A 72089-nucleotide genomic window follows, 5' to 3' on the forward strand; every position below is an offset into this window, starting at 1 on the left:
GAGTTTGAAACATTTAGTGTCCATAAGCCTTCTCCATTGGGTTTAGCAAAATCCTCATTTCTGATTGCTTCTTTCTTACTTACTATTACAGCAGGCTTGATTGGCTTGATCTTGTTAGGACCAGTGATTTTTGATTGTTGTAAATCCTGGTAGTTCTCTCAGTGTTCATAGGCATTTCTCTTACATCTGTTCAGGCACCACCCCACTTGGGTGAACTTTTAATATTTGAACTCTCTTGGCTCCTTTTTGGGTGAGCACATCTGTAAAACAGATCTAATTTGTCCCAGAAGTGAACTTATGATTGAGTGGCAGATCATTTGCTTTGTGTATCTCTTCTAGGCCTACCTTGGGTTCCTTTCATTTCACAGTTCCCACAGCTGCTGACTGTTCTCCTGGGTCCTATCTCAGGTATCTCCTGTGTATAGACCTCTGCTCCATGGCTGGAGCTCTGTCTTGTTGGTCTGAGCTCCCCTCCAACAAGAACAGTGGTAGACTTTTAATTTCTTAAGTGACTCTTTTATGAGTGCTACACAGGGCATGTCATCAAATGGCCACACATTTGAGATCTTTCATGTTCCCCAAAAGTATTCACCCGGTCTGATGACTCACTTCACGTCTCATTAACATAGGCCTCAGGGCTTCTTCCTGATCTTCTAGCTTACACCCCTTGGTGTCACAGCTGTACGTCTGATTTTTGCTGAGCACCTTCCATCTGCAGTTCCTGGTCATGATTTGAACCCTCTATTGTTACTTCTGTCTCATGATTGAGAGTATTACATTGACCTGGAGCGATGTATTGAAATGCTGCTTTTCATTCTGCCATTCTGGCTCACCCACTCTCCATGCCTTCTGCAAAGCAATAACTCTGTTTTTTGCAGGAGAGAGGAGATGAGGCAATGGTGTTCATGGCATTCACTGATTTTTCTATCGTTCACTTTATAGCACTCTAATTAGGACCAACTTTTAGAGCCATGGTAGTCCAGAGCCGGTAGGAATGTTTCCAACAGCCAAGACGGCTGTAGTTCTACTGTGAGGAGCACAGCAAGGAAATAAGACGTTGGTGAATAGGGCAGCTGCCAATTTTTGTCAAATGCCCCATTACGATTAACTTAGAAACTATGGACCTCATTCTGATGTCGGGCTGGCCACCACGACAGTCCGTCGGTGGCGGTCCACCCGACATCTAGTGTATAGGTCTGAGTTATTTGAGCAGGGGAATGACCGTCGCCTCTGAATGGCTCTAGGAGCCCGCCGGGTGGTGGTTGGAGCCTAATTCCTACAATAGAGGCGGTGCCTGTGGATGCACCGCCGTAGGGATTAGGATGCCCCTTTCACTCAGGCTTTACATGGCGGTCCCACAGCTATGTAAAGGCAGACGGAAAGGGACATTGGGGGCCCCAAGCAGGGGCCCTATCCCCTGTGGGCCACTGGAATGTGGCCTAGGGGCATATGTGGTGCCCCACAAAAATCCATGCACTGTGTGCCAGGCACTACATGGTGCCTGGAATACGGTGCATGGATTTTTGACAATTGCCCTTTTCCACTGCAACTTGTGCTATAGCCTTTTTCTGGGGCTGCAGCACAAGCTGCAATGGATAAGAGCAGTTTTCCGACTGCCTGCATGCTGGTTGCATTGTAATCAGGCAGGTGGGACCGCCAACATGTAGTCGGTCGGACACCTGCCCGAGGCGATGGCAGTCGGATGCTTGTCAGACCGCCATCGTAATAGAGCCTATGTCTTTAGTTAATCTTTTTCCCATTAATTGTTTTTGTGTTATGAGATGTTGGTATTGATTTTCCTTTGTTTTTACATCTTTGAAGAAATAACAGATGTAAAAGGTTTTATTTGATTTGAGTATTTCATTTGTAAGTATATTGGCTTATTTGTTTATTTGTAGTTATTTGTATTTATTCCACCCTTGTTTATGGCATGGGAAAAAACAGGCACATAACTATTCATTACTGCTCCGATAAATATGGAACATTTTGGCAATTGATATTCACTGAAGTCATGATGATTTAATAACCGGCAAACCCATCTATCTCATAAAGAATGATCCATTAAATTCAACGTAGAAAAAGATGCACTCTCACCATAAATGTTATTGTCAGACTGAGAGACTCACTTTCAGGGGCAAATAGCCAGTAACTTAAGGAAGAAAAGGTGAAATGCATAATGCATATGCTAAAACAGTTTGCACTCCCTTCTTTATGAAGTAGTTTCATAGCCCTTGAGAAGCTCAGTCAACATGTTGACTTCCTGGTACTAAAGGGTCAGTGACGTTACCTTCTATCAGGTTCTCTCTGTCATCTATTTGCCAATGTTCTCACCAATTGTATGTAAACGGTTCTCGACTATTTGGCAGCACATAAAAATTGCACAGGGCATTTTCACATGTTTAAACAAATCTCAAATGGGATTTAGTACCCGATTTATATATCGGCGAAATGTACACTGGCCCAGTGGACATTGGGAGCATTGACAGAAACCGCAATCATGATGATTCCTGCCAATGTATTGTTAGCTTGACGGATGGCTCCATCAACATGACAGAGCCATACGGAAAACTTACAATGTTCTGTTTATTTTCAAAAAGAAAATCCCAAAGTGAAATATTCTTTTTGAACAAAAAAGCACTTTTCAAGTGGGCTATATGTCTGCCCCACTGATTTAGATGGGTGGACATACAGCCAATTTTCAATTCCTATTATTGCCAGGAAAGACCTAGAACACAGAGATTACACTGTGGATTTTTGTTACCTGCCATTGCCTGTCTTATTGCTGCCATTCATTCACGAGAGTTAGCCCTGAGGCAGCCATTGAGTTCAACCAGGACCAGACATACCTTTTAATCCACTGGGCATTTTTCCGGTCGCCTGGAGCCTGGCTTTGAAAGCCCATGGTCGCTCCTGATGCCTCTATCACTTTCTCAAGAAGCTCTACGGGGTTAATAGCAACAGGTACCTTCCCTTCCTGCACATAAACAATCACTAATGGTGATTTGTAACTCCTATGTGTGCGGCTTTGTGCAGCATGCATAGAAGTTGCAAATCAAAATTTTTTTAATGATTGTTTGTGTGCAGGAAGGGATACCTTCCTGCACATAAACAATTATTCATGGTGATTTGCTGTTTCTATGTGTATTGCACAATGCAGCACATACAGAAACAACAAAAACGTTTCGCCGTGTGAAGATGAGGTTATTTTTGGTCTTAATTTCAGCACTGCCCCATATTCAATCCACCCTTGTAAATAGGGGCCAGCGTAAAAAAGCAATGGGTGTTGCGGGTGAACGCCCATCACAGCACCCATTCCCCGGCCCTTTAACGCTAAGTGCTGCGTGAAATGGGGTCTTATTCAAAAAGCGGCGTTAAGCCATGTTAAGTGGCTTAACGCCGCCTTGTAAATAAGGCGGAAGGTTTATCGCCACAGGAAAGTCATAAAAAGTGACGTTCTTAAGGCGATAAACTCTTGTAAATATGCCCCTGAGTCTTAAGGCAAAGAGAGAGGTGAGGGACTTCACCGTCTTCTTCATCTGCAACAACATCAGCATGGCAGACGGAGCCCTTATCTACTACCACCTCCATCACTACAGTTATGGCAGTAGTCAGTGACATAGGTGGTCATATATAAGGTGTAGATAAGGGACATTGCTTACTCTTCTTGTGAGAGTGCCGCTGGATCTCCAAATGTGACACAATTTACAATGGTATAAATATATTAGATGAATGGAATAGTACGTTCATTATGTAAATTGAAATGACCATGTAAATACCTTAACGCCATTCATCAGTTTGATTAACCAGAGTCTGAATTCATAAACTGCATGTTGTTTTATTTCAATTTATATACTCTTCCCCCTCAGAGATATGGGAATATTCACCATTAATATGATTTGAAATGTACAAGAGGACCTAGCTTGGCCCTCCTTCTTAACTGTTAATTTGGTGCTTTACTAAACTGTTCTTTTGGTTGAAATACCCTAATTTGAATTGTATAGTCAGAATTAACACAGGACTATGTCTAGCTTGGTTGTCTTTGATGATTCGTTTCTTTGACATGTTGATACAATTATCATTGTGAAGATTGAAGAGAAACAAGAGAATGTTGTCTGGTTCGCCTATGTGATGTCTAATTATGTTATTCCACAAGTTATTTTTATTGATATCACTTAATGGTATTTTTTTAATTTCAGAATTATATGGTTCATTATCGTCAATCATAAGCGCCACTTCGATTGTACGGCTTGACGATATTTTTTAATATAATTGATTCACTTTCGGCTGAACCTTGCAAGGTGGTTGTTCCCTGCGAAACTTTGAGGGTCTTATTGAACACACCCCAAACCCCTCCTGCTCCTTTTTTCCTGTCGGTTGCGGTTCTGCTTACCACAATTCACTTGACCCTTCTTTCTCTTTCATTCTTTTCCCTTGTCAATGCTCTTCTAGCGGTATGGTGTGTGCTCATCCTTTTGATGCAACATACGTCATAAGGCTTCCTCCTTGTTTATAATCAACACCGATTGACACGATTTATCGTGCTTCGGTTTATGGTGCCTTTTTCTTATTAAAGATATTCATTCGTACAGGTATGTCCTCACTCTTCTTTAAAATTGTTGGTATATCAATTGTTAAATAGGAGTGTACATTTTTAATAAACTTATACTCTAAACCCCTTCACCAGCTTTAGCTGCAGAGAAGATCTCCGGTGCTAGTTGTTCACGGATGCTCTTTTGTGTCTGCCATTAATTGTGAGTAACTTTAAGGTGCTTACCTTTAGTGGAATGGCACTTCCACTTTATCTTATAATAAATTTATGGCCATTGTTTTTCCACCAGGAACGGATACCCCTGGATCTAATTGAAAGGTTAACCACACATTGCACTGGGGTATAACACCTTTTTCACCTCTGATTGTACTTTTTGCAAGCCCTTTTAATACCTATCAGTTAATTTTTTCCATTCTTCCATTTTATTACAGTATCCCTGGGAACACATATAAGTACAAGAGATATGGCCCTCTCCAGTATTTGAAATAATATATTATTGATTAAATCTCAGAGTAATTTTTTTCATCTTTCTGTTTTTTCAATTTTTCCCCTCGCCCCCTCTTTTTGGTCCTTTTAAGGCAGGAATTTAACTGTTTGTGCTCCTCTTTTGTCCTGATGCTGACCTGATAAATTACTGAAGGTCAAAACACCGTTGGCAGATTTCTGGCTGAAAAATATATTAATTGTGCAATGACATGTACATGAACTGAATATTACCCTGGTCACTCCTGCTTTATGGATGACTCCTATTGTATATGCCATCACTCATCTGGTCCAGCAGCTGTATAAGAATGAGAGCCCAAGTCCACAAGGGAGCACATGGTTACTGCAACCTCATCTGTAGGCCCCATGCCAAACATATTTTATGCTAATGTAATCTCAGGTAAATCTTGATTAGTGACCCTATATGTTTTCATGTCACTTTTGTTTACTCCTGCTGTGTACTTTTTTGCACAATTTTCACCGAAGGGAAAGTGGTACGAGGAGAAAACATCTTGCAGGAACTATGACGCTGACCATGTTTCACAACAGCATATGGTGTGCAAGTAATGTTCCCCACGTTAGTTTAGAAACTAGAAGGCAAATAGATATAATTAGTTATGTTGGGCGACTTTTGTACACAGCTTCATATCTCGTGTACAATTTCACCCAAGCACGTGTCTGGCAATATGGATAGGTTTGATAAAACCTGCTTGCATTTCATGTTCCTTGGGGGATACCTCAACCAGCCTCAGGGCCCGATTTGGGATGTCGGGCGGAGAGCCACGGACCAGCGGTTGGAGGCTCTCCACCCGACATCCTGAGGTTTCCCTCCGACCACCGTATTTTGATTACGGCGGTCTGAAGGAAACCAGCGGGGAAATTCCGCTCCTCTTCCAAGGGACTCTGTGAGCCTGTCGGAACAGGAGCGGAAGAGTAATCGCTTCAATGACGGTGGAGCCAGACTCGACTCTGCCATCAGGATTACGATGTTGGTTTCCAACAGCCAATCCATGTCGGCCTTTTCAACGGAAACTGACTTTGTGGGCCCCTAGCATTAATGTTACATGTCCGGGACCGACTGCTCATCACTCACCAAGTCAGATGGAGCGGAAGGTGTTTTGGGAGCGGGCGCCTGCGTTCATCAGGCACTGCATGCGGCTTGTTCACAGAAGGAATCAAGGAATCCAGCGTCCCCGCGATATCGGGAACGTGAACCTCCCCAGCAGTCACCAAAACGACAACACCCATGAGCCTGTGCAGCGCGTCACACGCGCACAGGATGTGACGAGAGCGGAGTTCTCAGAAGGCTTGAAAAGCCCGTTCTGTATGTGAAAACGCCGCAGATTATTCTTGTTGGAGTTTGTATGTGCCAGGACGAAGGATCGTGAATCTAAAGTATCCGGTGGGGTAAGGGTGTCATTGACACCACCGCTCCTGTTCTATTGCAGTCACGACTTATTACTGTTATTACCGCATCTTGCCTTTCTGTTGGATATAGTGCCCTGATTATATTTGAGGCTACGGAACTTTTCAACAGATGCTCTTAACTGCGCAGTACCTAATACAGGAGCCTTGTGATTATTGCACATCCCAAGTTACTTCAATATACCAGGTGGTATATTATCTGACAAACATTTCCTTGTGTTTCAGAAAGCATTACAGTGGCCATACCCATATGTACAGGGTGTTGTTTAACCCGCATTTCCTTTTGGGATAATGTCCAGTGTGCTCGAATAATACAACCATATGATTGTTGAATCTTGTGTGTCTTTTGTTTGTTTTATAGCAGGGGGACAGAGAGAGGTTGCTGCCTAAGCCTATCCTTCCTCCCTTGTGAATTGCAAATTCACACCTCTATTGGTGGGTTGTAAGTCCTCACAAAAAACTGTGTTTAGGGGTTATGTATGTTATTGAAGCTGGCATAATTATATGTTTCCATTTCGCAGTATCTTATGTCTGAAACCCTGGGGTTAAGCCAAATCCTAATCACGGAAGTAATGATATCCCTTGGAAGGTCCTTGATGAAAACCTAATCCTCCTTCTAACGAACTATTACAAGATCTCGTTATTTTATTTTACAGGTATTTAAGGAGATAGTAATCCTAGTGTAGTGTAAAGAAGTGTTAAGGTGTTTACTGAATAGTATTTCTATAATGAGTGTTTTCTCTTTACAGGTCTCTCTCCCCGCTGTTCCCATCGTTTCCTTCCCCCGATTGACCACCTTAATCTTCCGTGCCATAACGGCACTTCGGAATTGAGGTTGTCAATAGGTGGACCCATTTGAGCAACAAGCCGATCCTGAGAGGCCTCCGAGGCCCACGTGACAGAATAATCTGCCTAAATTCTAATATACCTCTCCTGGTCGGTTTGTTGTGATCATGGCCACTCCAGAGGATGTGTTAACCACTTTAGTCGCTTTACAGCAGAAGGTTACCGCCTCTAGGGCGGAAACAGCAGCTTTATAAGACACAGTAGATAGGCTTCAGAAAAACCCTTTTGATGTCCAGCCTGGACGAAGTGCAGGAGGGAGCCCATGGCAGTTTGGGAGTTCCTCTTTTCCAAAACCCCTTACCGTAGAAGTACCCACGCCTATACCCTTGGCAGCCCCTGAATGCTTTCACGGGGACGCCTCCAAGGTGCAGGTCTTTATGACCCAGATCTTATTACATTTCTCCTGTAGACCTAAGGCCTTTCCTACAAATCAGGCTAACGGGGGATTATGCTCAGTGGGCTGTACCCTTCGTACGCCGTGACAACCCCCTCTTGCATGACTGGGATGAGTTTAGGAAGGAATTTGAAACTGTGTTCGACCACAGGGCAGCTTCTTTTTCAGCTGACAGGGAACTGCAAGAACTAAAGCAGGGAAATAAGGATTTAATAGTGTACATCAATACATTCCAGAGATTAGTGGCAGAAACACAGTGGCCTGAAGAAAAAAGGGCTACCGTGTTTTATCAAGGATTAAAAGAAAAGATGAAGGATGTTCTAGCCCAAATTGATCCTCAACCCTCTACATGTATCGATCTTATCAACCTTACCTTAAGTCCGGATTATTGTATGGGGGAATGCAGGGGGGATAGAAAAAGAGTCGAACGACAGCCCAATCGATTTGACAAAAACAAAGGTGTAGGGGGGTTTGGATCACCAGCTGAACCTATGGAAATAGGTGCGATACGTGCTCCTCTAACCCAAACCCAGAGAGAAACAAGGAGAAGAAATGGTCTCTGTATGTATTGTGGCAAAAAAAGCCATTTTGTTAAAGAGTGTCTAGCAAAACCACGAAGCAGTCCTGGGTTCAGAAAACCATAAGTGGCTAGCACAGACGGGGTGCAGGAAAACTGAAAAACTCAAAGATATATTAAGGGAAGTCTTTGGGTGGAGTAAATATCCCTTCAATTAAACCAAAAACAAGTCTGTCCTCAGAGCATTTCTTTTTACCTATCCGTTTAATGACTGAGAGCGGGTGGCAGATCCTAGACACCATGTTAGATGCCGGAGCCACAGGGCTGTTTATGGATAATATTGTAGCCAAAAAGCTATGTTTTGGCTTAAATATGAAAGATAACCCTGAAGAAGTATTGGCTGTTGATGGAATGGAATTAAGTACAGGTCCTATCAGATTTCAAACAGATAGCTTAGAAATGTGCTGTGGGAATGGACACACCGAAAGGTTGAAGTTTAATATCATTAAGGCTCCACAGTATGGTGTCATTCCTTTCTTGGCAGGTATCACATAATCCAGTTATCAACTGAGAAAACAAAATGGTTGAATGTAGTAGTTCCTGGTGTCTGGAAAATTGTTTATAAAAAAACATGAGCCTGGTGACAAGTCTCCTCACGACACATAGCATCGCTACAGCGGCAGAAACCGATGTGACGCTCCCAACTTGCTACTCAAATTACCAAGACGTATTCTGTGAGAAGCAAGCAGACACCTTACCCCCTCATAGGCATTATGACTGCCAGATCGACCTAATCCCAGGATCAATCATTCCATGCGGAAGACTCTATGCCCTGACTGAACCCGAAAACACTCATCTGAGAGAATACCTTGATAAGTATCTGGAGAACGGGTTTATACGCCCCTCTAGGTCACCTGCGGCCTCGACAATATTTTTTATACCCAAAGCAAATGGCGAGAAGAGAGCCTGCATTGACTTCAGAGCCCTAAATAATATCACCATAAAGAACAGATTCCCTTTACTTCTAATACCTTTTCTTTTGGAAGAGATTAAAACAGCCACCATTTACACAAGATTAGACCTCAAAGGAGCCTACCACTTGGTACGCGTAAGGGAGGGCGACGAGTGGAAAACCGCCTTCCGTACTAGGTACGGTTTATACAAATACACAGTTATGCCCTTCGGCCTTTGCAATGCCCCTGCAGCGTTTCAATATTTTGTGAATGAGGTGCTGCGGGAGTTTTTGGACAGGTTCGTGGTGGCATATATTGATGACATTTTGATTTATTCTTCCTCAGTTAAGGACCACTACACACATGTTTGTCAGGTGTTTGAGGCACTCCGGTTGAATGGCTTGTACTGTAAACTCAGTAAGTGTGAGTTCCACGTAGAAAAGGTAGAGATCCTAGGTGTTATACTATCCCCTACAGGACAGGAAATGTCCGAAAGAAAGATACTGGCTATTAAGGAATGGCCAAGAGTCACCAATGTCAGAGACATACAATGTTTTCTGGGTTTTTTTCGAATTTTTATGGCAGGTTTGTTAGTCATTTTTCTAACACCGTAGCTCCCATCACTAAATTGTTAAGAAAAAAGGTCCCCTTCCAGAGGACAAAGGAAGCCGAGACTGCGTTTCAGAGTCTCAAACAAGCATTTGTTATGGCTCCCGTTTTGGCTCACCCTGACCCTGAAAGCCCCTATGTGGTGGAAGCTGACGCTTCTGATGTTGCCATAGGAGCCATTCTCACACAAAGGAATAAAAGCACGGGTCAGCTACACCCGATAGCTTATATGTCCCGAAAATTGAGCGATGAAGGGTTAAGGTACACTATAACCGAAAAAGAACTGTTGGCCATAAAGAATGCCTTCAGTGACTGGAGACATCTGTTGATGGGAGTCAGACATGTGGTGACGGTTTATACGGATCACCACAATTTACAGTTCATGAGATCCACCTGAATGCTATCCCCCAGACAACTAAGATGGATGCTTTTCTTCTCTGAATTCCAGTACATAGTTACATACAGACCCAGAACCGAAAATAAAAAGGCTGATGCTCTGTCCAGGCAGGAAACCCTCAAGAGAATAGGACAGAACAACAACATTCCATTTTGACTCCACAACATATAGTAGGGTTACTCCAAACAGACACATTCCTACAGAAAGTAGCTCTGGGAGCAAAATATCGCTATTGAAAAGATTTGCTCAAGAAAAATACCCAATAAATCATGATAAAGGGACTTCCGTTGAAAGGAAAACAATTACTAATTCCGAATACCGCCTTGCGCAAGGAAGTATTTCAGTGGTGTCACAATGCTCCTGCTGCAGGACATAATGGTATACATAAGACCCTAGATCGAGTAGATCGTCAATTCTGGTGGCCCTCCGTTGTGAAAGATGTGAAGGAAATGATACACAGGTGTGAAACACGTGCACAAGCCAAGGAAGACCATGGAAAACCTCAAGGATTGTTGCAACCTCTTCCTACTCCTTTGGTTACTTGGGAAACCATTTCCTAAGACTTCATAGTTGGCCTACCGAAAGACAAGGGTTGTACCGCCATTCTAGTGGTGGTGGACAGTCTCACTAAAATGGGTCATTTCATTACCTGTACACAAGAACCCACCTCGGCACAATTGGCAAAGATGCTGCTACAGCATGTGATTAGACTACATGGTCTTCTTACTAATATTGTTTCCGATAGGGGTTCCCAGTTTACCGCCAGGTTTTGGAAAGCCTGGTGTACGGCGTTACATATGAAAACCTCCAAGTCAACCAGTTTCCATCCACAATCTGACGGACAGACCAAGAGACTCAACCAGACTCTGAAGCAGTATTTGAGGTGTTATGTTGAGCAAAATTCTGAAGCATGGGTGGAGGTATTATGTTTGGCTGAAGTAGCCTATAACAGCGCTAAACATCAGTCAACTCAAATGGCCCCCTTTTATGGTACTTATGGATATCATCCTCGATTCATACCTTTGATTCATCCAGTACAAAATCAGCAAGTGCCTGAAGTACAAACAAGAATCACTCACATACAGCAGACCCTGAAACAAACCTGCAGGTGATGTGGTAGGGTTATCTACCAAAAACATACGTTTCCGAAAACATAGCATCTTCAATCCGAAGTTCATCGGTCCATATAAAATAAAGAAAGTCATTTCTCCAGTTGCAATGAAGTTGACACTTCCTAGATCCATGAAAATACATCCAGTATTCCACGTTTCACTTCTAAAACCTTCATACACCCCAATCAAAAAGAGGCCTTCTCCTACATAGATTAACAATGAACCAGAATATGAGGTCCATAAAATATTGGATTCCAAAACGAGAGGTTCGCAGTTATGGTACCTAGTATTGTGGAAGGGTTATGGCGTGGAAGAGAATTCTTGGGAGCCTGCGTCAGGAATACATGCTCCTATATGTATCAAGTCCTTTCACGCTAAACATCCTGACAAGCCTGGTTCGTAGAAGCGGTCTGTGGGAGAGGGATGTGCTGTTACATGTCCGGGACTTACTGCTCATCACTCACCAAGTCAGATGGAGCGGAAGGTGTTTTGGATGCCGGGTGCCTCCGTCTATCGGGCACTGCATGCGGCTTGTTCACAGAAGGGATCAGGGAATCCAGCGTCCCGCGATATTGGGAACGTAAACCTCCCCAGCAGTCTTCAAAACTACAACACCCATGAGCCTGTGCGGCACATCGCGCGCGCACAGGATGTGACGAGAGCAGAGTTCCCAGAAGCCTTGAAAAGCCCGTTCTGGATGCGAAAATGCCTCAGATTATTCCGTTTGGAGTTTGTATGTGTCAGGACGAAGGATCGTGAATCTAAAGTATCCGGTGGGGTAAGGGTGTCGTTGACACCACTGCTCCTGTTCTATTGTAGTCACAACTTATTACTGGTATTACTGCATCTTGCCTTTCTGCTGAATATAGTACCCTGATTGTATTCGAGGTTATGGAACTTTTCAACAGATGCTCTTAGCTGCGCAGTACCTAATACAGGAGCCTTGTGATCATTGCGCATCCCAAGTTACTTCAATATACCAGGTGGTATATTATCTGGCAAACATTTCCTTGTGTTTCGGAAAGCATTACAGTGGCCATACCCATATGTACAGGGTGTTGTTTAGCCCGCATTTCCTTTTGGCATGATGTTCAGTGTGCTCGAATAATACGGCCATATGAATGTTGAATCTTGTGTGTCTTTTTTTCGTTTTATAGCAGGGGGAACAGAGAGAGGTTGCTGCCTAAGCCTATCCTTCCTCCCTTGTGAAGTGCAAATTCACACCACTATTGGTGGGTAGTAAGTCCTCACAAAAAACTGTGTTTAGGGGTTATGTATGTTATTGAACCTGGCATAATTATATGTTTCCATTTCACAGTATCTTATGCCTGAAACCCTGGGGTTAAGCCAAATGTTAATCACTGAAGTAATGGTATCCCTTGGAAGGTCCTTGATGAAAACCTAATCGTCCTTCAAACGAATTATTACAAGATATTGTTATTTTATTTTACAGGTATTTAAGGAGATAGTAATCCTGGTGTAGTGTAAAGAAGTGTTAAGGTGTTTACTGAATAGTAATTCTATAATTAGTGTTTTCTCTTTACAGGTCTCCCTCCCCGCTGTTCCCATCCTTTCCTTCACCGATTGAGCCCCTTAATCTTCCGTGCCATAACGGCACTTCGGAATTGAGGTTGTCAATAGGTGGACCCATTTGAGCAACGAGCCGATCCTGAGAGGCCTCTGAGGGACACGTGACAATTAGGGCCTGCTTTAACATCTCTGCACCGTGTGGCAGGCACCGCTTAGTGCAGGGATGTTTTGAAACCTCCATTTCTCAATGGAAGTTTGTGCTGTGGGCCTTTTCGGCACACCACACAAGCTTCCATTGGGAAATGGAGGTTTGCGGCCGTCCATTTTAATAGAGTGGTCAGAACCACCGACCTAAGGTCAGGCGGTTCCTTTTCCATGTCCACCCGACATTGTAATCAGGTCCTTAATGTCTGATGCTCTGATGGCAGAGATCTCTTTATGTTAAAGTATAGGGAAAAGTATAACAGCTTCTTAAACATGGAATATTAAAAAAAAATATTATGTGATCAATAATAATGTAAATTCATTTTTTATATTTATTTTAAAGAACAAAATAAAAAAGATACAGTAAAATAAGCTTCATTTTAAATTATATATTTAATTATTTAAATATATCAAATTAAATTAACATTATTTTTTTTAGATTTGTTACAAAAATTACACCTAAAGATAAATGTTAATATTTATTTAATATGTATTTTAAAATCTAAAAAGTTGTGTATAAAATTAATTTAAAATAATGTCATTGTTTTTATAAATTAAACTTATTTTCAAAATCAAAGAAATTATTAAAACTATTTGTCATAAAATAATGTTTATTTTTAAATGTTTACTTTTTAACTATATATATATATATATATATATATATATATATATATATATATATATATATATATATATATATATATATATATATATATATATATATATATATATATATATATATATATATATTCTTATAGTCTTGGGCTCCAGAAACGGAAAAGTGTTTTGAATGTTAAGTGAGGAGCCTGACTCACTCACGCCCCCAACCTACCAAGGACATGCTAATCAGCAAAAGAATGGGACGCGTGTGGAAGGGATTCGAGCAGGATGATTCCTGCTACGATCGTGCTGCAACGGATGGTTTCTGCTGGTCGCACGCAGAATGGAAACACTGCGGCATTTCACCTGACTCCTTTTTCACCTAAACCACTTGAACATCAGTGCAGGTATGGAGCATTATGTCCAACAAGGCTCAAATATAAGGACTTCCAATTTTAACATCGTTAATTGCACTGCACTATGGGAGTTGATGTTCTCAAGTTGTCACGTGATTAAAAATGTTTTAAAAAGCACGCCCAAGCGCACGTTGGTGTCTCCTTCCTCCTGTGATCAAGGCTATACAGCCGAAACGTTAGGAAAAGGGAAGTAGGCGCTGCTGGACTGTGCGGAAGCTTGAGCTGCAGTATTGGGCCTCATACCCTTGTTTTGCATGGCGAGTGCTTTCTTTGGGATGTTCCGTGCCCATGATGAGGTCGCCCTGAAGAGTCTTGGGCTCCAGAAACGGAAAAGTGTTTTGAATGTTAAGTGAGGAGCCTGACTCACTCACGCCCCCAACCTACCAAGGACATGCTAATCAGCAAAAGAATGGGACGCGTGTGGAAGGGATTCGAGCAGGATGATTCCTGCTACGATCGTGCTGCAACGGATGGTTTCTGCTGGTCGCACGCAGAATGGAAACACTGCGGCATTTCACCTGACTCCTTTTTCACCTAAACCACTTGAACATCAGTGCAGGTATGGAGCATTATGTCCAACAAGGCTCAAATATAAGGACTTCCAATTTTAACATCGTTAATTGCACTGCACTATGGGAGTTGATGTTCTCAAGTTGTCACATGATTAAAAATGTTTTAAAAAGCACGCCCAAGCGCACGTTGGTGTCTCCTTCCTCCTGTGATCAAGGCTATACAGCCGAAACGTTAGGAAAAGGGAAGTAGGCGCTGCTGGACTGTGCGGAAGCTTGACCTGCAGTATTGGGCCTCATACCCTTGTTTTGCATGGCGAGTGCTTTCTTTGGGATGTTCCGTGCCCATGATGAGGTCGCCCTGAAGAGTCTTGGGCTCCAGAAACGGAAAAGTGTTTTGAATATATATATATATATATATATATATATATATATATATATATATATATATATATATATATATATATATAAATATATATATATATGTGATAAAGTGTGATCAAGTCAGCTTGTCTGACGAAACCCGTAACCTTTACGAATAAACACTGGTTTATCTTCCGAGAGTGAGTCCTTCTTTGAAGAAGACGCTGTGTGGATTTAACGTTGCCGGGACACCTGCCCGGTGAGACTCAGCACCTGCCAACGGGCCATTGACTTCAGAAATCTGGGTCGCTTGTGGATATATATATATATATATTCACAGAAAAAACTATAGGTTTCAGGGGTGTTATAGTTAGCTGCCCATTTCACTCGTACAAAACCATAGAAATTCCTCCGTTATAGTTAGTTCTGCTAACTATAACTCACGCGCCCGCAATGCACTGCTGATGATGTTACATATTGCATCATTCATGACATGGTCAGTGACATCACTGATGATGATTTGAGAAGTCATTCAAAATGTGCCCTAATTTTTCTTTTTTCCTCACTAATCATAATTTCTATGGCAAAATGAACCTCCTCATTGTGTTCCTTTTAAATTAAACTACTCACTCTCTACTACTCACTCGCTACTACTTTCTACTACTCACTCTCTACTACTCACTTTCTACTACTCTCTAGTACTCTACTACTCTCTACTACTACTCTCTACTACTCACTCTCTACTACTCACTCTCTACTACTCTCTACTACTCTCTACCACTCACTCTCTACTACTCTACTACTCACTCTCTACTAATCTCTACTACTCTCTCTCTCTACTACTCCCTCTCTACTACTCACTCTACTACTCTCTACTACTCACTCTCTACTACTCTCCACTACTCACTCTACTACTCTCTACCACTCACTCTCTACTACTCTCTCTCTCTCTACTACTCATTCTCTACTACTCACTCTACTACTCTCTACTACTCTCTCTGCTACTCACTCTCTACTACTGTCTACTACTCACTCTCTACTACTCACTCTCTACTCTACTACTCTCTACTACTCTCTCTACTGCTCACTCTCTACTACTCACTCTCTACTACTCTCTACTACTCTCTCTCTACTACACACTCTCTACTACTTGCTCTCTACTACTCACTCTACTACTCACTCTACTATTCACTCTCTACTACTCCCTACTACTCACTCTAATACTCACTCTCTACTACTCTCTACTACTCACTCTCTACTACTCCACTACTCTCTACTAATCACTCTCTACTACTCACTCTGTAATACTCTCTACTACTCTTTACTACTCTCTCTCTACTACTCTCTTTCTACTACTCACTCTCTACTACTCACTCTCTACTACTCACTCTCTACTACTCTCTCTCTACTACTCTCTACTACTCACTCTCTACTACTCTCTACAACTTGCTACTACTCACTCTACTAGTCACTCTCTACTACTCTCAACTACTCACTCTCTAATACTCACTCTCTACTACTCACTCTCTACTACTCACTCTACTAGTCTCTACTACTCACTCTCTGATACTTTCTCTACTACTCTCTACTACTCTCTACTACTCACTCTCTACTCTCTATTACTCGCTCTCTACTCTCTACCTCTCTACCTCTCTCTCTACTACTCTCTACCTCTCTACCTCTACCTCTCTACCTCTACACCTCTACCTATACACCTCTACCTCTCTACCTCTCTGTACATGCACACATATGCACATATATATATGCATATATATGCATATGCATTTATATATATGTATGTGTGTATATATATATATATATATATATATATATATATATATATATATATATACATATATAAACATATAAATATAATCTGAATATCTATATAAATATAAATTCATGCAAACATATACATATACATATATGCATACATATGCATGGTATGTATATGAAAGTTTGAAAAACTCTAATACAAGCAAAGCTAAAAAGCCAGCTAATTACAAACAGAATTGCTTTAACTTAAACGAGGGTGAGACCTATTGCATTTTCAATGCTTGTTTACTTTGATTCCATAAAGAAGGCATTCAGATGTGTCACACATTTTCCATAAATTCTGAATGGTAGCACTCTAGGTGCTCATTAGATCACTGTAGTAAAGCTACTGCTCACCAGGGAAGTCTGCTGCTGGTATTGAAAGTGCATGTTTCAGTCTGCATGGCAGAATTTTTTAATGAAATAGAAGAGGATTTGAGAAGTCATTCAAAATGTGCCCTAATTTTTCTTTTTTCCTCACTAATCATAATTTCTATGGCAAAATGAACCTCCTCATTGTGTTCCTTTTAAATTAAACTACTCACTCTCTACTACTCACTCGCTACTACTTTCTACTACTCACTCTCTACTACTCACTTTCTACTACTCTCTAGTACTCTACTACTGTCTACTACTACTCTCTACTACTCACTCTCTACTACTCACTCTCTACTACTCTCTACTACTCTCTACCACTCACTCTCTACTACTCTACTACTCACTCTCTACTACTCTCTACTACTCTCTCTCTACCACTCACTCTCTACTACTCACTCTACTACTCTCTACTACTCACTCTCTACTACTCTCCACTACTCACTCTACTACTCTCTACCACTCACTCTCTACTACTCTCTCTCTCTACTACTCACTCTCTACTACTCACTCTACTACTCTCTACTACTCTCTCTGCTACTCACTCTCTACTACTGTCTACTACTCACTCTCTACTACTCACTCTCTACTCTACTACTCTCTACTACTCTCTCTACTGCTCACTCTCTACTACTCACTCTCTACTACTCTCTCTCTACTACACACTCTCTACTACTTGCTCTCTACTACTCACTCTACTACTCACTCTACTACTCACTCTCTACTACTCCCTACTACTCACTCTAATACTCACTCTCTACTACTCTGTACTACTCCCTCTCTACTACTCCACTACTCTCTACTAATCACTCTCTACTACTCACTCTGTACTACTCTCTACTACTCTCTCTCTACTACTCTCTTTCTACTACTCACTCTCTACTACTCACTCTCTACTACTCACTCTCTACTACTCTCTCTCTACTACTCTCTACTACTCTATACTACTCACTCTCTACTACTCTCTATTACTCACTCTCTACTACTCTCCCTACTACTCTCTAATACTCACTCTACTACTCATTCTCTACTACACATTCTCTACTACTCTCTCTCTGCTACTCAGTCTCCACTACTCACTCTCTACTACGCTCTACTACTCACTCTCTAATACTCACTCTCTACTACTCTCTACTACTCACTCTCTACTACTCTCTACTACTCCCTCTACTACTCACTCTCTACTACTCTCCACTACTCACTCTCAACTACTCACTCTCTACTACTCTACTACTCACTCTCTACTACTCACTCGCTACTACTCTCTACTACTCACTCTCTACTACTCTCTATTACTCACTGTCTACTACTCTCTACTATTCACTCTCTACTACTCACTCTCTACTACTCACTCTACTACTTTCTACTACTCTCTACCACTCACTCTCTACTACTCTACTACTCACTCTCTACTACTCTCTACTACTCACTCGCTACTACTCTCTACTATTCACTTTCTACTACTCTCTCTCTACTACTCACTCTCTACTACTCTCTACTACTCACTCTACTACTCTCTGCTGCTCTCTAGCACTCACTCTCCACTACTCTACTACTCTCTCTCTACTACTCACTCTCTACTACTCTCTACTACTCACTCTCTACTACTCACTCTACTACTCTCTACTACTCACTCTCTACTACTCACTCTCCACTATTCACTCTCTACTACTCACTCTCTACTACTCGCTCTCTACTACTCACTCTCCACTACTCACTCTCTACTACTCACTCTCTACAACTCTCTACTACTCTCTCTGCTACTCACTCTCTACTACTCACTCTCTACTACTCTACTACTCTCTACTACTCGCTCTACTACTCACTCTCTACTATTCTCTACTACTCACTCTACTACTCTCTCCTACTCTCTACCACTCACTCTCTACTACTCTACTACTCACTCTCTACTACTCTCTCTCTACTACTCACTCTCTACTACTCACTCTACTACTCTATACTACTCACTCTGTACTACTCTCTACTACTCACTCTGTACTTCTCACTCTCTACTACTCACTCTCTACTACTCTCTACTGCTCACTCTCCACCACTGATTCTCTACTACTCGCTCTCAACTACTCTCTACTACTCACTCTACTACTCACTCTCTACTACTCTACTACTCTCTACTTCTCACTCTCTACTACTCTCTCTACTACTCACTCTCTACTACTCACTCTCTACTACTCACTCTCTACTATACACTCTCTACTACTGCTCTCTGCTACTCGCTCTCTACTACTCTCTAGTACTCACTCTAATACTCACTCTCTACTACTCTCTACTACTCACTCTCTACTACTCACTCTCTACTACTCACGCTCTACTACTCTCTACTACTCACTCTCTACTACTCTCTACTATTCACTCTCTACTACTCACTCTCTACTACTCACTCTACTACTTTCTACTACTCTCTACCACTCACTCTCTACTACTCTACTACTCACTCTCTACTACTCTCTACTACTCACTCGCTGCTACTCTCTACTACACTCTCTACTACTCTCGCTCTACTACTCATTCTCTACTATTCACTCTCTACTACTCACTCTCTACTACTCTCTACTACTCACTCTACTACTCTCTGCTGCTCTCTAGCACTCACTCTCTACTACTCTACTACTCTCTCTCTACTACTCACTCTCTACTACTCTCTCTCTACTGCTCTCTACTACTCTCTACTACTCACTCTCTACTACTCACTCTACTACTCTCTACTACTCACTCTCTACTACTCTCTCTCTACTACTCACTCTCTACTAATCACTCTCTACTACTCACTCTCTACTACTCACTCTCTACTGCTCTCTACTACTCTCTACTACTCACTCTCTACTACTCACTCTACTACTCTCTTCTACTCACTCTATACTACTCTCTCTCTACTACTCACTCTCTACTAATCACTCTCTACTACTCACTCTCTACTACTCGCCCTACTACTCTCTAATACTCACTCTACTACTCATTCTCTACTACACATTCTCTACTACTCTCTCTCTGCTACTCTCTACTACTCTATACTACTCACTCTCTACTACTCTCTATTACTCACTCTCTACTACTCTCCCTACTACTCTCTAATACTCACTCTACTACTCATTCTCTACTACACATTCTCTACTACTCTCTCTCTGCTACTCAGTCTCCACTACTCACTCTCTACTACGCTCTACTACTCACTCTCTAATACTCACTCTCTACTACTCTCTACTACTCACTCTCTACTACTCTCTACTACTCCCTCTACTACTCACTCTCTACTACTCTCCACTACTCACTCTCAACTACTCACTCTCTACTACTCTACTACTCACTCTCTACTACTCACTCGCTACTACTCTCTACTACTCACTCTCTACTACTCTCTATTACTCACTGTCTACTACTCTCTACTATTCACTCTCTACTACTCACTCTCTACTACTCACTCTACTACTTTCTACTACTCTCTACCACTCACTCTCTACTACTCTACTACTCACTCTCTACTACTCTCTACTACTCACTCGCTACTACTCTCTACTACTCACTCTCTACTACTCTCTCTCTACTACTCACTCTCTACTACTCTCTACTACTCACTCTACTACTCTCTGCTGCTCTCTCTACTACTCGCTCTCTACTACTCACTCTCCACTACTCACTCTCTACTACTCACTCTCTACTACTCTCTACTACTCTCTCTGCTACTCACTCTCTACTACTCACTCTCTACTACTCTACTACTCTCTACTACTCGCTCTACTACTCACTCTCTACTATTCTCTACTACTCACTCTACTACTCTCTCCTACTCTCTACCACTCACTCTCTACTACTCTACTACTCACTCTCTACTACTCTCTCTCTACTACTCACTCTCTACTACTCACTCTACTACTCTATACTACTCACTCTGTACTACTCTCTACTACTCACTCTGTACTTCTCACTCTCTACTACTCACTCTCTACTACTCTCTACTGCTCACTCTCCACCACTGATTCTCTACTACTCGCTCTCAACTACTCTCTACTACTCACTCTACTACTCACTCTCTACTACTCTACTACTCTCTACTTCTCACTCTCTACTACTCTCTCTACTACTCACTCTACTACTCACTCTCTACTACTCACTCTCTACTATACACTCTCTACTACTGCTCTCTGCTACTCGCTCTCTACTACTCTCTAGTACTCACTCTAATACTCACTCTCTACTACTCTCTACTACTCACTCTCTACTACTCACTCTCTACTACTCACGCTCTACTACTCTCTACTACTCACTCTCTACTACTCTCTACTATTCACTCTCTACTACTCACTCTCTACTACTCACTCTACTACTTTCTACTACTCTCTACCACTCACTCTCTACTACTCTACTACTCACTCTCTACTACTCTCTACTACTCACTCGCTGCTACTCTCTACTACTCACTCTCTACTACACTCTCTACTACTCTCGCTCTACTACTCATTCTCTACTATTCACTCTCTACTACTCACTCTCTACTACTCTCTACTACTCACTCTACTACTCTCTGCTGCTCTCTAGCACTCACTCTCTACTACTCTACTACTCTCTCTCTACTACTCACTCTCTACTACTCTCTCTCTACTGCTCTCTACTACTCTCTACTACTCACTCTCTACTACTCACTCTACTACTCTCTACTACTCACTCTCTACTACTCTCTCTCTACTACTCACTCTCTACTAATCACTCTCTACTACTCACTCTCTACTACTCACTCTCTACTGCTCTCTACTACTCTCTACTACTCACTCTCTACTACTCACTCTACTACTCTCTTCTACTCACTCTCTACTACTCTCTCTCTACTACTCACTCTCTACTAATCACTCTCTACTACTCACTCTCTACTACTCGCCCTACTACTCTCTAATACTCACTCTACTACTCATTCTCTACTACACATTCTCTACTACTCTCTCTCTGCTACTCAGTCTCCACTACTAACTCTCTACTACGCTCTACTACTCACTCTCTAATACTCACTCTCTACTACTCTCTACTACTCACTCTCTACTACTCTCTACTACTCTCTACTACTCACTCTCTACTACTCTCTACTATTCACTCTCTACTACTCACTCTCTACTACTCACTCTACTACTTTCTACTACTCTCTACCACTCACTCTCTACTACTCTACTACTCACTCTCTACTACTCTCTACTACTCACTCGCTGCTACTCTCTACTACTCACTCTCTACTACACTCTCTACTACTCTCGCTCTACTACTCATTCTCTACTATTCACTCTCTACTACTCACTCTCTACTACTCTCTACTACTCACTCTACTACTCTCTGCTGCTCTCTAGCACTCACTCTCTACTACTCTACTACTCTCTCTCTACTACTCACTCTCTACTACTCTCTCTCTACTGCTCTCTACTACTCTCTACTACTCACTCTCTACTACTCACTCTACTACTCTCTACTACTCACTCTCTACTACTCTCTCTCTACTACTCACTCTCTACTAATCACTCTCTACTACTCACTCTCTACTACTCACTCTCTACTGCTCTCTACTACTCTCTACTACTCACTCTCTACTACTCACTCTACTACTCTCTTCTACTCACTCTCTACTACTCTCTCTCTACTACTCACTCTCTACTAATCACTCTCTACTACTCACTCTCTACTACTCGCCCTACTACTCTCTAATACTCACTCTACTACTCATTCTCTACTACACATTCTCTACTACTCTCTCTCTGCTACTCAGTCTCCACTACTAACTCTCTACTACGCTCTACTACTCACTCTCTAATACTCACTCTCTACTACTCTCTACTACTCACTCTCTACTACTCTCTACTACTCCCTCTACTACTCACTCTCTACTACTCTCCACTACTCACTCTCAACTACTCACTCTCTACTACTCTACTACTCACTCTCTACTACTCACTCGCTACTACTCTCTACTACTCACTGTCTACTACTCACTCTCTCCTACTCACGCTCTACTACTCTCTATTACTCACTGTCTACTACTCTCTACTATTCACTCTCTACTACTCACTCTCTACTACTCACTCTACTACTTTCTATTACTCTCTACCACTCACTCTCTACTACTCTACTACTCACTCTCTACTACTCTCTACTACTCACTCGCTACTACTCTCTACTACTCACTCTCTACTACTCTCTCTCTACTACTCACTCTCTACTACTCTCTACTACTCACTCTACTACTCTCTGCTGCTCTCTAGCACTCACTCTCTACTACTCTACTACTCTCTCTCTACTACTCACTCTCTACTACTCTCTACTACTCACTCTCTACTACTCACTCTACTACTCTCTACTACTCACTCTCTACTACTCACTCTCCACTATTCACTCTCTACTACTCACTCTCTACTACTCGCTCTCTACTACTCACTCTCCACTACTCACTCTCTACTACTCACTCTCTACTACTCTCTACTACTCTCTCTGCTACTCACTCTCTACTACTCACTCTCTACTACTCTACTACTCTCTACTACTCGCTCTACTACTCACTCTCCACTATTCTCTACTACTCACTCTACTACTCTCTCCTACTCTCTACCACTCACTCTCTACTACTCTACTACTCTCTCTCTACTACTCTCTCTCTACTACTCACTCTCTACTACTCACTCTACTACTCTATACTACTCACTCTCCACCACTGATTCTCTACTACTCGCTCTCAACTACTCTCTACTACTCACTCTACTACTCACTCTCTACTACTCTACTACTCTCTACTTCTCACTCTCTACTACTCTCTCTACTACTCACTCTCTACTACTCACTCTCTACTATACACTCTCTACTACTGCTCTCTGCTACTCGCTCTCTACTACTCTCTAGTACTCACTCTAATACTCACTCTCTACTACTCACTCTCTACTACTCACTCTCTACTACTCACGCTCTACTACTCTCTACTACTCACTCTCTACTACTCTCTACTATTCACTCTCTACTACTCACTCTCTACTACTCACTCTACTACTTTCTACTACTCTCTACCACTCACTCTCTACTACTCTACTACTCACTCTCTACTACTCTCTACTACTCACTCGCTGCTACTCTCTACTACTCACTCTCTACTACACTCTCTACTACTCTCGCTCTACTACTCATTCTCTACTATTCACTCTCTACTACTCACTCTCTACTACTCTCTACTACTCACTCTACTACTCTCTGCTGCTCTCTAGCACTCACTCTCTACTACTCTACTACTCTCTCTCTACTACTCACTCTCTACTACTCTCTCTCTACTGCTCTCTACTACTCTCTACTACTCACTCTCTACTACTCACTCTACTACTCTCTACTACTCACTCTCTACTACTCTCTCTCTACTACTCACTCTCTACTAATCACTCTCTACTACTCACTCTCTACTTCTCGCTCTCTACTGCTCTCTACTACTCTCTACTACTCACTCTCTACTACTCACTCTACTACTCTCTTCTACTCACTCTCTACTACTCTCTCTCTACTACTCACTCTCTACTAATCACTCTCTACTACTCACTCTCTACTACTCGCTCTCTACTACTCACTCTCCACTACTCACTCTCTACTACTCGCTCTCTACTACTCTCTACTACTCACTCTCTACTACCCTCTACTACTCTCTCTGCTACTCACTCTCTACTACTCACTCTCTACTACTCTACTACTCTCTACTACTCGCTCTACTACTCACTCTCTACTATTCTCTACTACTCACTCTACTACTCTCTCCTACTCTCTACCACTCACTCTCTACTACTCTACTACTCACTCTCTACTACTCTCTCTCTACTACTCACTCTCTACTACTCACTCTACTACTCTATACTACTCACTCTGTACTACTCTCTACTACTCACTCTGTACTACTCACTCTCTACTACTCACTCTCTACTACTCTCTACTGCTCACTCTCCACTACTGATTCTCTACTACTCGCTCTCAACTACTCTCTACTACTCACTCTACTACTCACTCTCTACTACCCGCTCTCTACTACTCTCTACTACTCTCTCTGCTACTCACTCTCCACTACTCACTCTCTACTACTCTACTACTCTCTACTACTTGCTCTACTACTCACTCTCTACTATTCTCTACTACTCACTCTACTACTCTCTCCTACTCTCTACCACTCACTCTCTACTACTCTACTACTCACTCTCTACTACTCTCTCTCTACTACTCACTCTCTACTACTCACTCTACTACTCTATACTACTCACTCTGTACTACTCTCTACTACTCACTCTCTACTACTCACTCTCTACTACTCACTCTCTACTACTCTCTACTGCTCACTCTCCACTACTGATTCTCTACTACTCGCTCTCAACTACTCTCTACTACACACTCTACTACTCACTCTCTACTACTCTACCACTCTCTACTTCTCACTCTCTACTACTCTCTCTACTACTCACTCTCTACTACTCACTCTCTACTACACACTCTCTACTACTTGCTCTCTGCTACTCGCTCTCTACTACTCTCTAGTACTCACTCTAATACTCACTCTCTACTACTCTACTACTCACTCTCTACTTCTCTCTACCACTCACTCTCTACTACTCTACTACTCACTCTCTACTACTCTCTACTACTCACTCGCTGCTACTCTCTACTACTCACTCTACTACTCTCTACCACTCACTCTCTACTACTCTCTCTCTCTACTACTCACTCTCTACTACTCACTCTACTACTCTCTACTACTCTCTCTGCTACTCACTCTCTACTACTGTCTACTACTCACTCTCTACTACTCACTCTCTACTCTACTACTCTCTACTACTCTCTCTACTGCTCACTCTCTACTACTCACTCTCTACTACTCTCTCTCTACTACACACTCTCTACTACTTGCTCTCTACTACTCACTCTACTACTCACTCTACTACTCACTCTCTACTACTCCCTACTACTCACTCTAATACTCACTCTCTACTACTCTCTACTACTCACTCTCTACTACTCCACTACTCTCTACTAATCACTCTCTACTACTCACTCTGTACTACTCTCTACTACTCTCTACTACTCTCTCTCTACTACTCTCTTTCTACTACTCACTCTCTACTACTCACTCTCTACTACTCTCTCTCTACTACTCACTACTACTCTATACTACTCACTCTCTACTACTCTCTATTACTCACTCTCTACTACTCTCCCTACTACTCTCTAATACTCACTCTACTACTCATTCTCTACTACACATTCTCTACTACTCTCTCTCTGCTACTCAGTCTCCACTACTCACTCTCTACTACGCTCTACTACTCACTCTCTAATACTCACTCTCTACTACTCTCTACTACTCACTCTCTACTACTCTCTACTACTCCCTCTACTACTCACTCTCTACTACTCTCCACTACTCACTCTCAACTACTCACTCTCTACTACTCTACTACTCACTCTCTACTACTCACTCGCTACTACTCTCTACTACTCACTCTCTACTACTCTCCATTACTCACTGTCTACTACTCTCTACTATTCACTCTCTACTACTCACTCTCTACTACTCACTCTACTACTTTCTACTACTCTCTACCACTCACTCTCTACTACTCTACTACTCACTCTCTACTACTCTCTACTACTCACTCGCTACTACTCTCTACTACTCACTCTCTACTACTCTCTCTCTACTACTCACTCTCTACTACTCTCTACTACTCACTCTACTACTCTCTGCTGCTCTCTAGCACTCACTCTCTACTACTCTACTACTCTCTCTCTACTACTCACTCTCTACTACTCTCTACTACTCACTCTCTACTACTCACTCTACTACTCTCTACTACTCACTCTCTACTACTCACTCTCCACTATTCACTCTCTACTACTCACTCTCTACTACTCGCTCTCTACTACTCACTCTCCACTACTCACTCTCTACTACTCACTCTCTACTACTCTCTACTACTCTCTCTGCTACTCACTCTCTACTACTCACTCTCTACTACTCTACTACTCTCTACTACTCGCTCTACTACTCACTCTCTACTATTCTCTACTACTCACTCTACTACTCTCTCCTACTCTCTACCACTCACTCTCTACTACTCTACTACTCACTCTCTACTACTCTCTCTCTACTACTCACTCTCTACTACTCACTCTACTACTCTATACTACTCACTCTGTACTACTCTCTACTACTCACTCTCTACTTCTCACTCTCTACTACTCACTCTCTACTACTCTCTACTGCTCACTCTCCACCACTGATTCTCTACTACTCGCTCTCAACTACTCTCTACTACTCACTCTACTACTCACTCTCTACTACTCTACTACTCTCTACTTCTCACTCTCTACTACTCTCTCTACTACTCACTCTCTACTACTCACTCTCTACTATACACTCTCTACTACTGCTCTCTGCTACTCGCTCTCTACTACTCTCTAGTACTCACTCTAATACTCACTCTCTACTACTCTCTACTACTCACTCTCTACTACTCACTCTCTACTACTCACGCTCTACTACTCTCTACTACTCACTCTCTACTACTCTCTACTATTCACTCTCTACTACTCACTCTCTACTACTCACTCTACTACTTTCTACTACTCTCTACCACTCACTCTCTACTACTCTACTACTCACTCTCTACTACTCTCTACTACTCACTCGCTGCTACTCTCTACTACTCACTCTCTACTACACTCTCTACTACTCTCGCTCTACTACTCATTCTCTACTATTCACTCTCTACTACTCACTCTCTACTACTCTCTACTACTCACTCTACTACTCTCTGCTGCTCTCTAGCACTCACTCTCTACTACTCTACTACTCTCTCTCTACTACTCACTCTCTACTACTCTCTCTCTACTGCTCTCTACTACTCTCTACTACTCACTCTCTACTACTCACTCTACTACTCTCTACTACTCACTCTCTACTACTCTCTCTCTACTACTCACTCTCTACTAATCACTCTCTACTACTCACTCTCTACTACTCACTCTCTACTGCTCTCCACTACTCTCTACTACTCACTCTCTACTACTCACTCTACTACTCTCTTCTACTCACTCTCTACTACTCTCTCTCTACTACTCACTCTCTACTAATCACTCTCTACTACTCACTCTCTACTACTCGCCCTACTACTCTCTAATACTCACTCTACTACTCATTCTCTACTACACATTCTCTACTACTCTCTCTCTGCTACTCAGTCTCCACTACTAACTCTCTACTACGCTCTACTACTCACTCTCTAATACTCACTCTCTACTACTCTCTACTACTCACTCTCTACTACTCTCTACTACTCCCTCTACTACTCACTCTCTACTACTCTCCACTACTCACTCTCAACTACTCACTCTCTACTCTACTACTCTCTACTACTCTCTCTACTGCTCACTCTCTACTACTCACTCTCTACTACTCTCTCTCTACTACACACTCTCTACTACTTGCTCTCTACTACTCACTCTACTACTCACTCTACTACTCACTCTCTACTACTCCCTACTACTCACTCTAATACTCACTCTCTACTACTCTCTACTACTCACTCTCTACTACTCCACTACTCTCTACTAATCACTCTCTACTACTCACTCTGTACTACTCTCTACTACTCTCTACTACTCTCTCTCTACTACTCTCTTTCTACTACTCACTCTCTACTACTCACTCTCTACTACTCACTCTCTACTACTCTCTCTCTACTACTCTCTACTACTCTATACTACTCACTCTCTACTACTCTCTACTACTCACTCTCTACTACTCTCCCTACTACTCTCTAATACTCACTCTACTACTCATTCTCTACTACACATTCTCTACTACTCTCTCTCTGCTACTCAGTCTCCACTACTCACTCTCTACTACGCTCTACTACTCACTCTCTAATACTCACTCTCTACTACTCTCTACTACTCACTCTCTACTACTCTCTACTACTCCCTCTACTACTCACTCTCTACTACTCTCCACTACTCACTCTCAACTACTCACTCTCTACTACTCTACTACTCACTCTCTACTACTCACTCGCTACTACTCTCTACTACTCACTCTCTACTACTCTCTATTACTCACTGTCTACTTCTCTCTACTATTCACTCTCTACTACTCACTCTCTACTACTCACTCTACTACTTTCTACTACTCTCTACCACTCACTCTCTACTACTCTACTACTCACTCTCTACTACTCTCTACTACTCACTCGCTACTACTCTCTACTACTCACTCTCTACTACTCTCTCTCAACTACTCACTCTCTACTACTCTCTACTACTCACTCTACTACTCTCTGCTGCTCTCTAGCACTCACTCTCTACTACTCTACTACTCTCTCTCTACTACTCACTCTCTACTACTCTCTACTACTCACTCTCTACTACTCACTCTACTACTCTCTACTACTCACTCTCTACTACTCACTCTCCACTATTCACTCTCTACTACTCACTCTCTACTACTCGCTCTCTACTACTCACTCTCCACTACTCACTCTCTACTACTCACTCTCTACTACTCTCTACTACTCTCTCTGCTACTCACTCTCTACTACTCACTCTCTACTACTCTACTACTCTCTACTACTCGCTCTACTACTCACTCTCTACTATTCTCTACTACTCACTCTACTACTCTCTCCTACTCTCTACCACTCACTCTCTACTACTCTACTACTCACTCTCTACTACTCTCTCTCTACTACTCACTCTCTACTACTCACTCTACTACTCTATACTACTCACTCTGTACTACTCTCTACTACTCACTCTGTACTTCTCACTCTCTACTACTCACTCTCTACTACTCTCTACTGCTCACTCTCCACCACTGATTCTCTACTACTCGCTCTCAACTACTCTCTACTACTCACTCTACTACTCACTCTCTACTACTCTACTACTCTCTACTTCTCACTCTCTACTACTCTCTCTACTACTCACTCTCTACTACTCACTCTCTACTATACACTCTCTACTACTGCTCTCTGCTACTCGCTCTCTACTACTCTCTAGTACTCACTCTAATACTCACTCTCTACTACTCTCTACTACTCACTCTCTACTACTCACTCTCTACTACTCACGCTCTACTACTCTCTACTACTCACTCTCTACTACTCTCTACTATTCACTCTCTACTACTCACTCTCTACTACTCACTCTACTACTTTCTACTACTCTCTACCACTCACTCTCTACTACTCTACTACTCACTCTCTACTACTCTCTACTACTCACTCGCTGCTACTCTCTACTACTCACTCTCTACTACACTCTCTACTACTCTCGCTCTACTACTCATTCTCTACTATTCACTCTCTACTACTCACTCTCTACTACTCTCTACTACTCACTCGCTGCTACTCTCTACTACTCACTCTCTACTACACTCTCTACTACTCTCGCTCTACTACTCATTCTCTACTATTCACTCTCTACTACTCACTCTCTACTACTCTCTACTACTCACTCTACTACTCTCTGCTGCTCTCTAGCACTCACTCTCTACTACTCTACTACTCTCTCTCTACTACTCACTCTCTACTACTCTCTCTCTACTGCTCTCTACTACTCTCTACTACTCACTCTTTACTACTCACTCTACTACTCTCTACTACTCACTCTCTACTACTCTCTCTCTACTACTCACTCTCTACTAATCACTCTCTACTACTCACTCTCTACTACTCACTCTCTACTGCTCTCTACTACTCTCTACTACTCACTCTCTACTACTCACTCTACTACTCTCTTCTACTCACTCTCTACTACTCTCTCTCTACTACTCACTCTCTACTAATCACTCTCTACTACTCACTCTCTACTACTCGCCCTACTACTCTCTAATACTCACTCTACTACTCATTCTCTACTACACATTCTCTACTACTCTCTCTCTGCTACTCAGTCTCCACTACTAACTCTCTACTACGCTCTACTACTCACTCTCTAATACTCACTCTCTACTACTCTCTACTACTCACTCTCTACTACTCTCTACTACTCCCTCTACTACTCACTCTCTACTACTCTCCACTACTCACTCTCTACTACTCACTCTCTACTACTCTACTACTCACTCTCTACTACTCACTCGCTACTACTCTCTACTACTCACTCTCTACTACTCACTCTCTCCTACTCACGCTCTACTACTCTCTATTACTCACTGTCTACTACTCTCTACTATTCACTCTCTACTACTCACTCTCTACTACTCACTCTACTACTTTCTATTACTCTCTACCACTCACTCTCTACTACTCTACTACTCACTCTCTACTACTCTCTACTACTCACTCGCTACTACTCTCTACTACTCACTCTCTACTACTCTCTCTCTACTACTCACTCTCTACTACTCTCTACTACTCACTCTACTACTCTCTGCTGCTCTCTAGCACTCACTCTCTACTACTCTACTACTCTCTCTCTACTACTCACTCTCTACTACTCTCTACTACTCACTCTCTACTACTCACTCTACTACTCTCTACTACTCACTCTCTACTACTCACTCTCCACTATTCACTCTCTACTACTCACTCTCTACTACTCGCTCTCTACTACTCACTCTCCACTACTCACTCTCTACTACTCACTCTCTACTACTCTCTACTACTCTCTCTGCTACTCACTCTCTACTACTCACTCTCTACTACTCTACTACTCTCTACTACTCGCTCTACTACTCACTCTCTACTATTCTCTACTACTCACTCTACTACTCTCTCCTACTCTCTACCACTCACTCTCTACTACTCTACTACTCTCTCTCTACTACTCTCTCTCTACTACTCACTCTCTACTACTCACTCTACTACTCTATACTACTCACTCTGTACTACTCTCTACTACTCACTCTGTACTTCTCACTCTCTACTACTCACTCTCTACTACTCTCTACTGCTCACTCTCCACCACTGATTCTCTACTACTCGCTCTCAACTACTCTCTACTACTCACTCTACTACTCACTCTCTACTACTCTACTACTCTCTACTTCTCACTCTCTACTACTCTCTCTACTACTCACTCTCTACTACTCACTCTCTACTATACACTCTCTACTACTGCTCTCTGCTACTCGCTCTCTACTACTCTCTAGTACTCACTCTAATACTCACTCTCTACTACTCACTCTCTACTACTCACTCTCTACTACTCACGCTCTACTACTCTCTACTACTCACTCTCTACTACTCTCTACTATTCACTCTCTACTACTCACTCTCTACTACTCACTCTACTACTTTCTACTACTCTCTACCACTCACTCTCTACTACTCTACTACTCACTCTCTACTACTCTCTACTACTCACTCGCTGCTACTCTCTACTACTCACTCTCTACTACACTCTCTACTACTCTCGCTCTACTACTCATTCTCTACTATTCACTCTCTACTACTCACTCTCTACTACTCTCTACTACTCACTCTACTACTCTCTGCTGCTCTCTAGCACTCACTCTCTACTACTCTACTACTCTCTCTCTACTACTCACTCTCTACTACTCTCTCTCTACTGCTCTCTACTACTCTCTACTACTCACTCTCTACTACTCACTCTACTACTCTCTACTACTCACTCTCTACTACTCTCTCTCTACTACTCACTCTCTACTAATCACTCTCTACTACTCACTCTCTACTACTCGCTCTCTACTGCTCTCTACTACTCTCTACTACTCACTCTCTACTACTCACTCTACTACTCTCTTCTACTCACTCTCTACTACTCTCTCTCTACTACTCACTCTCTACTAATCACTCTCTACTACTCACTCTCTACTACTCGCTCTCTACTACTCACTCTCCACTACTCACTCTCTACTACTCGCTCTCTACTACTCTCTACTACTCACTCTCTACTACCCTCTACTACTCTCTCTGCTACTCACTCTCTACTACTCACTCTCTACTACTCTACTACTCTCTACTACTCGCTCTACTACTCACTCTCTACTATTCTCTACTACTCACTCTACTACTCTCTCCTACTCTCTACCACTCACTCTCTACTACTCTACTACTCACTCTCTACTACTCTCTCTCTACTACTCACTCTCTACTACTCACTCTACTACTCTATACTACTCACTCTGTACTACTCTCTACTACTCACTCTGTACTACTCACTCTCTACTACTCACTCTCTACTACTCTCTACTGCTCACTCTCCACTACTGATTCTCTACTACTCGCTCTCAACTACTCTCTACTACTCACTCTACTACTCACTCTCTACTACCCGCTCTCTACTACTCTCTACTACTCTCTCTGCTACTCACTCTCCACTACTCACTCTCTACTACTCTACTACTCTCTACTACTTGCTCTACTACTCACTCTCTACTATTCTCTACTACTCACTCTACTACTCTCTCCTACTCTCTACCACTCACTCTCTACTACTCTACTACTCACTCTCTACTACTCTCTCTCTACTACTCACTCTCTACTACTCACTCTACTACTCTATACTACTCACTCTGTACTACTCTCTACTACTCACTCTGTACTACTCACTCTCTACTACTCACTCTCTACTACTCTCTACTGCTCACTCTCCACTACTGATTCTCTACTACTCGCTCTCAACTACTCTCTACTACACACTCTACTACTCACTCTCTACTACTCTACCACTCTCTACTTCTCACTCTCTACTACTCTCTCTACTACTCACTCTCTACTACTCACTCTCTACTACACACTCTCTACTACTTGCTCTCTGCTACTCGCTCTCTACTACTCTCTAGTACTCACTCTAATACTCACTCTCTACTACTCTACTACTCACTCTCTACTTCTCTCTACCACTCACTCTCTACTACTCTACTACTCACTCTCTACTACTCTCTACTACTCACTCGCTGCTACTCTCTACTACTCACTCTACTACTCTCTACCACTCACTCTCTACTACTCTCTCTCTCTACTACTCACTCTCTACTACTCACTCTACTACTCTCTACTACTCTCTCTGCTACTCACTCTCTACTACTGTCTACTACTCACTCTCTACTACTCACTCTCTACTCTACTACTCTCTACTACTCTCTCTACTGCTCACTCTCTACTACTCACTCTCTACTACTCTCTCTCTACTACACACTCTCTACTACTTGCTCTCTACTACTCACTCTACTACTCACTCTACTACTCACTCTCTACTACTCCCTACTACTCACTCTAATACTCACTCTCTACTACTCTCTACTACTCACTCTCTACTACTCCACTACTCTCTACTAATCACTCTCTACTACTCACTCTGTACTACTCTCTACTACTCTCTACTACTCTCTCTCTACTACTCTCTTTCTACTACTCACTCTCTACTACTCACTCTCTACTACTCACTCTCTACTACTCTCTCTCTACTACTCTCTACTACTCTATACTACTCACTCTCTACTACTCTCTATTACTCACTCTCTACTACTCTCCCTACTACTCTCTAATACTCACTCTACTACTCATTCTCTACTACACATTCTCTACTACTCTCTCTCTGCTACTCAGTCTCCACTACTCACTCTCTACTACGCTCTACTACTCACTCTCTAATACTCACTCTCTACTACTCTCTACTACTCACTCTCAACTACTCTCTACTACTCCCTCTACTACTCACTCTCTACTACTCTCCACTACTCACTCTCAACTACTCACTCTCTACTACTCTACTACTCACTCTCTACTACTCACTCGCTACTACTCTCTACTACTCACTCTCTACTACTCACTGTCTACTACTCACGCTCTACTACTCTCTATTACTCACTGTCTACTACTCTCTACTATTCACTCTCTACTACTCACTCTCTACTACTCACTCTACTACTTTCTACTACTCTCTACCACTCACTCTCTACTACTCTACTACTCACTCTCTACTACTCTCTACTACTCACTTGCTACTACTCTCTACTACTCACTCTCTACTACTCTCTCTCTACTACTCACTCTCTACTATTCACTCTCTACTACTCACTCTCTACTACTCTCTACTACTCACTCTACTACTCTCTGCTGCTCTCTAGCACTCACTCTCTACTACTCTACTACTCTCTCTCTACTACTCACTCTCTACTACTCTCTACTAATCACTCTCTACTACTCACTCTACTACTCTCTACTACTCACTCTCTACTACTCACTCTCCACTATTCACTCTCTACTACTCACTCTCTACTACTCGCTCTCTACTACTCACTCTCCACTACTCACTCTCTACTACTCGCTCTCTACTACTCTCTACTACTCACTCTCTACTACTCTCTACTACTCTCTCTGCTACTCACTCTCTACTACTCACTCTCTACTACTCTACTACTCTCTACTACTCGCTCTACTACTCACTCTCTACTATTCTCCACTACTCACTCTACTACTCTCTCCTACTCTCTACCACTCACTCTCTACTACTCTACTACTCACTCTCTACTACTCTCTCTCTACTACTCACTCTCTACTACTCACTCTACTACTCTATACTACTCACTCTGTACTACTCTCTACTACTCACTCTGTACTTCTCACTCTCTACTACTCACTCTCTACTACTCTCTACTGCTCACTCTCCACTACTGATTCTCTACTACTCGCTCTCAACTACTCTCTACTACTCACTCTACTACTTACTCTCTACTACTCTACTACTCTCTACTTCTCACTCTCTACTACTCTCTCTACTACTCACTCTCTACTACTCACTCTCTACTACACACTCTCTACTACTGCTCTCTGCTACTCGCTCTCTACTACTCTCTAGTACTCACTCTAATACTCACTCTCTACTACTCTCTACTACTCACTCTCTACTACTCACGCTCTACTACTCTCTACTACTCACTCTCTACTACTCTCTACTATTCACTCTCTACTACTCACTCTCTACTACTCACTCTACTACTTTCTACTACTCTCTACCACTCACTCTCTACTACTCTACTACTCACTCTCTACTACTCTCTACTACTCACTCGCTGCTACTCTCTACTACTCACTCTCTACTACACTCTCTACTACTCTCGCTCTACTACTCACTCTCTACTATTCACTCTCTACTACTCACTCTCTACTACTCTCTACTACTCACTCTACTACTCTCTGCTGCTCTCTAGCACTCACTCTCTACTACTCTACTACTCTCTCTCTACTACTCACTCTCTACTACTCTCTACTACTCACTCTCTACTACTCACTCTACTACTCTCTACTACTCACTCTCTACTACTCTCTCTCTACTACTCACTCTCTACTAATCACTCTCTACTACTCACTCTCTACTACTCGCTCTCTACTGCTCTCTACTACTCTCTACTACTCACTCTCTACTACTCACTCTACTACTCTCTTCTACTCACTCTCTACTACGCTCTCTCTACTACTCACTCTCTACTACTCGCTCTCTACTACTCTCTACTACTCACTCTCTACTACTCTCTACTACTCTCTCTGCTACTCACTCTCTACTACTCACTCTCTACTACTCTACTACTCTCTACTACTCGCTCTACTACTCACTCTCTACTATTCTCTACTACTCACTCTACTACTCTCTCCTACTCTCTACCACTCACTCTCTACTACTCTACTACTCACTCTCTACTACTCTCTCTCTACTTCTCACTCTCTACTACTCACTCTACTACTCTATACTACTCACTCTGTACTACTCTCTACTACTCACTCTGTACTACTCACTCTATACTACTCACTCTCTACTACTCTCTACTGCTCACTCTCCACTACTGATTCTCTACTACTCGCTCTCAACTACTCTCTACTACTCACTCTACTACTCACTCTCTACTACCCGCTCTCTACTACTCTCTACTACTCTCTCTGCTACTCACTCTCCACTACTCACTCTCTACTACTCTACTACTCTCTACTACTTGCTCTACTACTCACTCTCTACTATTCTCTACGACTCACTCTACTACTCTCTCCTACTCTCTACCACTCACTCTCTACTACTCTACTACTCACTCTCTACTACTCTCTCTCTACTACTCACTCTCTACTACTCATGCTACTACTCTATACTACTCACTCTGTACTACTCTCTACTACTCACTCTGTACTACTCACTCTGTACTACTCACTCTCTACTACTCTCTACTGCTCACTCTCCACTACTGATTCTCTACTACTCGCTCTCAACTACTCTCTACTACTCACTCTACTACTCACTCTCTACTACTCTACTACTCTCTACTTCTCACTCTCTACTACTCTCTCTACTACTCACTCTCTATTACTCACTCTCTACTACACACTCTCTACTACTTGCTCTCTGCTACTCGCTCTCTACTACTCTCTAGTACTCACTCTAATACTCACTCTCTACTACTCTCTACTACTCACTTTCTACTACTCCACTACTCTCTACTACTCACTCTCTACTACTCATGCTCTACTACTCTACTACTCTCTACTACTCTCTACTACTCTCTCTCTACTACTCACTCTCTACTACTCTCTCTACCACTCTCTACTACTCACTCTCTACTACTCTCTACTACTCACTCTGCTACTCACTCTCTACTACTCTCTACTACTCACTCTCTACTACTCTCTACTACTTTCTACTACTCACTCTACTACTCACTCTCTACTACTCTCAACTACTCACTCTCTAATACTCACTCTCTACTACTCACTCTCTACTACTCACTCTACTACTCACTCTGAAACTTTCTCTACTACTCTCTACTACTCTCTACTACTCACTCTCTACTCTCTATTACTCGCTCTCTACTCTCTACCTCTCTACCTCTCTCTCTACTACTCTCTACCTCTCTACCTCTACCTCTCTACCTCTACACCTCTACCTATACACCTCTACCTCTCTGTACATGCACACATATGCACATATATATATGCATATATATGCATATGCATTTATATATATGTATGTGTGTATATATATATATATACATATATAAACATATAAATATAATCTGCATATCTATATAAATATAAATTCATGCAAACATATACATATACATATATGCATACATATGCATGGTATGTATATGAAAGTTTGAAAAACTCTAATACAAGCAAAGCTAAAAAGCCACCTAATTACAAACAGAATTGCTTTAACTTAAACGAGGTTGAGACCTATTGCATTTTCAATGCTTGTTTACTTTGATTCCATCAAGAAGGCATTCAGATGTGTCACACATGTTCCAAAAATTCTGAATGGTAGCACTCTAGTTGCTCATTAGATCACTGTAGTAAAGCTACTGCTCACCAGGGAAGTCTGCTGCTGGAATTGTAAGTCCATGTTTCAGTCTGCATGGCAGAATTTTTTAATGAAATAGAAGAGTATTTGGGAAGTCACTCAAAATGTGCCCTAATTTTTCTTTTTTCCTCACTAATCATAATTTCTATGGCAAAATGAACCTCCTCATTGTGTTCCTTTTAAATTAAACTACTCACTCTCTACAACTCACTTGCTACTACTTTCTACTACTCACTCTCTACTACTCACTCTCTACTACTCACTCTACTACTCTCTTCTACTCACTCTCTACTACGCTCTCTCTACTACTCACTCTCTACTACTCGCTCTCTACTACTCTCTACTACTCACTCTCTACTACTCTCTACTACTCTCTCTGCTACTCACTCTCTACTACTCACTCTCTACTACTCTACTACTCTCTACTACTCGCTCTACTACTCACTCTCTACTATTCTCTACTACTCACTCTACTACTCTCTCCTACTCTCTACCACTCACTCTCTACTACTCTACTACTCACTCTCTACTACTCTCTCTCTACTTCTCACTCTCTACTACTCACTCTACTACTCTATACTACTCACTCTGTACTACTCTCTACTACTCACTCTGTACTACTCACTCTATACTACTCACTCTCTACTACTCTCTACTGCTCACTCTCCACTACTGATTCTCTACTACTCGCTCTCAACTACTCTCTACTACTCACTCTACTACTCACTCTCTACTACCCGCTCTCTACTACTCTCTACTACTCTCTCTGCTACTCACTCTCCACTACTCACTCTCTACTACTCTACTACTCTCTACTACTTGCTCTACTACTCACTCTCTACTATTCTCTACGACTCACTCTACTACTCTCTCCTACTCTCTACCACTCACTCTCTACTACTCTACTACTCACTCTCTACTACTCTCTCTCTACTACTCACTCTCTACTACTCACTCTACTACTCTATACTACTCACTCTGTACTACTCTCTACTACTCACTCTGTACTACTCACTCTGTACTACTCACTCTCTACTACTCTCTACTGCTCACTCTCCACTACTGATTCTCTACTACTCGCTCTCAACTACTCTCTACTACTCACTCTACTACTCACTCTCTACTACTCTACTACTCTCTACTTCTCACTCTCTACTACTCTCTCTACTACTCACTCTCTATTACTCACTCTCTACTACACACTCTCTACTACTTGCTCTCTGCTACTCGCTCTCTACTACTCTCTAGTACTCACTCTAATACTCACTCTCTACTACTCTCTACTACTCACTTTCTACTACTCCACTACTCTCTACTACTCACTCTCTACTACTCATGCTCTACTACTCTACTACTCTCTACTACTCTCTCTCTACTACTCACTCTCTACTACTCTCTCTACCACTCTCTACTACTCACTCTCTACTACTCTCTACTACTCACTCTGCTACTCACTCTCTACTACTCTCTACTACTCACTCTCTACTACTCTCTACTACTTTCTACTACTCACTCTACTACTCACTCTCTACTACTCTCAACTACTCACTCTCTAATACTCACTCTCTACTACTCACTCTCTACTACTCACTCTACTACTCACTCTGAAACTTTCTCTACTACTCTCTACTACTCTCTACTACTCACTCTCTACTCTCTATTACTCGCTCTCTACTCTCTACCTCTCTACCTCTCTCTCTACTACTCTCTACCTCTCTACCTCTACCTCTCTACCTCTACACCTCTACCTATACACCTCTACCTCTCTGTACATGCACACATATGCACATATATATATGCATATATATGCATATGCATTTATATATATGTATGTGTGTATATATATATATATATACATATATAAACATATAAATATAATCTGCATATCTATATAAATATAAATTCATGCAAACATATACATATACATATATGCATACATATGCATGGTATGTATATGAAAGTTTGAAAAACTCTAATACAAGCAAAGCTAAAAAGCCACCTAATTACAAACAGAATTGCTTTAACTTAAACGAGGTTGAGACCTATTGCATTTTCAATGCTTGTTTACTTTGATTCCATCAAGAAGGCATTCAGATGTGTCACACATGTTCCAAAAATTCTGAATGGTAGCACTCTAGTTGCTCATTAGATCACTGTAGTAAAGCTACTGCTCACCAGGGAAGTCTGCTGCTGGAATTGTAAGTCCATGTTTCAGTCTGCATGGCAGAATTTTTTAATGAAATAGAAGAGTATTTGGGAAGTCACTCAAAATGTGCCCTAATTTTTCTTTTTTCCTCACTAATCATAATTTCTATGGCAAAATGAACCTCCTCATTGTGTTCCTTTTAAATTAAACTACTCACTCTCTACAACTCACTTGCTACTACTTTCTACTACTCACTCTCTACTACTCACTTTCTACTACTCTCTAGTACTCTACTACTCTCTACTACTACTCTCTACTACTCACTCTCTACTACTCTCTACTACTCTCTACCACTCACTCTCTACTACTCTACTACTCACTCTCTACTACTCTCTCTCTACTACTCCCTCTCTACTACTCACTCTACTACTCTCTACTACTCACTCTCTACTGCTCACTCTCTACTACTCACTCTCTACTACTCTACTACTCTCTACTACTCACTCTCTACTACTCACTCTCTACCACTCACTCTCTACTACTCTACTACTCACTCTCTACTACTCTCTCTCTACTACTCACTCTCTACTACTCACTCTACTACTCTATACTACTCACTCTGTACTACTCTCTACTACTCACTCTGTACTACTCACTCTCTACTACTCACTCTCTACTACTCTCTACTGCTCACTCTCCACTACTGATTCTCTACTACTCGCTCTCAACTACTCTCTACTACTCACTCTACTACTCACTCTCTACTACTCACTCTCTACTACACACTCTCTACTACTTGCTCTCTGCTACTCGCTCTCTACTACTCTCTAGTACTCACTCTAATACTCACTCTCTACTACTCTCTACTACTCACTTTCTACTACTCCACTACTCTCTACTACTCACTCTCTACCGCTCATGCTCTACTACTCTACTACTCTCTACTACTCTCTCTCTACTACTCACTCTCTACTACTCTCTCTACCACTCTCTACTACTCACTCTCTACTACTCTCTACTACTCCTTCTCTACTACTCTCTCTCTACTACTCTCTACTACTCACTCTGCTACTCACTCTCTACTACTCTCTACTACTCACTCTCTACTACTCACTCTCTACTACTCTCTACTACTCACTCTCTACTACTCTCTACTACTTTCTACTACTCACTCTACTACTCACTCTCTACTACTCTCAACTACTCACTCTCTAATACTCACTCTCTACTACTCACTCTCTACTACTCACTCTACTACTCTCTACTACTCACTCTCTGAAACTTTCTCTACTACTCTCTACTACTCTCTACTACTCACTCTGTACTCTCTATTACTCGCTCTCTACTCTCTACCTCTCTACCTCTCTCTCTACTACTCTCTACCTCTCTACCTCTACCTCTCTACCTCTACACCTCTACCTATACACCTCTACCTCTCTACCTCTCTGTACATGCACACATATGCACATATATATATGCATATATATGCATATGCATTTATATATATGTATGTGTGTATATATATATATATATATATATATATATATATATATATATATATATACATATATAAACATATAAATATAATCTGCATATCTATATAAATATAAATTCATGCAAACATATACATATACATATATGCATACATATGCATGGTATGTATATGAAAGTTTGAAAAACTCTAATACAAGCAAAGCTAAAAAGCCACCTAATTACAAACAGAATTGCTTTAACTTAAACGAGGGTGAGACCTATTGCATTTTCAATGCTTGTTTACTTTGATTCCATCAAGAAGGCATTCAGATGTGTCACACATTTTCCATAAATTCTGAATGGTAGCACTCTAGTTGCTCATTAGATCACTGTAGTAAAGCTACTGCTCACCAGGGAAGTCTGCTGCTGGTATTGAAAGTGCATGTTTCAGTCTGCATGGCAGAATTCTTTAATGAAATAGAAGAGGATTTGAGAAGTCACTCAAAATGTGCCCTATTTTTTCTTTCTGCAGCACTAATCATACATTCTATGGCCAAATGAACCCTCTCATTTTGTTCCTTTTTAAATTAAATGTTTTAAATGTTACCACTTTATCCCAATCAAGATGGCTTCAGGTGTGCCATACCTTTGTCATAAGTAAGACTGTTAGCACTCTAGCTGTTCTTTGGAACACTCTGGGAAGCTGCAGTAGAACACAAAGGAATCAACTGACAGTCTCTGCCCTTGTTGGATGTACATGTTTTACTGAGAATGTCAGACTTCATTCTCACATGACTGAGAAAGATAATGTGAATTTACAGAAAATATGCTCTCAGTTTAGCTTATAGATCACCTTCCAAACCTCTGTGGGAAAAGCATGTGAAAATAGTTTTCTCTCAAAGATGATTCATGATATCCCAGCAGAAGGCTTTTTCACATGGTAAAATCACCTTAGAACATACCACAATTCCTAAAATGAGTATGGTACCATCAACAAATGATTTATAATGTAACTAAAGTCTTAAAACCTTCTATTAACTGCAATGCTTTTTAATGAGGTGCTATCATGTATATTGGTCCCAAGATGGCTGCCAACACTTCTGGATGAAGTGCTGACAGCCAATCAGATCACACAATGAGATGTGTGGTTAGGCTCCGCCCAGATATGTATATGATTTTACTTTTGATTTTCTCAGGAACTACTGAACGGATTTACACCATATATGCAAAAGGCACATGCCTGACCGGAGGACTACCTCTTTGCCAAATTTCAAGTAATTCTGTTCAGCCGTTCGGGCTGTACCTTCGACTAAAGGTCCTATGGGAAAATGCATGGGGAAAACGTGTTTTGGGACCCCCCTTTTTTCTCAGCCCCCGCTTGACGAATCACCCCGAGACTTTCAGGGTAGGAGCTGAGCGGAGCGCCCCATTAGCTTTGAAAATTTCACGAACATAAGTCAACCGGCGCCAAAGTTATTCAAAATAGAATTTTCAGATTTCCTATGGGAACTCGGTCCTAACTATAACTATCTACTGGCGACCGCCAGTAGATAATATATATATATATATATATCAATTATAGGAATACTCCATTCTTTCTCGAAATAGACATCCAGCACTCCAAGTCAAAGTTTTTGGCACTCGGTCTTTTTATTCCTTACACACGAGGAAACATCTACACGTTTCAGCAGACTCACGCTGCCTTGTTCACGATGTTTGTGCCCATTTTTTTTGACAATAAAATACCCGACATTTCATAGGTAACATCAACAAGGGACTTGACACATTGCATCCCACTATTTGCTCAGTACACTCTGGCGGCCATTTCTTAGCATGTATATATACTTATATTAACATATATTGCACAGCTAATTCGTTACCTCTTTCTTCCTATTTACTATTTCCCAGGAATTTATATTAGAGAATATTATTCCTCCAAGTATTTATACAGGGAATGAATAGAAAGAAATATAAAGTGCAAGTGCAAACAGGAAGTTTTATCCGGCAAGTGCCTTAAAAACATTGTCATTTAAAGTGCTAGTGCTTGCTGTGCAAATTACGCCCACGGTCCAAGTTGTATTAAAAACAAATAATTACTATATGTAACTTGTTATTAGATATCAGTTATTAGGCGAAATCACCATAATTTCCTTATCTACCTTCTATCCAATAACTGATTAATCAATATCATTTAACCTGATGATTAAAATTTAAAGTGAAAGTGCTTTTGTAAACCTACACAGTTGTTCGGACAAAGTGCATATTTGTTCCTTTCCATCCAATGCACCTAGATAAAACAATATTACATATCCACATATATTTGCAAACATTGGGACAGGCGAAAAAATAAACAAACATATTCCTGTAGAGCAGTTATTTTGTGTCATAGTCACTACTATGTTGACCAATTTTTACCATTAAAAACAACAAAGGGGCAAAAAAAAGGAAAAACCATATCCTTAATGGTTAATCATGTATGCAGTTCTCTGTTACTCATTTTTCTTCATCAGGTTTCTCACGACAGACACGTATAGAGATCCTCATCTACATTCAACCCTTGTGGCTCTTTGCAATTGAATTCTAAAATAAAGTATGTTTCCAATTTTCTCAATTCCTTCTCCCTATCTCCTCCCCTCTTTCTCCTCCGGACTTCAGCTATACAGGAATATTGGAGAAACAACGGATTACTTTGGTGGTGGGTCTCAAAATGACGTGCTATGGGGTACGTTCTGTCTCGATTTACGATCGCCCTTCTATGTTGTAAAATACGTTTAAATACAGGGAGAGTTGTACTCCCTATATATATTTTAGGGCAAGGGCATCGTAATAAATAAACAACAAAACTAGACTTGCAGGTCAAAAAACTCCTTATTGTAATCGTTTTGTTAAAGAATGTTTTTAGAGTAGTGCAATTTACGCCATGTTGGCACGCTTTGCACTTCGGGCATTTCCTGAAGCCCGCTTTCTGGTGTAGCCAGGTAGGAGCTTGTCTCTTTACCTCCTGATACTCACTTTTTACAACTAGGTCTTTCAGTGATTTTGATTTTTTATAAGTGATCTCAGGGTGTTTCTTTACCTTGGAACCTAAGACAGGGTCGTTTCTTACTAGATGCCAGTGTTTATTAAGAATAGATCTTATTTCTTTATGTTTCTCACTGAACGTTGTTATAAATCTAGAGTTGATGCAGTTTTTATTTACATCTTTTTCTCTGTCTGATTTCCTCTGTTTGGTTCTAGATGGTTCGAATAGGATTTTCTGTCTATCTAAATTCCTTGCTTTAGAAGAGGCCCCTTGATTACAGTCGGGGAATACCCTCTCTGTATGAATCGGTCAGTCATCTCTTTCTCTATTCTGACATATTCATCCTGGTTGCTACACGCTCTCCTAGCTCTGAAGAACTCTCCAAAGGGAATGCTCCTAATCAATGCAAGTGGATGGGCACTCTCTGCATGGAGTACTGTATTTCCGGCAGTGGCCTTGCGGAACACTGAAGTCTCCAGTTTGTCCCCTATAGGTTTGACCCGAATATCTAAAAAGTCTATAGTAACCCTACTAAAATGGCCTACAAACTCTAGATTAATTGCATTTGAATTCAGGTCTTCGATGAATAAGGGTATATCCGTCTCCGTGCCCTGCCACAGCACGAAGACGTCATCGATAAATCTAACCCATAGTAGTATATGCTCCGACCAGTGCTCCAATGGTCCGCCTCTGAGCACCTGTTCTTCCCACCAGCCAAGATGTAAATTAGCATAACTGGGGGCGAAACAGGTGCCCATCGCAGTCCCCTGCTCCTGCTGAAAGAGTTCCTCATTGAACATAAAAATGTTCTTTGTTAAACACCACTCCATTAATTCTAAAATCATCCTATTATGTTCAAGGAGTCGAATTGGTCTTCTCTTTAAAAAGTACTCTGTTGCCTTTAGCCCATCGATGTGTCTTATGCTGGTATATAATGTTGAAATGTCAAGAGTTAATAATACCATGGTCTCTGGATCCCATTTGACATCATAGATACACTTTAAAAAATCCGTTGAGTCTTTAATATATGAAGATAGTGTTTTCACGATTGGATTCAAAAAGTAATCTATATACCGTGATGCATTTTCGAAAAGACTCCCACGGGAAGAAATTATCGGTCTCCCCGGTGGACTTGTGAGACTCTTATGCACCTTGGGGAGCATATAAAATACAGGGATCATTGGTTTCTCTCTCTTGATGAATTTGTATTCATCCCAGCTTAACAGGTCTCTCTCTTTCCACTCATCCAATTTTATGAAGAATGAATCTTTCACCTTTTCATATTCTTTCATGTTTATTCGGATGTAACATTCTGTATTATTCAATTGGTGAAGGGACTCTTTCTTATATAGTTCCCTTCCCCATAGAACAACATTCCCTCCCTTATCCGAGGGTTTGATCAACACTCCATCTTCTTTTTGGAGTTTATTCACTATTTTGTGAAAAGATGCTTTTTGTGGACACATATTCTTTTTCTTCTGGTTCACGGCAACATATAGTTGTTTCATGTCTTTAGTTACATTCTCTCCAAAGATATCAAGGTTATCTCTCATCGTTTGTGGCAGAAATTTAGACGGCGGTCTAAACGGTGTATAATCCTCTTTATTCATCCCTACAGTAAACAGGGCGATGTTTCCTATATATATATATATATATATATATATATATATATATATATATATATATATCCAAGAACTCCGATAATGTCGCTTCTGACAAACGGATACGGACCACAGATTCGTGCAAAAATTGAGTTTATTGCAAAATCACCATGCCGCCATGACGCGTTTCAGCCCGAGCATGGGCCTTGATCACATGACACGGTAAAGTTGATATATATATATATATATATACCAACAGGAAGAGCTCCTTCTGGACTGTCGGGGACCCATTGAGAGTGGCGCACATGCCGGCGGAGCACACCAGCAAATTCAATCACAAAAGCCACAGGAGGTTCGCGCGCTCTCAGGAAAGAAGGCTCCGTACAAGTAAAGTTCCACCTCGGTGTTTAATTTCACAACGCATTTCGATTTCTTCCGAAACCTTGCTCATGTGAAACGTGCAACAAAGAGTGGCTAATAAAGTCTGGTAAACATAATGAACATAAACAAAAGACCATTGTAATGGTTAAGGCGGACATGTTGGAGTGGTCTTATACATTGTAATCATGTACAATACACAAAAATACAAAATCATGATGCAAAATAAATTAAGCTAATATGGTAGACAGTGGGAAAACTGTATAATCCGAGATCAACATGTTATTTCACTGAGTGCCCACACCCGCCATACATGGGAAAACCGTCACTCCTCTCAACCTAGAAGAAACTGTATCAGTGACCTGCCTTACGGACAAATATCGTGCATACACTGCAAGTTCAAACGAGTTCATGTGTTTAACCCTTCCGACTGCTGTCTACGCCCGTGGCTAAAAAATAGCGATAAAGTAAAATGTAAAATGTGGAATGTGTGTCAGGAAGGGACAACAGGTTACAAAATACTGTCAAGGGACTAAGATGGGCATTGGGCATGAAAACAAGTTTGTGCCCGAAAATCAGTGCCCTTGCCCATCAGTGCAACTGAAACAAGTAGTGCTTGACAGAAGACCAAAGTCCAGCGCGTGACCAGAGTGATGACGAATGCTAATCACGTCATGAAGACACCCCGGCGTGTTCACATGATCAAAAATCCCTATGTGGCAATCATGGGCAAGTGCCCTGGTGCTGCTAGGAAAGTGCAATCTCATATATCCCCATGTCCAACTCAGAGTCAACTAGGCAAGAGCCAGAGCATTATGTGTATATATATATATATATATATATATATATATATATATATATATATATGAACTCACAATCCTGACTGCTAGACGTTTTATCTCCAGCAAAAACACAGGAACAGACCACCACTCAGCAAGCTATTTCTTAAGTGCTTCTTTATTCCACAAACAGCAACATGACGCGTTTCGACCGGGTTTCCACGGTCCTGATCACATGACATGTCGAGACCAATCGTGATCTTATATACATTTGCACAACAATAAGATCTACCCAGTTTGTTCATAGAGCTGGACAACAAACTTTTGATGAATAACCAACATGAATCCTATATTTAAATACAATATTCATTAGAAAAATAACTTTTCCCACAGGGTAATCGTTATTTTTTATAATTGTAAAAATAGGATAATTCACATTTTGAATAATACTGTGTGTTCAAATTACATTTTAGGAATGAAGGACAAGTGCCCACTTTAAAATTAAGCATCTCAATATTGCCAATGAAATGAACAAAGTTCATTATGTCTGTTTAAATATTTAAAGTGCATAGTGAAGAATTTTATGTCCTGAACCGGGAAAGAAAGTGCATAATAACCCACCAGTGCAAAAAATTATACTCATTTTGTTCTCTGGCGAGTCAACTTATTACCTCCATAAGTGACTTCCTATTTCATAAAAAGTTATTTCTCAGTAATAATAAAATAGAATAAGTGTAAACGGACGCCTAGAAAATAATTGTACAATACTAATAAAAAATCATATTAGTATGTCAGACAACAAGATGTAATGCAGCAACATATCAAAAATAAATACACATAAATAAATAACCTTACGTGCAAATTTTACGCATAGAGAGTGAAAATCAGTTATATAGATCCAAATAAATGCAATTTCCCAATTATAAAGGAGTTTAAATATCCTTGTAAGATCCAGATCTTTATTCCACATTTGAAACATGAATCAACATATATATACCTTTAAACATCAGGAACAATTCAAACAGATCCGGATCCCAATATATATATATAGCATGCAATTTTGGGAGATTTGAAGTGCAGCGGTATTCTTTTTGCTTAATATATATATATATATATATATATATATATATATATATATATATATATATATATATATATATATATATATATATATATATATAGTTTTTTTGTTGTGTTTTTTGTTTGGCAACTGGTGTTGCCCTTTGGTGCTGTGAAACCTCTTTCCTCCAACAGCAAGGCATGATGCATTAGGATTGGAAGCTGGCAACGTTCCAAGAAGATCTCAGCAAAAGCAGCAGTATCCATGGTAATTGATAATGGATACAGCTTTTATAGGCCTGGGCAATTAATTATCAGCTGTGTGTTGGGCTATATCTATTATGGTATTAATGCTTTTCAACTTGTGGTCATTGTGGCTCTGTTATAAGTTGATGATCTTGTAGAAAGCATCATTTTCATACTTTCAAAGTGTAAATGATTTGTTTTTCTTTTTATTTGTGTATTGTCAAGTTCTAAGCTCATGAAATTGAATTTCAGTGAAGTCTTGAAATGTTTCCTGATTTTCTACCTAGTTTCAGCTGGTGACAGCGGCGTAGGAAGGGGGGTGCGGTGGGTGCAGCCGCCCCGGGTGTCATCACTGAGGGAGGTTATAAAATGGCAAAAATATGTGTTTAAAACACATTTTTTTGCCATTTTGTCAAGCCGGGGGTGACAAGTGTCATCACTATGGAGCGGTTGACAAAATGGCAAAAATATGTGTTTTAAACACATATTTTTGCCATTTTGTCAAGCCGGGGGTGACAAGAAATTTTCCGTACCGGGTACCACCTGACCTTGCTACGCCACTGGCTGGTGGAGGACTAAAGGAGCAATCCCTCCTGCTCCACTGATAGCCAGCCACCTTGGAATCAGTTTGATTTTGCATTCGCGATTTTATGATGCGGTTTTAGCACTGCAGCTAAAATCGCATGCAGTGAAACACTTGTGGTAAATTTGCAGGTGGTAAAACCTTGTACTCTATTTCCTAATACCTTGTAATGTGTTCTGATGGTTTACTTAAGATATTGCCTTTCTCGCATGATAAAGGCAATATCCCCAAACTTGTAATGAGGCAAGGATCCAAAAAGGCAGGTGACCGGCTGTCACTCCTGGGGAGCTAGATACCGTCTTACCAAGGACACAGTCATATTTTGGGGAGAGCTGCTACAGATGCTGTCACCGGGGACTGCATGTCCCACAATCCCCTTGTGCCAACACCTGAGGTCAATCAGCACTATTAAAGTGCGCTGCAGTCCTGCTGCATGGAGGCCACCGTGTTTACACCTACTACTGGGATGTGACTTTTGCTGTTCCTGGCTGTCACTGCTGGGGGATCCAGATACCGGTTTGCCAAGGACACAGGCATATTTTGGGGAGAGCTGCCGCGGATGCTGCCGCCGAGAACTGCATGTCCCACAATCCCCTTATGCCAATACCGGAGGTCAATCAGCACTATTAACCACTTGCGTGCGCGCGTCGTCCAACGGCCTTCGCGAGCACGACCTCGGTAGTGCTGCGCACGTTCGTTGGCCGACGTGGCCCACGCAATAAATCACCCGCACTGCGGCGGAATTTACGCCGCGGTTAACGGGTTAAAGCACCCTGAAGTTTCACTGCGCGGCTGGGCTGGGCCCCCAACTAGGCTGAATCATCTGAGCTTGGACAACAAAGGTACCTGTAACATGGGCTTTGTCAAGATTGCTTTATTAGTCTTCTAGTTCTTCTACGAAGCTTTCATATTATATGTTCTGAGACCTTCAGATAGTTAGCTGCATTGCTCTAGGATTGTATTGTTCTTTGTCACATCCTAGTCCATTTGTTTATATTAACTAACTTTATATAGTTTGCTTGCTCACTTGTGGAGTAAGGTGATAATGTGTCTTCAGAAACCAGGCCAGTCTTTATTACCCTCAAAACATGGGCAAACAGAAAGAATCAGATTTAGCTACCAAACATCCAAAGAGCACTACCAAATCTGACAGCTGCACACTCAAGAAGATTGATCTTGATCGAGGAAGTGGAAGTGGAGTCACTCATTGTTTCAGACACATCACCCTAAGCTGAGCCTAGAGTAGAGCGAACCATGCAAATGTTGCCTCTTTTGATAATTCGGCGCCATTCCCAAGCAAACATCTTCCCTGCGTACAAAAGCAATTGCTAGTTTAGCCCCTAAGATCAGAAAACACTGCTTCGGACATAAAAAGCTTCTTCAAAGGCCACCCTAGGAGAGCACAAGCTAGTGAATCACCCCCAATTCAAGATCCACCCGTTTCAGATCTAACTAGTGCTTTGACTATACAAACTTTGGCCACATACACCTGTTCAATTCTGTGTAGCAATCATTTACTCCCTCTCATTGAATGGATACAGATTGCCTCACAGCATCCGTCATATGAAGGGCCCGATCTAGTAACACCCACTATGCCTATTGTCATGGGGGATTCCGCTCACGTAGCGCAACAAATTGTAGAACTTAGAAATGAGGTTGGGGGACTTAAAATCATGGTATTGTGCCTCTTCACCTTGTTAAACCAATTAACCATTGACAAAAACATTAATATTGGCAGAGCTGAGTACCATTCATAGCCCAGAGAAGTTGTCTCTGAGTAGGGATCCTAAACCTTTAGAGTCTGGTATATCCTCCCTCACAAAAGATTACAGGCCTGTGTCCAAACTGCCTGAGACAGTGAGCAGGGTGGGGGAGTCGGGCTTTACCAAGGTGGCTCAGACAACACACCCTATCCACCCCATGCATTCTCTATTCGAACATAGGGAGGAGATTGGTCATAATAAGAGTCACCTAGTACCTCCCACTAACATCATTCCAAAGTTGGGTTGGCCAGCCTCACATGTAGATGTTCAATTTTTATGCTCAACATCCCCAAACTCAATATAAAGAAGAGGAGGACACATAAATAAATAAATCTATATATTAGATGCGGAAGGCAAGAGGTTGTTGTTCCCTCATTAGATAAGACATTTTGGGAGCTACTAGGCATCTACCAATTGACTACAATTAGGATACTATTGAATTGACCCTTCCCAGTAGAGAGTTAGTAGATAATCTAGTGGCATTTGACGTGCAGACATCTACTTTGTTTGATGCAAACATTTGCTTCAAATATAGGCGCCAGGAGCATAATCATCCCAAAGATTGCCTCATTCCTTCTTCAAATCCTGCAGGAGAATCACCTACTCAGCCATTAGATTGGCAATTAGTGACCATTATCAATTATTTTCCCTTACATGAGTTTTTATATAGGGATAACAGCTAGCAGTGCACAGGCGATCGCTCTCCTAATCCTTTCTATCTTTCACTCCACAATTTTGCTCCGGCTGTCAGATTGCGTGTCCAAGCTACTGGAGCCGACGATGGTCCCAATGCCCATCCGCCACAACTGCCACCCGAAACAACTCAAGGTTACAGCTGAAACAGGGGGGAAAGGAGAAGTGGAAAAACAAAGAGAGACAGCCTTCGTGGAGAACTGAAGCTCACTCTAGACTCTGTTTGGGGCGTCTTGTTGCGTCACCTGTATGGGAAATAAAACTTGTTAGTTACCTACTTTCTCATTTGGGGACATGCTCTGACTTCTACTACAAATATGTTTACCCAAGGAATTCTAGGCTCTTGCTACTCTCTATGCGGGGGTTGACCTGCACACTTGTAGTACCTGGATAGAATAACAGGGGGAAAAAATTATTGTTGTACACCACTTACTGTTACTGTATATTAACGTGTTGAATATGACCAGATATTTACCCCCTCAAAGCACGGTGGCCGCCTTTTCAATAAACAGCTATTTTATCCATGAAAACTTTCAACAGGAAATGCAAGACACTAGGTTACTTCAGCGACACCACTATTAAGTCTTTGGTCAGCAACGGATGAATTTCATAAGGAAACGTGCTAAATAGAAATTAATTGGTGGATTCTCAATACCTTGCACTGGAAGTTCCTTGGACTCAATGCTTACCGCTGGGACGGTTTCTTCAAAATACACGAAAAGGATTCAAGAGTTTACCTCACAGAACTGCAACACTGGTCACCTTTTGAATTGAGTTGATAATGTCAGTCAGCTCGCTCCCACGTTGCGCATGCGATAAGTAAACCACACTATTCTCTCTGTACACTAATCTCCACCTAAGAATGACGCTACTTGCGCCCAAATTTGTGAAGAATAAATTTGCCTCAAGACCTGTGCGTTGAGGAGACACTTTCTCCACGCACGGTTACAGATGAAGTGCGCAGCTCCTTCGTGGAGCATGCGCATTGGATGCTCTGGCAGTCGCGAGCCCACAAACACTAGACCGCGAACCCAGAAGTGAATGCGTCTTGATGGTGTCGACATTTTCTCTAGGGGAGGTTCTTATCAGCCTCACGCAATGCTTTAATATTAGTCCTGCACTCGAATGTTGTCTGATCCAGCGAGGGTATTTTGCATTTTTCTTCCAACGTTGATTTCTTTTCTTCGTGGGATAAATTAAGGGCACAGTTGCTGCTGAGGTCTTGACAGTACCTCCCTCCAAAATAGGTTCCCCCAAATTTGGTTTCAGTGGATAGTTCTTATGGAAGTTTTTCACTAGCTTTGGGGCATGAACATTTGAGGAGGGTTCCCACGATCTTTCCTCTGGCCCAAAACCCTTCCATCCCACCAGATAAAACAGTTTTTTCCTGGATATTTTAGAGTCTAAAATGTTGTCTACTTCAAACTCTTCTCCTGACTCTACTCTAATTGGCATTGGTTTTTCTTTTAGTCTTGCATTGGGGGGATTCTTTTTTAGAAGGGATATGTGAAAGGTAGGGTGAATTTTTAGTTGTTTTGGCAATTGTAATTTGGCCACTACTGAGTTGATCATTCTTAAAACATTAAAAGGGCCAATGAATCAGGGCTGAAATTTCCTACTTCCTTTTAATTTCAAGTTTTTGCTAGATAACCACACCTGATCTCCGTTCTCAAATTTTCGGCCCACCCTTCTTTTCTTATCAGCCTGTTTCTTGTAAGATTCTTTAGCTTTCTGTAAATTCTTCTGGGCCTTTTTGTATGAACTCTCCAATTCAAGCACCAAGTCCTTAACTGCAGGGACTAACTCATCTTTCTTCCCCACTATCAAACTAGGATGCCTCCCTGAACTCAGATAGAATGGGGTAGAATGTTGAATCATGTATGGCATTGTTGTATGCAAACTCAGCTGTCCACAATAATTCTGACCAGTTTCCCTCCCGTTCCAACAAATACAGCCTTAAGTATTGTTCTAACTCCTGATTCACTCTCTCCGTTTGACCATCAGTTTCAGGATGAAAACTGGTAGAATATCGTGTGTCTACTCCCAAACTTTGCATAAACATCTTCCAAAATTTTGATACAAATTGGGTTCCCCTATCTGAGATGATTACCTGGGGAATTCCGTGGGATCTGACTACATGTTGATTGAAAACTGGAACTAGTTGTGATGCTGTGGGAACAGTTTTAAGTGGGATGAAGTGACTCATTTTAGAAAATGAATCCACTATGACTAGTATGACTGTGTACCCTAAACTCGGTGGAAGGTCTACAATCAGATCTAGAGTCACTGTGTGCAAGGGATAAGGTGCATTTGGCAAAGGCTGTAACAACCCTTGTGGGGCTTGCCTACTGGGTTTCCCTTTTATGCATAACTCACAAGTTGACACGTACTGTCCCACCTGAGCCGCCATGCCTGGCCACCAAAAGAATCTTTTAATAAGATTCAAAGTCTTTTTAATGCCCTTATGACCCGCCATACGGTTATCATGACAGCTCTCAAGAGCCTTCTCTTGCAATTTATTGGTGGGTAGGTACAACTTCCCATCATAATATGGAAGTCCATCTTTCATCGTTCTACTTGGGTCTTCCCCAGCCCAATCCTCAAGTTTTTTGGCTGAACAATCGTTTAGGATCTCTTGAGTGAAATCTTCCAGATGAATTGCTCCAATAATTTTATTCAAAGGAATGATTGGATCTTTGCAAGGAAGTTTTACATCTTCAGCTATGTTCATCCTGGATAGGGCGTCGGCTTTTCCATTCTTCACCCCTGGTTTGTATGTTATTACCAAATTGAATTCTGAAAAGTACAAGGACCATCGTAGTTGCCGGGGTGTGAGAGTCTTAGCTGATTTTAAAAACTGTAAATTACGATGATCTCTGAACACCGTTACACAGTGTTTGGCTCCCAACAAATAGTGTCGCCAATCTTGGAAAGCTTCTTTGACCGCTAACAGCTCTTTGTCTGCTATTGAATAATTAATTTCCGGTTCTGACAACTTCCTGGATCTGTAAGCCACCGGATGAAGTTGCCCAGTACTTTTGTCTCTCTGAGACAAAATTCCCCCGGTAGCGAAGTCTGAGGCGTCTGTCTCCACAAAAAAGGCTTGTTCTGGGTCTGGATGAACCAATATTGGAGCAGAAACAAATGCTCTTTTGAGAAACCGAAAGGCTTCCTCCTGGTCATCAGACCATTCATATTTCTGTCCTTTTTTCAGAAGCCGGGTAATAGGAGAGACCTTGGCAGAGAAATTTGGGATAAATCTCCTGTAGAAATTGGCAAAGCCCAGGAAGCTTTGTATTTCCTTCACATTCCTAGGTGAGGGCCAATCCTGAATGACTTGTATCTTGGACGGGTCCATGGCCACTCCTTTCTCTGACAATATGAACCCCAGGAATTCTACTTGTTGGGTATGGAAAGAGCATTTCTCCAACTTGACATATAGTTGGTTCTCCCATAGTCTTTGTAATATGGCTCTTACATCCTTTACATGGTCCTCGACACAGTTCGAGAATATTAATATGTCATCTATATAGACAACTGCCACTCGGTCTAGAAATTCTCGGAGGACATCATTAACCAGGTGTTGAAAAGCTGCTGGTGCGTTGCTCAACCCATATGGCATCACCTGATATTCAAAAAGGCCATACTTCGTTCGAAAAGCTGTTTTCCATTCATGACCTTCAGCCACCCTTACCAAATGATATGCTCCTCGCAAATCAAGCTTCGTACAGATCTTCGCACCTTTCACTTGGTCCAGCAGTTGCGTATCAGAGGTAGAGGGTACCGATTTTTTATGGTTACCGAATTGATTGCCCTGTAGTCTATACAAGTACGTAGACTCCCATCTTTTTTAGGCCGAAAGAAAAGAGGAGACGACGCTGGAGATTGGGAAGGTCTGATAAACCCTATCTTCAAATACTTGTCAATGTATTCTTTTAGATAAACGTTTTCTGCTTCCGTCAAAGCGTAAATACGACTACATGGCAAAATGGCCCCAGGCTCCAACTCGATTTTGCAATCGTATTCACGATGTGGGGGAAGCTTCTCTGCGTTTCTTTTATCAAAGACACCGGCCAAATCCTGATACTCTCTTGGAACTTCCTTTGACTCAATGACACAGATTTGATTTGAGAGTTGAGCTAATTCAGTTGCTGGTGATCCCTCACATTTATGTTTTGTATCCAAAAAACAGTTATTCTTACAGTGTTCGGAGGTCATTTCCACCGTTCTTCTTTCCCAATCTATCTTAGGGTTGTGTTCTGTTAACCAAGGCAATCCTAAAATTAATTGGAATTGAGGGGCATCTATTAAATTAAACCTTAAAAATTCATGATGACCCTGCAATCTGATCAATTCCAAAGTCTCTGTCTCCTGTGTTATGGGACCTGAAGTAAGATTAGTTCCGTCCACTGCCTTGACTACTTCACAATGTTGCTTCTGTATGGCATGTATTCCGGTCTCTCTTGCATACTTTAAGTCACAAAAATTGCCCGTGGCGCCAGAGTCAATCATGACGGACACACCATTAACTTCTTTAGGTCCGAATTTCACAGTGAATGAAACAATTAGATGCGGGGAAGCCGATTGTAGCGTGTTGATCAACTGTTGAGGTTCTGGAGTTGACTTTTCTGAATTTCCCACCAGGGCAACTCCCTCTACTGATGGGACCTGTCTTTTAACCCAGAGTTGGACTTTGGTTTCTTGGAGCAGTCCTTTACGAAATGACCTGCGTCACCACAATACATGCACAGATTTTTTGTACGCCTTTTCTCCCGCTCCTCTTTGGTTAAGGGGCCTCGAATGGATCCAATCTGCATGGGCTCCTCACCGGTGGTTGTGTCTGACTTACTTCCGTCTGACCTTGCTCGATCCAATCGTGGTACATAGGGGCAAAAATCTTTCTTCTTTTCAGATCTTCTTTCGTAAAGACTATGGTCTATCTGGAGGACTAAATCTATGAGTTCCGAAATTTCTTGTGGCCTCTTTGGAATTTGAGCTAAAGCGTCCTTTAGCTCATCCTTTAATCCTCGGTAGAAAATTGCCGATCTTTTACCTTCTGGCCAATCAGTTTCTACAATTAATTTGTTGAACTGGGCGATGTAGGCTACTAGGTCTCGATTTCCTTGCTTTAAATCCAGCAATTCGTTGTCAGTAGCTTGATTTGCCGTTCTTCTATCGAATATCCGCAAAAACTCCTTTTTGAAACGCTCAAAATCATACAAGGCTGGGTCATCACGAGATATTAAGGGCATAGACCAAGCGGCAGCATCACCACTCAAGTAGGACAGCACAAATGCAACCTTCGCCTGATCCTCCTTGAATACCACTGACCTGCACAAAAAATGCAAGGAACACTGGGTCAGAAATATTTGGGCCTTGTTTGGGTCCCCACTAAACCTTTCAGGGTTAGCCAAAGGTACTACTGGTGCCACTGAATGTATCACTTGAGTCGCCACTTCCGCCGCTGATCTACGGTTAGCTTCTAACCCTGGCAATGGGGAAGCCCCAACTAATAATTCCTCCATCTTTTGTCTTATTTGCTCGGTTTCTCGTTGGGACCTACGAACTTCTTCTCTTAAATTCCTATTTTCCTCTGCAGATTGAGTTAACTGATTTTGTAACCCTTCTAGAACCCCTGCCAGGGATTTTAAATCTATGCTTTCACCCATCTCGACTCAAGTGGAGAAATAGTGGTGTCACTTCAATCTGTCAGATTGCGTGTCCAAGCCACTGGAGCCGACGATGGTCCCAATGCCCCTCCGCCACAACTGCCACCCGAAAAAACTCAAGGTTACAGCTGAAACAGGGGGGAAAGGGGAAGTGGAAAAACAAAGAGAGACAGCCTTCGTGGAGAACTGAAGCTCACTCTAGACTCTGTTTGGGGCGTCTTGTTGCGTCACCTGTATGGGAAATAAAACTTGTTAGTTACCTACTTTCTCATTTGGGGACATGCTCTGACTTCTACTACAAATATGTTTACCCAAGGAATTCTAGGCTCTTGCTACTCTCTATGCGGGGGTTGACCTGCACACTTGTAGTACCTGGATAGAATAACAGGGGGAAAAAATTATTGTTGTACACCACTTACTGTTACTGTATATTAACGTGTTGAATATGACCAGATATTTACCCCCTCAAAGCACGGTGGCCGCCTTTTCAATAAACAGCTATTTTATCCATGAAAACTTTCAACAGGAAATGCAAGACACTAGGTTACTTCAGCGCCACCACTATTAAGTCTTTGGTCAGCAACGGATGAATTTCACAAGGAAACTAGCTAAATAGAAATTAATTGGTGGATTCTCAATACCTTGCACTGGAAGTTCCTTGGACTCAATGCTTACCGCTGGGACGGTTTCTTCAAAATACGCGAAAAGGATTCAAGAGTTTACCTCACAGAACTGCAACACTGGTCACCTTTTGAATTGAGTTGATAATGTCAGTCAGCTCGCTCCCACGTTGCGCATGCGATAAGTAAACCACACTATTCTCTCTGTACACTAATCTCCACCTAAGAATGACGCTACTTGCGCCCAAATTTGTGAAGAATAAATTTGCCTCAAGACCTGTGCGTTGAGGGGACACTTTCTCCGCGCACGGTTACAGATGAAGTGCGCAGCTCCTTCGTGGAGCATGCATATTGGATGCTCTGGCAGTCGCGAGCCCACAAACACTAGACTGCGAACCCAGAAGTGGATGCGTCTTGATAGTGTCGACATTTTCTCTAGGGGAGGTTCTTATCAGCCTCACGCAATGCTTTAATATTAGTCCTGCACTCGAATGTTGTCTGATCCAGCGAGGGTATTTTGCATTTTTCTTCCAACGTTGATTTCTTTTCTTCGTGGGATAAATTAAGGGCACAGTTGCTGCTGAGGTCTTGACAGTACCTCCCTCCAAAATAGGTTCCCCCAAATTTGGTTTCAGTGGATAGTTCTTATGGAAGTTTTTCACTAGCTTTGGGGCATGAACATTTGAGGAGGGTTCCCACGATCTTTCCTCTGGCCCAAAACCCTTCCATCCCACCAGATAAAACAGTTTTTTCCTGGAGATTTTAGAGTCTAAAATGTTGTCTACTTCAAACTCTTCTCCTGACTCTACTCTAATTGGCATTGGTTTTTCTTTTAGTCTTGCATTGGGGGGATTCTTTTTTAGAAGGGATATGTGAAAGGTAGGGTGAATTTTTAGTTGTTTTGGCAATTGTAATTTGGCCACTACTGAGTTGATCATTCTTAAAACATTAAAAGGGCCAATGAATCAGGGCTGAAATTTCCTACTTCCTTTTAATTTCAAGTTTTTGCTAGATAACCACACCTGATCTCCGTTCTCAAATTTTCGGCCCACCCTTCTTTTCTTATCAGCCTGTTTCTTGTAAGATTCTTTAGCTTTCTGTAAATTCTTCTGGGCCTTTTTGTATGAACTCTCCAATTCAAGCACCAAGTCCTTAACTGCAGGGACTAACTCATCTTTCTTCCCCACTATCAAACTAGGATGCCTCCCTGAACTCAGATAGAATGGGGTAGAATGTTGAATCATGTATGGCATTGTTGTATGCAAACTCAGCTGTCCACAATAATTCTGACCAGTTTCCCTCCCGTTCCAACAAATACAGCCTTAAGTATTGTTCTAACTCCTGATTCACTCTCTCCGTTTGACCATCAGTTTCAGGATGAAAACTGGTAGAATATCGTGTGTCTACTCCCAAACTTTGCATAAACATCTTCCAAAATTTTGATACAAATTGGGTTCCCCTATCTGAGATGATTACCTGGGGAATTCCGTGGGATCTGACTACATGTTGATTGAAAACTGGAACTAGTTGTGATGCTGTGGGAACAGTTTTAAGTGGGATGAAGTGACTCATTTTAGAAAATGAATCCACTATGACTAGTATGACTGTGTACCCTAAACTCGGTGGAAGGTCTACAATCAGATCTAGAGTCACTGTGTGCAAGGGATAAGGTGCATTTGGCAAAGGCTGTAACAACCCTTGTGGGGCTTGCCTACTGGGTTTCCCTTTTATGCATAACTCACAAGTTGACACGTACTGTCCCACCTGAGCCGCCATGCCTGGCCACCAAAAGAATCTTTTAATAAGATTCAAAGTCTTTTTAATGCCCTTATGACCCGCCATACGGTTATCATGACAGCTCTCAAGAGCCTTCTCTTGCAATTTATTGGTGGGTAGGTACAACTTCCCATCATAATATGGAAGTCCATCTTTCATCGTTCTACTTGGGTCTTCCCCAGCCCAATCCTCAAGTTTTTTGGCTGAACAATCGTTTAGGATCTCTTGAGTGAAATCTTCCAGATGAATTGCTCCAATAATTTTATTCAAAGGAATGATTGGATCTTTGCAAGGAAGTTTTACATCTTCAGCTATGTTCATCCTGGATAGGGCGTCGGCTTTTCCATTCTTCACCCCTGGTTTGTATGTTATTACCAAATTGAATTCTGAAAAGTACAAGGACCATCGTAGTTGCCGGGGTGTGAGAGTCTTAGCTGATTTTAAAAACTGTAAATTACGATGATCTCTGAACACCGTTACACAGTGTTTGGCTCCCAACAAATAGTGTCGCCAATCTTGGAAAGCTTCTTTGACCGCTAACAGCTCTTTGTCTGCTATTGAATAATTAATTTCCGGTTCTGACAACTTCCTGGATCTGTAAGCCACCGGATGAAGTTGCCCAGTACTTTTGTCTCTCTGAGACAAAATTCCCCCGGTAGCGAAGTCTGAGGCGTCTGTCTCCACAAAAAAGGCTTGTTCTGGGTCTGGATGAACCAATATTGGAGCAGAAACAAATGCTCTTTTGAGAAACCGAAAGGCTTCCTCCTGGTCATCAGACCATTCATATTTCTGTCCTTTTTTCAGAAGCCGGGTAATAGGAGAGACCTTGGCAGAGAAATTTGGGATAAATCTCCTGTAGAAATTGGCAAAGCCCAGGAAGCTTTGTATTTCCTTCACATTCCTAGGTGAGGGCCAATCCTGAATGACTTGTATCTTGGACGGGTCCATGGCCACTCCTTTCTCTGACAATATGAACCCCAGGAATTCTACTTGTTGGGTATGGAAAGAGCATTTCTCCAACTTGACATATAGTTGGTTCTCCCATAGTCTTTGTAATATGGCTCTTACATCCTTTACATGGTCCTCGACACAGTTCGAGAATATTAATATGTCATCTATATAGACAACTGCCACTCGGTCTAGAAATTCTCGGAGGACATCATTAACCAGGTGTTGAAAAGCTGCTGGTGCGTTGCTCAACCCATATGGCATCACCTGATATTCAAAAAGGCCATACTTCGTTCGAAAAGCTGTTTTCCATTCATGACCTTCAGCCACCCTTACCAAATGATATGCTCCTCGCAAATCAAGCTTCGTACAGATCTTCGCACCTTTCACTTGGTCCAGCAGTTGCGTATCAGAGGTAGAGGGTACCGATTTTTTATGGTTACCGAATTGATTGCCCTGTAGTCTATACAAGTACGTAGACTCCCATCTTTTTTAGGCCGAAAGAAAAGAGGAGACGACGCTGGAGATTGGGAAGGTCTGATAAACCCTATCTTCAAATACTCGTCAATGTATTCTTTTAGATAAACGTTTTCTGCTTCCGTCAAAGCGTAAATACGACTACATGGCAAAATGGCCCCAGGCTCCAACTCGATTTTGCAATCGTATTCACGATGTGGGGGAAGCTTCTCTGCGTTTCTTTTATCAAAGACACCGGCCAAATCCTGATACTCTCTTGGAACTTCCTTTGACTCAATGACACAGATTTGATTTGAGAGTTGAGCTAATTCAGTTGCTGGTGATCCCTCACATTTATGTTTTGTATCCAAAAAACAGTTATTCTTACAGTGTTCGGAGGTCATTTCCACCGTTCTTCTTTCCCAATCTATCTTAGGGTTGTGTTCTGTTAACCAAGGCAATCCTAAAATTAATTGGAATTGAGGGGCATCTATTAAATTAAACCTTAAAAATTCATGATGACCCTGCAATCTGATCAATTCCAAAGTCTCTGTCTCCTGTGTTATGGGACCTGAAGTAAGATTAGTTCCGTCCACTGCCTTGACTACTTCACAATGTTGCTTCTGTATGGCATGTATTCCGGTCTCTCTTGCATACTTTAAGTCACAAAAATTGCCCGTGGCGCCAGAGTCAATCATGACGGACACACCATTAACTTCTTTAGGTCCGAATTTCACAGTGAATGAAACAATTAGATGCGGGGAAGCCGATTGTAGCGTGTTGATCAACTGTTGAGGTTCTGGAGTTGACTTTTCTGAATTTCCCACCAGGGCAACTCCCTCTACTGATGGGACCTGTCTTTTAACCCAGAGTTGGACTTTGGTTTCTTGGAGCAGTCCTTTACGAAATGACCTGCGTCACCACAATACATGCACAGATTTTTTGTACGCCTTTTCTCCCGCTCCTCTTTGGTTAAGGGGCCTCGAATGGATCCAATCTGCATGGGCTCCTCACCGGTGGTTGTGTCTGACTTACTTCCGTCTGACCTTGCTCGATCCAATCGTGGTACATAGGGGCAAAAATCTTTCTTCTTTTCAGATCTTCTTTCGTAAAGACTATGGTCTATCTGGAGGACTAAATCTATGAGTTCCGAAATTTCTTGTGGCCTCTTTGGAATTTGAGCTAAAGCGTCCTTTAGCTCATCCTTTAATCCTCGGTAGAAAATTGCCGATCTTGTACCTTCTGGCCAATCAGTTTCTACAATTAATTTGTTGAACTGGGCGATGTAGGCTACTAGGTCTCGATTTCCTTGCTTTAAATCCAGCAATTCGTTGTCAGTAGCTTGATTTGCCGTTCTTCTATCGAATATCCGCAAAAACTCCTTTTTGAAACGCTCAAAATCATACAAGGCTGGGTCATCACGAGATATTAAGGGCATAGACCAAGCGGCAGCATCACCACTCAAGTAGGACAGCACAAATGCAACCTTCGCCTGATCCTCCTTGAATACCACTGACCTGCACAAAAAATGCAAGGAACACTGGGTCAGAAATATTTGGGCCTTGTGTGGGTCCCCACTAAACCTTTCAGGGTTAGCCAAAGGTACTACTGGTGCCACTGAATGTATCACTTGAGTCGCCACTTCCGCCGCTGATCTACGGTTAGCTTCTAACCCTGGCAATGGGGAAGCCCCAACTAATAATTCCTCCATCTTTTGTCTTATTTGCTCGGTTTCTCGTTGGGACCTACGAACTTCTTCTCTTAAATTCCTATTTTCCTCTGCAGATTGAGTTAACTGATTTTGTAACCCTTCTAGAACCCCTGCCAGGGATTTTAAATCTATGCTTTCACCCATCTCGACTCAAGTGGAGAAATAGTGGTGTCACTTCAATCTGTCAGATTGCGTGTCCAAGCCACTGGAGCCGACGATGGTCCCAATGCCCCTCCGCCACAACTGCCACCCGAAAAAACTCAAGGTTACAGCTGAAACAGGGGGGAAAGGGGAAGTGGAAAAACAAAGAGAGACAGCCTTCGTGGAGAACTGAAGCTCACTCTAGACTCTGTTTGGGGCGTCTTGTTGCGTCACCTGTATGGGAAATAAAACTTGTTAGTTACCTACTTTCTCATTTGGGGACATGCTCTGACTTCTACTACAAATATGTTTACCCAAGGAATTCTAGGCTCTTGCTACTCTCTATGCGGGGGTTGACCTGCACACTTGTAGTACCTGGATAGAATAACAGGGGGAAAAAATTATTGTTGTACACCACTTACTGTTACTGTATATTAACGTGTTGAATATGACCAGATATTTACCCCCTCAAAGCACGGTGGCCGCCTTTTCAATAAACAGCTATTTTATCCATGAAAACTTTCAACAGGAAATGCAAGACACTAGGTTACTTCAGCGCCACCACTATTAAGTCTTTGGTCAGCAACGGATGAATTTCACAAGGAAACTAGCTAAATAGAAATTAATTGGTGGATTCTCAATACCTTGCACTGGAAGTTCCTTGGACTCAATGCTTACCGCTGGGACGGTTTCTTCAAAATACGCGAAAAGGATTCAAGAGTTTACCTCACAGAACTGCAACACTGGTCACCTTTTGAATTGAGTTGATAATGTCAGTCAGCTCGCTCCCACGTTGCGCATGCGATAAGTAAACCACACTATTCTCTCTGTACACTAATCTCCACCTAAGAATGACGCTACTTGCGCCCAAATTTGTGAAGAATAAATTTGCCTCAAGACCTGTGCGTTGAGGGGACACTTTCTCCGCGCACGGTTACAGATGAAGTGCGCAGCTCCTTCGTGGAGCATGCATATTGGATGCTCTGGCAGTCGCGAGCCCACAAACACTAGACTGCGAACCCAGAAGTGGATGCGTCTTGATAGTGTCGACATTTTCTCTAGGGGAGGTTCTTATCAGCCTCACGCAATGCTTTAATATTAGTCCTGCACTCGAATGTTGTCTGATCCAGCGAGGGTATTTTGCATTTTTCTTCCAACGTTGATTTCTTTTCTTCGTGGGATAAATTAAGGGCACAGTTGCTGCTGAGGTCTTGACAGTACCTCCCTCCAAAATAGGTTCCCCCAAATTTGGTTTCAGTGGATAGTTCTTATGGAAGTTTTTCACTAGCTTTGGGGCATGAACATTTGAGGAGGGTTCCCACGATCTTTCCTCTGGCCCAAAACCCTTCCATCCCACCAGATAAAACAGTTTTTTCCTGGAGATTTTAGAGTCTAAAATGTTGTCTACTTCAAACTCTTCTCCTGACTCTACTCTAATTGGCATTGGTTTTTCTTTTAGTCTTGCATTGGGGGGATTCTTTTTTAGAAGGGATATGTGAAAGGTAGGGTGAATTTTTAGTTGTTTTGGCAATTGTAATTTGGCCACTACTGAGTTGATCATTCTTAAAACATTAAAAGGGCCAATGAATCAGGGCTGAAATTTCCTACTTCCTTTTAATTTCAAGTTTTTGCTAGATAACCACACCTGATCTCCGTTCTCAAATTTTCGGCCCACCCTTCTTTTCTTATCAGCCTGTTTCTTGTAAGATTCTTTAGCTTTCTGTAAATTCTTCTGGGCCTTTTTGTATGAACTCTCCAATTCAAGCACCAAGTCCTTAACTGCAGGGACTAACTCATCTTTCTTCCCCACTATCAAACTAGGATGCCTCCCTGAACTCAGATAGAATGGGGTAGAATGTTGAATCATGTATGGCATTGTTGTATGCAAACTCAGCTGTCCACAATAATTCTGACCAGTTTCCCTCCCGTTCCAACAAATACAGCCTTAAGTATTGTTCTAACTCCTGATTCACTCTCTCCGTTTGACCATCAGTTTCAGGATGAAAACTGGTAGAATATCGTGTGTCTACTCCCAAACTTTGCATAAACATCTTCCAAAATTTTGATACAAATTGGGTTCCCCTATCTGAGATGATTACCTGGGGAATTCCGTGGGATCTGACTACATGTTGATTGAAAACTGGAACTAGTTGTGATGCTGTGGGAACAGTTTTAAGTGGGATGAAGTGACTCATTTTAGAAAATGAATCCACTATGACTAGTATGACTGTGTACCCTAAACTCGGTGGAAGGTCTACAATCAGATCTAGAGTCACTGTGTGCAAGGGATAAGGTGCATTTGGCAAAGGCTGTAACAACCCTTGTGGGGCTTGCCTACTGGGTTTCCCTTTTATGCATAACTCACAAGTTGACACGTACTGTCCCACCTGAGCCGCCATGCCTGGCCACCAAAAGAATCTTTTAATAAGATTCAAAGTCTTTTTAATGCCCTTATGACCCGCCATACGGTTATCATGACAGCTCTCAAGAGCCTTCTCTTGCAATTTATTGGTGGGTAGGTACAACTTCCCATCATAATATGGAAGTCCATCTTTCATCGTTCTACTTGGGTCTTCCCCAGCCCAATCCTCAAGTTTTTTGGCTGAACAATCGTTTAGGATCTCTTGAGTGAAATCTTCCAGATGAATTGCTCCAATAATTTTATTCAAAGGAATGATTGGATCTTTGCAAGGAAGTTTTACATCTTCAGCTATGTTCATCCTGGATAGGGCGTCGGCTTTTCCATTCTTCACCCCTGGTTTGTATGTTATTACCAAATTGAATTCTGAAAAGTACAAGGACCATCGTAGTTGCCGGGGTGTGAGAGTCTTAGCTGATTTTAAAAACTGTAAATTACGATGATCTCTGAACACCGTTACACAGTGTTTGGCTCCCAACAAATAGTGTCGCCAATCTTGGAAAGCTTCTTTGACCGCTAACAGCTCTTTGTCTGCTATTGAATAATTAATTTCCGGTTCTGACAACTTCCTGGATCTGTAAGCCACCGGATGAAGTTGCCCAGTACTTTTGTCTCTCTGAGACAAAATTCCCCCGGTAGCGAAGTCTGAGGCGTCTGTCTCCACAAAAAAGGCTTGTTCTGGGTCTGGATGAACCAATATTGGAGCAGAAACAAATGCTCTTTTGAGAAACCGAAAGGCTTCCTCCTGGTCATCAGACCATTCATATTTCTGTCCTTTTTTCAGAAGCCGGGTAATAGGAGAGACCTTGGCAGAGAAATTTGGGATAAATCTCCTGTAGAAATTGGCAAAGCCCAGGAAGCTTTGTATTTCCTTCACATTCCTAGGTGAGGGCCAATCCTGAATGACTTGTATCTTGGACGGGTCCATGGCCACTCCTTTCTCTGAGAATATGAACCCCAGGAATTCTACTTGTTGGGTATGGAAAGAGCATTTCTCCAACTTGACATATAGTTGGTTCTCCCATAGTCTTTGTAATATGGCTCTTACATCCTTTACATGGTCCTCGACACAGTTCGAGAATATTAATATGTCATCTATATAGACAACTGCCACTCGGTCTAGAAATTCTCGGAGGACATCATTAACCAGGTGTTGAAAAGCTGCTGGTGCGTTGCTCAACCCATATGGCATCACCTGATATTCAAAAAGGCCATACTTCGTTCGAAAAGCTGTTTTCCATTCATGACCTTCAGCCACCCTTACCAAATGATATGCTCCTCGCAAATCAAGCTTCGTACAGATCTTCGCACCTTTCACTTGGTCCAGCAGTTGCGTATCAGAGGTAGAGGGTACCGATTTTTTATGGTTACCGAATTGATTGCCCTGTAGTCTATACAAGTACGTAGACTCCCATCTTTTTTAGGCCGAAAGAAAAGAGGAGACGACGCTGGAGATTGGGAAGGTCTGATAAACCCTATCTTCAAATACTCGTCAATGTATTCTTTTAGATAAACGTTTTCTGCTTCCGTCAAAGCGTAAATACGACTACATGGCAAAATGGCCCCAGGCTCCAACTCGATTTTGCAATCGTATTCACGATGTGGGGGAAGCTTCTCTGCGTTTCTTTTATCAAAGACACCGGCCAAATCCTGATACTCTCTTGGAACTTCCTTTGACTCAATGACACAGATTTGATTTGAGAGTTGAGCTAATTCAGTTGCTGGTGATCCCTCACATTTATGTTTTGTATCCAAAAAACAGTTATTCTTACAGTGTTCGGAGGTCATTTCCACCGTTCTTCTTTCCCAATCTATCTTAGGGTTGTGTTCTGTTAACCAAGGCAATCCTAAAATTAATTGGAATTGAGGGGCATCTATTAAATTAAACCTTAAAAATTCATGATGACCCTGCAATCTGATCAATTCCAAAGTCTCTGTCTCCTGTGTTATGGGACCTGAAGTAAGATTAGTTCCGTCCACTGCCTTGACTACTTCACAATGTTGCTTCTGTATGGCATGTATTCCGGTCTCTCTTGCATACTTTAAGTCACAAAAATTGCCCGTGGCGCCAGAGTCAATCATGACGGACACACCATTAACTTCTTTAGGTCCGAATTTCACAGTGAATGAAACAATTAGATGCGGGGAAGCCGATTGTAGCGTGTTGATCAACTGTTGAGGTTCTGGAGTTGACTTTTCTGAATTTCCCACCAGGGCAACTCCCTCTACTGATGGGACCTGTCTTTTAACCCAGAGTTGGACTTTGGTTTCTTGGAGCAGTCCTTTACGAAATGACCTGCGTCACCACAATACATGCACAGATTTTTTGTACACCTTTTCTCCCGCTCCTCTTTGGTTAAGGGGCCTCGAATGGATCCAATCTGCATGGGCTCCTCACCGGTGGTTGTGTCTGACTTACTTCCGTCTGACCTTGCTCGATCCAATCGTGGTACATAGGGGCAAAAATCTTTCTTCTTTTCAGATCTTCTTTCGTAAAGACTATGGTCTATCTGGAGGACTAAATCTATGAGTTCCGAAATTTCTTGTGGCCTCTTTGGAATTTGAGCTAAAGCGTCCTTTAGCTCATCCTTTAATCCTCGGTAGAAAATTGCCGATCTTGTACCTTCTGGCCAATCAGTTTCTACAATTAATTTGTTGAACTGGGCGATGTAGGCTACTAGGTCTCGATTTCCTTGCTTTAAATCCAGCAATTCGTTGTCAGTAGCTTGATTTGCCGTTCTTCTATCGAATATCCGCAAAAACTCCTTTTTGAAACTCTCAAAATCATACAAGGCTGGGTCATCACGAGATATTAAGGGCATAGACCAAGCGGCAGCATCACCACTCAAGTAGGACAGCACAAATGCAACCTTCGCCTGATCCTCCTTGAATACCACTGACCTGCACAAAAAATGCAAGGAACACTGGGTCAGAAATATTTGGGCCTTGTGTGGGTCCCCACTAAACCTTTCAGGGTTAGCCAAAGGTACTACTGGTGCCACTGAATGTATCACTTGAGTCGCCACTTCCGCCGCTGATCTACGGTTAGCTTCTAACCCTGGCAATGGGGAAGCCCCAACTAATAATTCCTCCATCTTTTGTCTTATTTGCTCGGTTTCTCGTTGGGACCTACGAACTTCTTCTCTTAAATTCCTATTTTCCTCTGCAGATTGAGTTAACTGATTTTGTAACCCTTCTAGAACCCCTGCCAGGGATTTTAAATCTATGCTTTCACCCATCTCGACTCAAGTGGAGAAATAGTGGTGTCACTTCAATCTGTCAGATTGCGTGTCCAAGCCACTGGAGCCGACGATGGTCCCAATGCCCCTCCGCCACAACTGCCACCCGAAAAAACTCAAGGTTACAGCTGAAACAGGGGGGAAAGGGGAAGTGGAAAAACAAAGAGAGACAGCCTTCGTGGAGAACTGAAGCTCACTCTAGACTCTGTTTGGGGCGTCTTGTTGCGTCACCTGTATGGGAAATAAAACTTGTTAGTTACCTACTTTCTCATTTGGGGACATGCTCTGACTTCTACTACAAATATGTTTACCCAAGGAATTCTAGGCTCTTGCTACTCTCTATGCGGGGGTTGACCTGCACACTTGTAGTACCTGGATAGAATAACAGGGGGAAAAAATTATTGTTGTACACCACTTACTGTTACTGTATATTAACGTGTTGAATATGACCAGATATTTACCCCCTCAAAGCACGGTGGCCGCCTTTTCAATAAACAGCTATTTTATCCATGAAAACTTTCAACAGGAAATGCAAGACACTAGGTTACTTCAGCGCCACCACTATTAAGTCTTTGGTCAGCAACGGATGAATTTCACAAGGAAACTAGCTAAATAGAAATTAATTGGTGGATTCTCAATACCTTGCACTGGAAGTTCCTTGGACTCAATGCTTACCGCTGGGACGGTTTCTTCAAAATACGCGAAAAGGATTCAAGAGTTTACCTCACAGAACTGCAACACTGGTCACCTTTTGAATTGAGTTGATAATGTCAGTCAGCTCGCTCCCACGTTGCGCATGCGATAAGTAAACCACACTATTCTCTCTGTACACTAATCTCCACCTAAGAATGACGCTACTTGCGCCCAAATTTGTGAAGAATAAATTTGCCTCAAGACCTGTGCGTTGAGGGGACACTTTCTCCGCGCACGGTTACAGATGAAGTGCGCAGCTCCTTCGTGGAGCATGCATATTGGATGCTCTGGCAGTCGCGAGCCCACAAACACTAGACTGCGAACCCAGAAGTGGATGCGTCTTGATAGTGTCGACATTTTCTCTAGGGGAGGTTCTTATCAGCCTCACGCAATGCTTTAATATTAGTCCTGCACTCGAATGTTGTCTGATCCAGCGAGGGTATTTTGCATTTTTCTTCCAACGTTGATTTCTTTTCTTCGTGGGATAAATTAAGGGCACAGTTGCTGCTGAGGTCTTGACAGTACCTCCCTCCAAAATAGGTTCCCCCAAATTTGGTTTCAGTGGATAGTTCTTATGGAAGTTTTTCACTAGCTTTGGGGCATGAACATTTGAGGAGGGTTCCCACGATCTTTCCTCTGGCCCAAAACCCTTCCATCCCACCAGATAAAACAGTTTTTTCCTGGAGATTTTAGAGTCTAAAATGTTGTCTACTTCAAACTCTTCTCCTGACTCTACTCTAATTGGCATTGGTTTTTCTTTTAGTCTTGCATTGGGGGGATTCTTTTTTAGAAGGGATATGTGAAAGGTAGGGTGAATTTTTAGTTGTTTTGGCAATTGTAATTTGGCCACTACTGAGTTGATCATTCTTAAAACATTAAAAGGGCCAATGAATCAGGGCTGAAATTTCCTACTTCCTTTTAATTTCAAGTTTTTGCTAGATAACCACACCTGATCTCCGTTCTCAAATTTTCGGCCCACCCTTCTTTTCTTATCAGCCTGTTTCTTGTAAGATTCTTTAGCTTTCTGTAAATTCTTCTGGGCCTTTTTGTATGAACTCTCCAATTCAAGCACCAAGTCCTTAACTGCAGGGACTAACTCATCTTTCTTCCCCACTATCAAACTAGGATGCCTCCCTGAACTCAGATAGAATGGGGTAGAATGTTGAATCATGTATGGCATTGTTGTATGCAAACTCAGCTGTCCACAATAATTCTGACCAGTTTCCCTCCCGTTCCAACAAATACAGCCTTAAGTATTGTTCTAACTCCTGATTCACTCTCTCCGTTTGACCATCAGTTTCAGGATGAAAACTGGTAGAATATCGTGTGTCTACTCCCAAACTTTGCATAAACATCTTCCAAAATTTTGATACAAATTGGGTTCCCCTATCTGAGATGATTACCTGGGGAATTCCGTGGGATCTGACTACATGTTGATTGAAAACTGGAACTAGTTGTGATGCTGTGGGAACAGTTTTAAGTGGGATGAAGTGACTCATTTTAGAAAATGAATCCACTATGACTAGTATGACTGTGTACCCTAAACTCGGTGGAAGGTCTACAATCAGATCTAGAGTCACTGTGTGCAAGGGATAAGGTGCATTTGGCAAAGGCTGTAACAACCCTTGTGGGGCTTGCCTACTGGGTTTCCCTTTTATGCATAACTCACAAGTTGACACGTACTGTCCCACCTGAGCCGCCATGCCTGGCCACCAAAAGAATCTTTTAATAAGATTCAAAGTCTTTTTAATGCCCTTATGACCCGCCATACGGTTATCATGACAGCTCTCAAGAGCCTTCTCTTGCAATTTATTGGTGGGTAGGTACAACTTCCCATCATAATATGGAAGTCCATCTTTCATCGTTCTACTTGGGTCTTCCCCAGCCCAATCCTCAAGTTTTTTGGCTGAACAATCGTTTAGGATCTCTTGAGTGAAATCTTCCAGATGAATTGCTCCAATAATTTTATTCAAAGGAATGATTGGATCTTTGCAAGGAAGTTTTACATCTTCAGCTATGTTCATCCTGGATAGGGCGTCGGCTTTTCCATTCTTCACCCCTGGTTTGTATGTTATTACCAAATTGAATTCTGAAAAGTACAAGGACCATCGTAGTTGCCGGGGTGTGAGAGTCTTAGCTGATTTTAAAAACTGTAAATTACGATGATCTCTGAACACCGTTACACAGTGTTTGGCTCCCAACAAATAGTGTCGCCAATCTTGGAAAGCTTCTTTGACCGCTAACAGCTCTTTGTCTGCTATTGAATAA

This window comes from Triturus cristatus, chromosome 11 (assembly GCF_964204655.1).
Source record: "Triturus cristatus chromosome 11, aTriCri1.1, whole genome shotgun sequence".
Lineage (NCBI taxonomy): Eukaryota > Metazoa > Chordata > Amphibia > Caudata > Salamandridae > Triturus > Triturus cristatus.